Genomic DNA, 70,349 nt, shown 5'->3' on the forward strand with positions numbered 1-70,349 from the left:
GTCACATCAAGTTGGCAGATATGGGGCTGGCCAAGAGACTGGAGTCGCGAGCTGGACGCACCAAGACCATGTGCGGTACCGACACGTACTTGCCGCCCGAGATGGTGGGTCGATACCCTGATGGCCATGGGCTTCCAGTTGACTTGTGGCAGTTCGGCTGCATCCTCTTTGAGCTGCGTGCTGGATATCCACCATTCTACTTGCCTCAATCTAGCCAGAAGAGCACGCACCAGCGGATATTGTATCAACCTGTGCGCTACCCAAACAGCATGTCATCTGAGCTCAAGAGTTTGCTGGTGGCTCTGCTCGAGAAGCGGCAGGAAGACCGACTTGGCTTCCGTGGAGGCGTCGCAGAGATTAAGAACCACGCGTTCTTCAACGGAATTGACTGGGACCAAGTGCTGAAACGGCAACTCGCGCCTCCTCTTGTGCCGGGACCGCCTGGTGAGTTCTTCGTGGCCAACTTCGATCCGCACTTCACCGAGCAGCCTCACACGATCTACGCACCCGAAGAGATCGCGAGCTGCTTTGAACGCGACTTTGCTGGTTTCGACTACGTGCGGCCGGTTCACGCTGGAGCTAACAATGCCTCGTGTGCATCCATGATGTCTGCAGCTAGGATGACAGCGTCGCCCACTTCGTCTACATGTAGTCGTGCCAGCACCAGCAAGGACATGAGCGAATGCATCGAGTCCAGCTTCGGTGAGTTCTATGAGCACGGCAACGAACAGCAGAGCGAACACGATAACCCCGAGGTGGAATTGGAGGCAGAGCTGGAAGTTGATTCGGTTCGGATCAAGATTTAAGCACGCAAGCAAAAAGATTTGTACGATGACAAAAGAATAACTATTTACTGTATCTATAATTCTTGAGTGGGATGTTGGTATGTACTTGTACTTGCGAGTTGAAACCTATTGATACCGACGAGGGGGGGATCGCGGCGTCCACTTCCGCAAGCACCTACGATATGATGCAGTCACTGCCTTGAGAGGGTCTACGTCTTTGGCCACGGATTGGTTGTTGTTGCAGTAATTGCTGTTGCTGCAGTCGCTCTTGTTCTTGCTGGTACTGACGCGTCTGTGCGTCGACCTGGCGCTTTTGCTCTTGATAGTAGCGTTCAGCTTGCCGCTGAGCGTCCAGTTCCTCCTCAGAGAACATCATTCGTCCATCAGCAGTGACAGGAATCACCTCATTCTCACTGGTTTCTCGGCTTCTGTCGTCCTCATGTGAAGGTTGTTGCTGCTCCGTGGCGCTGCTAACGTCCCGGTCGACACCGACAGGCTTCAAGTGGTGAGGAGAGATACGCGGAGACATGCGCTTATTCCCCCCACGCGCCAATTCTTCTTCTTCGCGCTGGAACTTCAGGGCTAGCAGATAATCTGGGTCAAGGTTTCCCTCTTCTTCATCCCCAAACAACCCGCTACTCGGCATGGTGTGCTCAGCAGCCCTCGTGGTATCCGTACTTGTCATCTGCTCCTCATTATGAGCAGGGGGGACACAACCCGTAAGACTCATAGCTCTCGCTTTCTGCAAGTCCCGTTCCTCATCAAGTCGCTGCTGTTGCTGCTGCGTCAAGATGTTCTGCTGCTGTTCCGAAGACGTAACTGGTCGAAATTGCGAGTCAAGATACGTTGTGTCGCCGTCAATTTCGTTGAGCAGCTCCCACACGACTGTAGGCTCGTCAAGGTATCCTGCGTCGGTAACCAGGAGATACAAGGCGCCTTCAAACTTTGGCCATGAAGCCGTTTAGAGTCAATCAGTTCGTAATCCGGGAAGAAAGCACGATTGAACGTACCTTGAAGAGCGTGGAGAAGTGGTTATTGCGGAAGAAAACGCACAGCTGGCGTTCTCGAAGACCTTCATGCAGCATCACGAGTCCGTAGTAGGTGAGTTGGCTAGCTGTCGAGTTGAAGAAGTCATCAAGGACTGGCCCTTCTTCCAACAGAGTGATGGCTGTGTCGAGCGCATCGGCATCGCTCATGTGGCGTTCCTTCATCATGGTTTGCACAGTTTGCTGCGACGGACTCTTCTTCGGAGAGTTTATCGACGACGTAGAGCCGGGGGATACCGCTGCGTTTAGCGAAGCAGGGCTACAGTCGACATCAATCGAAAGGTTATGAAACCCTGTCGTCTGCGCCGCTATCGGCGACAGGAGAGACGAAATTGCAGGTTTGACCTCCTCTTCGCCCCCATCCTGCCGCGGCGAAGTACATGACGATACCTCCGTCTCTTCCTGCTTTTCTGTATCGGTCGATGCTTTCTTATTGGATTGTTCCGTCATGAGTACACCGCGGTAGTCCACTAAACGCTCGATCAGCTCATTGTACGATTTGTTCCCCACAACTTTCAGCTGCGATGAGCCAGCACATTACAATGAGCACCCAACGTAATTTTAGTCTTCGATGCCGTTCTAGATCGCACCGTTTTTTCATCCTGGTCATCTAACAACCAGCCGTGCACCAACACTATGTCCAGCATATCAAAGGCTGCGCACGCTACCGTGTACTCAAAGTCTGTAATACTGGCACCAAAAAATGAGTCACAAAGAGCCCGTCAGAGCACCATTTTCCTCTCCTTCTACTCTTATAAACCAGTTAACTTACTTATGGAAACGTACGTTGACGTCCAGCCCCACAAAGAGACTGGGGAGCAGTTCTGTCACGTCCTTAAGCGTCTTCTCTTGCGTCAGGCGCTGCAACTCGCTCGCATTACTCAGCTACAACAGCAATAATCCAATCTGGTCAGCAATGTTTCTAAGCCCAACCTATAACGATGTTACCTACCGGTGGGTTCGTGTCCAAGAGGCGGCGATGTACGAGTTGCATGAGGTCTTGAGAACTGACGAAACCCGGTGGCTCCGCGATCCCCTCCAGCGACAACTGCCCTCGTAGCAGCAGAACGTTTGCGATGGCAAGCAGCGGACACGGCCCATTGGCGTTTTGACACACGTAGCGCACAGGTTTCCCCAGGAACTGCGTCTGCTTGACGGCGTACGCTTCGTCCATGGGGTCTCTTCACTTTTAGTACCGTGTTCTGATTATGGCTGCTGGATTTTTAGGTCAATTACATAAGGTACTTAACAAGGTTACTTGAGCGTACCTGAAATTCTAGGAAGCAAGCTAGAACGACTATGGACGGCAAGGAAGTGGATCGCGAGCGGCCGGAGCTGCACGACCCGCACGTGCCGCGGTTTCCGGTCATCTACAAGGAGCCAACATTCCAGCAGGTGCGCGACAACTTAAGCCAGGCAGATCTCATCCAGAGCGTGGCTCTGGGCGTGGTGTCGTTCCCGCTCGGTTACATCGTAGGTGCGTTGTGCTGTAGAATAAGAGGTGTGGACGTTCGGAAAAGAAAATTGACGGTTGTTTTCTGTTTTATTTGCCATTGCCAGCTCATCAGTTGGACCGCAGTTTGGCACGCCCTGGAATGTTGTTCACAGGCATCATTGGCACGCTGGGCGGCGCCATGTTGGCATATCAGAATTCGTCGCTGCGTCTACAGGGATTCGGCCGCAACGACGAGGAGGTAGCACATTATCGGCTGGAAAAGAGAGGATGAGTGGATGTGCGATCAATAAATGAGCAGGTCTGTTTGACGGGATTTTCGTGTTCATTGTCATGCTAGGACTACAACAATTATAGCGCAGCTACATGTACTGGAACCCCAGAAACTTGCTTACAAAAAGTTTCAGAGAATGCAGATTCCTTATCTCCTAAGACGTCGTCGACTCAGAAGTAACAAAACTGTTGGCACTTAAAACCGTCACTTAACAAATTGCTGAAGTAACGCACTGACAGCCAATCGCCTCTGTTGCCTTCCGCAACAGGCAGTCGGCAGCCATTAGCGAATCCCCTCGACAACACCATGGAGCACGTTGACCAGGTACCCATGACGCACCTACTATAAGGCGCAGGGAGATGACTGGCGGTAAGCGGAAGGCGACTGAGTCGACGGAAGGAACTGGAAGGGGACGAGAGCGAGTCTCGCTGTGAGGAGTGTAGCGTGTTGTCACAAGGCACTGAAGGCGCTGGCTAGCTAGTTGGTTGGGGTGATGGCCCACCAAGGCTATAATCCACACACAAATACTCGTTCATGAGTGATTGACAGTCGTAAGAAGAGAGAGACACCTTGCTCTCTCTTTTTGCTGACCGCGAGACCCGAACGAGCTGAAGTCGTTTCAACCGATTCATCACCGGCAGAACCCTTTTGGACCTTTTGAGGTCGACAAAGATGCTGATCTGCTGCAGTCAGAGAGATCGTGATCTTTCCACTTTCCTGTGCCCCTTTTAATTGTCGAAATACTCACCCCTTTGTGTTTTTCGCTGGGAACAGACTGAGAAGGCCTACCAAAAGCAGCAGGGCGTGTTCCTTGCCAGCAAGAAGTTTGCCGGTAAGAAGAAGGGCCCTCGTTTCTACAAGGAGGTGGGTCTGGGCTTCAAGACCCCCAAGAGCGCCATCGAGGGCCAATACGTGGACAAGAAGTGCCCGTTCACTGGCAACATCTCGATTCGTGGCCGTATCCTCAAGGGCGTCGTTCTCTCGACCAAGATGAAACGCACGATCATTGTGCGTCGTGACTACTTGCACTTCGTCAAGAAGTACAAGCGTTTCGAGAAGCGTCACAAGAACGTGGCTGCCCACCTGTCGCCTGCCTTCCGCGTGAAGGAGGGTGACGTCGTCACCATCGGCCAGTGCCGCCCGCTTGCCAAGACGGTGCGCTTTAACGTGCTGGAGGTCGAGCCTGCCTCGGAGACCAAGCCCATCAACGTGCGCAAGCAGTTCCGCCAGTTTTAAGTGTTCGTCGAGCGAACAACTGGTTGGGTGTCGGGCTATAGCTTGTAGTGCGAGCTAAACGACTGTCAATCCAATGATAATCAGGGGTTTCACAACAATTATCCTGGTCGGCATTTTCTTTCATTGATTAATGGTGTCCGCATCCTTCTGACACCATTGAAAGCGCTGTAAAAAAGTTATGTCCGCATCCTTCTGACACCATTGAAAGCGCTGTAAAAAAGTTATAGCGCACGAGTCATGTGCCATGAACCAAGATCGCTTTCATTAATTCTGTGAGTATCTGACCTTTCTGCACCAAGAAGGGTCTGTCGGCTTAGAAATGCATACAAAGAAGTCGCAGCACGTCAGCTCAGCGTTTAAAGCAATGCCTCGCTAGAACTTCCCACAACATCGACGTGATCTTCGTCGGTTCAACGTCTTTCAGTTCGACAAAGCGTACATTTCCATTTCAGTCAAGTGAGTTCTGTCCGTTGTCTAGCTCCACTACTTGAATACGCTAAGTTCGTCCTCAAACTCGTCCTCGCGCTCTTCTGACAGCAGGAACGAGCTCAGATCATTCGGGTACTTTTGTGGCTGACCAATTAGACTGAGTAGCACCGGCAGTAATACAAGACCGTGGAAGCAACCCAGCACAACAATGCCAAAGTACATCCGGAAGAAATACACGCGGAACAACATGGACGGTGCAAACGCTAGTACACCAATGCCGCAGAGCTTAGTGAGTGTGATTCCTGAGAAAACTGACGCGCCAACGCTGGTCAGAGCATAACGAGTGTGGTCGTTGCCAGTTGTTCCCAGGTGATGCCTCCCCGAGAAAGAAAACTGATGAGCCATATGCACGCAAAACTCAACACCGAGTCCAATACAGGCGAGCAAGTTCACGACCGATACAGCGTTGATAGACGTCTCAGCACCCGGTCCAGCTAGAAGATTCCACACGAAAAGGAAACCCAATAGCGAGAAGGCCATCGAAAGCACACACAGAGTAACCACAGTAGTCAATCGCAAGCTTCCATCCATGAGCACAAATACCGCGCCAAACACAACAGCTAATGACAGCAGCACACTCTGCAAAGCCACTCCCTGGATGTAAGTGTACTGTTCTTCAAAGACGAAGACAAGAGCGTACGGGAATGCAGTTGCAGCTCGACCAGAACTCCACCGACTCGTCACGTCGTGCAGATAAAAGTACGAGTTCACAAACATCGACTGATTGCGAAGTGCGTTCAGCTGGAAGCGCATTCGAGAGCCAACGATGGACACGCTGCTATCGTCATCAGCCTTTGGCTCTTTGAAGATGATGTCACCTTCATATTGCGCACCACACAGGCCAAAGTGCTGACAACATGTCGAATCAATTGAGATGCCAGTAAAATTCTTCACCAACGGGTAGAACAGGGCGTTGGGAGTCACATTGGCGACCATAGGCGCGCCATATCCGTACTCGATGGCCGTGAACACGTCCTCTCGCTCCTTATTCCCAATGTCTGCCAACTCATAAGGGAACGGATCCATTGGCTGCACTGGACAGTCACAGAGTCCCTGATCGATTTTGTCGTGAAGGAAAAAGCGCATTTGTCGCCACTGGTTGAACGTGTGCAGCCACGAGTGAATGGGCAAGTCGATGTACTGCCGAAGACCTGAAAGCTCGTCTAAGAGCACGTTCACATCTCGCTGCAGATGCGCATCTGTGTAGTCCACATCGCTGTCCAGAACAACATACGCTGGAGGCCCAGCCTCGCCAAGTGCCGTCTGTTTCTTGAAATACTCGTGAAGATAAAAGTCAGTAGGCACAGCAAGTTCTTGCTCCAGTCCTAGCGGCAACTCGGACGAGCCGAAAGCGCTTAGCGTCAGAGTTAAAACTGCTGTTACAAGCACCACCACTTTCGTAGATCGACGCAGCAGAAACGGAATGTACGTTCTCTCCACAAAGCGCTGAATAAGACCAGCACAACTTGGACGAGCCAAATTTCCCGGGTCTGGAGCATTTTCGTCGACAAGTAAGTCGTACTGGTAGTGATCCTTGGACTCGACTCTTCTCTTCCCCTTCACTGGCGGCGTGAGCGTGAGCTTCTGCTTGACCCACGGGAATAAATCATATCGACGAGCACGCACACGACGTGCGTCTAGCACAAGTGCCGACGCGAGCCACGTCATCTGAAGCGCAAAGTTAGCGGCAACAGCCAACGCGGCCACAACACAGAAGCTCGTTAGCGCCGGAATGCGGGTGAGTGCGCCCACCAAGAAGGCCAACGATTCCGCCATAGCCGCAACGACAATCGAAGGACCCACATTGGCCATAGTTTCTCCCATAACTTGCTTCAACATCAACAGCTCGTCTTCGGCTCGATCACGTGTGTTGCGCTTGGTATCCAGCGTTGCAAGACCACGAAGAGTTGCCAATCTGTCGAACTCGTTGGTTAAAATAAACATATTATCCACACCAATGGCAAGTACCAAGAACGGAACGACTTCCAACGTGATCATCGTCACCTCCATCTGCAGTAGGGTACAGCTTATACCCATAGCAGCACCAAGTGAAAGCAGTACAATAAGAATACCTGTCAATCCGAGTCCGAAACGTGATCGTACCGGGTCCGAAAACTTACCCAGAGACGCCGACACGTAGAGGAACATGACGAGGTAGCTGACAACCACAATGAATGCATTCTGGTTTGTCTGTACCACCAACGAATCCGCAACTGACCGCTCCGCCATGTACGTGAGCCTCATGCCGTCGACACCAGCATCTGCCAGCTCCGGGTCTTCCACGCTGTCCCAGATAAATTCTCCACTTGTATTTCCTCCAGAAGGCTTCAAGGACTCGGCTGCCTGTTCTGCAATAAGGAGAAACACTTCCTTTTCCCATAATTTAGCATACCGTGTGAACGTCTCGTTCTCTGGGTTATTATTCAGCAAAAACGTGACCATCAAAGCCTTGGCTTGAGGTGTAGCTTCTCCACACGGGTCTGGGTTCTGATGACACTCATCCCTCGATAACCCGCCAAATACGACGTTTCTCATCACTGGTACGCCATTTTGGTCCATGCAGGGGGAATGGTCTTTAAGTACGGGGTCTGTCGTCTGACAGGCTGTTGTGAGCTTAATGTCCGGGTCATGTTGAAGCAAAGTGGAATTGGTCAGCCAGTACTGGAACGGACTGGTGATCAAACACCCTTTGCCCTTGATCGGTCGGTAGCAGAAATCCTCCAATGTGAGCGAAACGTTAGCTTCGTCTTGGCTGTACACGACGGCGTTTGTGATTTGGGTCTGCACTTTGGCCATCTGCACCAGAAACTGCCGCTGGACCAAATCGTGGTTGGCGTCACACGTCGCAGGGACCAACTCTGAGTCTGAGTTGGGGTTTGTGTCTCCTTCGACGTAGAAAATGAGCTGCTGGATGCGGAAAAAAGGTCCGAAAAGCTCATCGAAGCGCGTTTGTTCCCGAGCCGCGACGCTGTTGGGAGGCACCCAGAGTCCCTGTGGATCGGTCTGCAGCTGCATGTTGAGGAGTCCGAGACACATCACGGCACTACAGATTAGCGCTGAGAGCGCCATGAGCACGGGAGACCCGCTGCAGACCGAGCCGAGGCGGTAGAATACGCGCATCAGGAACTTGGGGAATGATGGAGATTGAAGCTGCGGTTAATGTGAATATTGGCCAATTAAAAGAAGAGGCTGGCCCTTGGGTGAGGGAAGCGAAACAATGACAGACATGCATCTACATGTGCAGTAGTCGACGCGATCGTTGCTCACTATTCGGTATGCTCTTCTAGCCGAGACATCGCAGCACTTTGATCGCACGACAAGCGACATGGAGCCGATTTCTTCGGCAGAAGTGCTAGCGGCTGGACCTTAACGTCGAATTCGGAAATGGGGTGCAGTCTTTGGAGAACCCTGCTTGTTTTGCGAAAGCTATTGAATCGACTTTACGAATAATCAGCAAGCTAAGAGTCGATAGAGTAAAGGCTGCCATTGCAAAGACACTCGAACAACCATGCAATGCACTTCACAATAGCAGGATCAGACTTTTGTCATGTTGGTGCGGTAAATAAACGCCAACGCTCTCCAATTGTCCTACAATAGCACCAGCAACAAAATTGCTGTCTCCTTGTCCTGCACTACAGCGCGGTAAGTCGAGCTTTTTAGATAAAATACCATTACCAAAGTGCGAGGTTGACGTGCTTGAAACTGGCGACCCAGGTGACCTGAGTCGCCTGGGCCATCACCCACGTGCGTGTAGCCGGGACTAATCCACTTGTTTTCACTATGGGCCACAGCTTGACAACTATTAGTCGTGGAAGATGGCGATCGTTCAGCAACAACCAGTCCGCAAGTCGCCACCAAGACCGCAGAGCCAAAGGCCCAGCAAGACACGTTACAATGCACAACACACTGCAGCCTCCACCGCCGTCAGCGCCCCCCATGACCAATGGCTCGTCGTTTCTGCGCAAGTCTGGCCATCTGTACAAGAAGACGGGCCTGGGTCGGTCCTGGCGTCCGCGCTTCTTCTCGCTCGAGGGCACAGTACTCTATTACTACAAACGCGAAGGTGACTCGGTGCCCAAAGGCATCGTGGTGCTCACAGGCTGCCACATTCGCGCTACCAAGGACAAGAAGCTCTACAGTTTCCGCATCTCGCACCCAAAGACCTCCAAGGTCTACGATCTAGCTGCCACACTGCCCAGTCGCACTGAGGACTGGATCCATGCACTCACACAGGCGTCCACCATGGCGCAGACCGCCAGTTCCATTCGACAGCTCACGTCCACCACGTCCAGTAGCGATGTGCTGCTGCCTTTGTTTTCATCCCACTCGATGCTCGTGGATCCATCCGTGACGGAGCTCCTGAAGGCCCCAGGGGCGGCTATTCCGGACGAACATCGCGACAGTATGGAAGGATTATTGGCCGAGTTCGTGACGCAAGCACGAGACGATGCAGACGGATGGAAGTTCCAGACTGAGCAACGAGACGTCAAGGCCTACGTGCGTCATGCTTCGAAGGTCGGAACCTTCAAGGGAGTGGGTTTTATCGCTCATCACCCACACAAAGTACTCCAATTGATTCTGGAACTATCAAAACGACCCACATACGACCCACAGTTGCTTGCCACCCAACGTGTGCACGTCTTCAACGACCACACATGGGTGGATCATTTGACCTACAAGGCCGTCTTCCCAGCGGCAGGTCGAGACTTGGTCAACTTGACCCACTGGCGTGTCCTTCGAGACGGGTCGATTGTCGTTGTGGCCACTTCCGTTGAAGACGACAGCTTCGTCAAGAGCCAGGAGCCCCAGATCGTTCGTGCAAGAGCTGTCATGGCTGGGTTCTTACTTACACCTAGTAAAGACTACGCAGGCGTGGACGCCACATACATCACCAAAGTGGATTTGAAGGCAGGAATCCCTGCCGGTCTCCAGGCCAAGATGCTCATCAAACAAGCATTCGTGGTCGACGGACTGCGTAAAGCTCTGGATGAGGACGAGAGTCCTCGGCAGTGGGAGCGTGTCACAAACGCCACCTTGTTCGGGATCTCCACGACTGATTGCGTGGAAGACGAGGAAGAAGTTTACTCGATGCGATCGCAGTCGGCAGATGTCCATGATCAGGAGGACCACACTGAGTCTTTGTCTGGTCATCGTCCCAGCGTCGTTCCTGAAGAAGGATTCCCTGCCGTCCCAGAAGAGTATAGCGAGATTATTGAGAAGGCTGTGGCTCGAATGGAAGCTGAGATGAACGATGAAGCGTCCTGGAACTTCATCGGAGACAAAGACGGGGTCAAGGCCTACACCAAGGTGGATGGCTCACTGACCGCTGCTAAAGGTGTAGGCTATTTGCCGTATCATCCGCGTGCCATCTGGGAGCAAGTGGCTGACGCCGCCAAGAGGAAGCTCGTGGACCCTCAACTCGCACTGGGTATGAACTTGAAGTCCTTGGACGCGCAGACCAACATCGACTACCTCGAGTACAAGTCCATGTTCGTGGTTGCTGGCCGAGATTTCTGTAACCTTGCGCATTGGCGTGTGCTGCCTGGTGGGACGATCATTGTGGTGGTGCAAAGTATCGAAGATCACGAGTTGTGTCCTCTTAAAGAGCCTAAGGTTGTGCGTGGTGACCTGCATCTGGGCTGTACCAAGATTGTGCCCAACGCAGCGTACGACGGTGCCAAGGTGACCACGATGGTCAAGACAGATCTCAAGGGCAACATCCCAGCGCGCATCGCTGGAAAGGCAGCAGCGGATCAGCCGTTTGTCATTTCTCGGATGGGTGACGTGATCAAGGCCAGACGAGACCTCGACCAGATCGCAGCTCAAGGGAAGCTGACGAACACGCTGCTCGAGTTTCCCCAGACCCAGAAGCGATCGTCCTCATTGGGCTCGGCGAAGCTCGGCAGCCCTGTAGCCAAGAACGGAGTGAACCACCTGACTAACAGTACGCCACAGTTGGTTCGTACTGCGTCTCAGGTGGCTGCTAAGCCTTTGCATGTGGACACGCTGTCAACCCCAAACGGGAAGGCTTCGTCTACGAAGGAGGTGCAGCAGGACAAGCCAAAAGCAACAGAGGCAGGTGACGTGATGGATCTTTCGAAAGCGGACAAGAATACGATCAGTGACGTGGCCATGTACGCGATTCAATTCGGAGGCGCCGTATTGGCCCTGAAAACTGTCGGTCTTCCTACCGCTGTGCACTTTGTCGCTGTGATCCTGCTGATCCTGTTCTTCGCACTGAAACTCCAGCTTGGTCCAAGTCACATGTCACCTCGAAGAAAAATGATGATCTCTACGTTTGGACCTCCAGACAGCGGTATGATTCTCGGTACTCTTCAGTTGGACACAACCAAGACGAACCAGTACATTGCAGATCGACGAAAAGATTCCAACTGCCACCTCACTATCACGCACATTGTTCTGCGTGCTCTTGGTGAGGTATTGAGCAAGGCTCCGTCAGTGAATGGCCACTTGGTCTTCGGTAATTACTACCCGGCACCAACCGTGGACATTTCTTGCCTGGTTGCAGTGGGTGCTGGAAAGGACTTGGGAGTTTGTCGACTACCGAAAATCGACAAGATGACGTTGCAGGATGTGGTCGATCACGTTCGTGGTGACGCCACCAAAATCCGCAGTGGTCAGGACAAAGGACAGGAAGACCGGAACAAGATCATGAGTGCTTTGTCGACGTGGGTTCTCCGTCCGATGGTCAACTTTTTGGGCTGGCTCGGTAGTGCTTGTGGCTTCCGAATCCCTGTGGTGGGGGTGGAGCCGTATATGTTTGGAGCCTGCTTGGTGACGTCTGTCGGTATGATGGGACTGGATATGGCCTTTTCCCCCATTACACCGTACTCTCAAGTGCCGATGCTCGTGACTATCGGGTCGATTATGGACAAGGCTGTTGTCGTGGATGGGAAAGTTGAAGTGCGTCCAATATTGACGCTAACCACGACTATCGACCACCGTTACATTGACGGATCGGAGGCTGCTCGCATGGCCAAGACTCTCAAAGCTATCGTGGAGGATCCGAACTTGCTTGAGGCTGTACCAGGCGCTTAAGAAGGTGTCGTAATGTCTTCACCCTCCGTGGGTATTTCCAACTCGTAGTTTTTCCAGTGGAAGAGAGCTCCAGTTTCACGCCAGCTATTTTATATACTAGTATTATGAATGCACTGTTGCGTTTCAACCCTCGGAGACTTCTGTAGAGTATTGCACGCCCTACTCATCCGTTCGTTTGCTGCTGATAGTCGAGAAAACGGAGCTGGTGCGTTGTTCACGACGCTCAAAGATGTGTTGAATCTCTTCGAGTTCCAAGCCTTTTGTCTCTGGGAGTTCCTTCCACAAGAACGCGAAACCAAACAAGGCGATCGATGCGTACAGCCAGAAAGCGCCGAATACGGACAGCTCGTCCACAATCGACAAGAAGGTAAACGACACCAGCAAGTTGGTGATCCAACACACGGAAGTTGCCACACTCAACGCAAAGCTTCGGACACGAAGTGGATAGATCTCAGCGTTGATGGTCCAGGGCATGCAGCCTATTCCACTGGCGAAGAAAGCCAAATAGACGAAGAGGGCGCCCAAGATGGTCCAGCCAGGAGCTCGACTGTCTGTCGGACAGGCCTGGAAAGACCAGTTCGACGTTGCACATGATCCCTGCGTGGTTGACGCAGCATTGCCTGGCATACACAAGTTGGCATTCGTGGGGTTGGATACTGCGAAGATTGGGTCGGGAGAGCCCTCGGAGCAGAATCCACATGCAGCGCTGGCCACACAGTCGAAGCACGTTGAGATGCCTGAGCATTCACCGATACCTGAAACCTCCATGGACTGCATCTCTGCAGCGTAAAAGCTCCCTCCGAGAGCCACCAACGAGAAGAAGACGCCAGCCAAACTACCGAGTGTAAGTAGTCGACGACCTGCGCGGTCCACGAGGTAGATTCCGACAAACGTAAAGATAAAGTTGCTGAAAGATACAAGCGCGGAGAGCCAAATGGCAGTCGTGGGGTTGGTGAACCCAGCCATTTGAATGATGGTAGCGCCGTAATACATCACCGTATTGATACCGCAGAGTTGGGCGAGAGCCTGGATGGAACACCCGAGGATCAACGCACGAATGACGGCAGGGCTCTTCAGTTCTTCCCATACGTTGCTGTCTTCGTAGCGATCGTGTTCCACTTCATCCTCCACGTGGCTGAATTCTACTGAGACGTCCATTGTTCCTCGAACTTTAATAAGCGAATCCCAAGCTTCTTCCTTCCGTCCTTTACTCATGAGAAAGCGTGGGGTCTCTGGCAATGCCAGGAAACCGAGGAACTGCAGAAATGCAGGGATTGCTGCCAACCCGAGCATGTAGCGCCAACCTTGGTCAGCATCGGCGAGTATTGCATCCAGAACACAAGCAAAGAATTGTCCACCAGTGACGCACGCGTTATTCAGCGACACGAGTTGACCACGGACGTCTGGAGGTGAGACTTCGGCGATGTAGAGTGGTATGGTCATTGATGCGAATCCAATCGCTAAACCGACGACGAGACGCCCGACGAGCAGTTCTCCGAATGAATGAGCAGATGCCATAAGTACCGACCCAGCAGTGAACATGGCGGAGGAGAGGAGAATCACTCGACGTCGACCGAATACGTCGTTGCCACAACTGGATAAAGCAGCGCCGATGATCGCACCACCTACTGCAGCAGACACGACGCTCTCGCTCTGAAGATTCGTGAGGTCGAACACCTCGGGGCTTTTAAGCAGCACCAAAGCACCTGAAATGACACCCTGAAGACGAATAGATGCACATGTTGCAGGGTGAGGCTGAGGTATTGCAAAACATTGAAAACATTATCAACATACCGTGTCGTAGCCGAAAAGAAAGCCGCCGATGGTGGAGCAGAGCGTGAGCAGATACAAGTAGAGCGGATTGCCCTCTTTTGGCAGCAGTGTATCCGCTTTTGGCAACAGTGGCGCGGATTCGTGATCATGAGACTTTCGCATCGAGCATAGCGAACTTCCGGCCATGTTGATGTCTGAAGCTGGAGATGGCTACACGTTTCTTATAATATAGTGCGTCAGAGGTGGCGAAATTGCAAATGATCAGATGCGAAACGGACCGGCAGAGTCTGTTTCTTCAGCTCCCAGCGTCACATACAGATCAGCCAATAGCATGAGCTCGAAATGGGTTTCTTGCAAATCACGACTTTGTTCCACGACAACGAGCGATGCGCTGTCCAAGTCTGTCGCTCTCCAAGGACATCGTTATTTGTGAAAAGTATCTTTGCGAGGCCGGAGCCTCGACATGAAAAAGCTCTTAGCGAGATTTACCCTAAAAACTGGCACGTAATACATACCGGTAGGTGATAATTATCGACGTCAGGTAAATTGCCAATTTAGTAGTGTGCCAGTTTAGTAGCCGCTTTGTTTTCAACCAGTACCGACAATGTATCTTTTCGAAAACTTATTTGATTTGTCAAAAAACGATATTGGACGTTTTTGTACGAAAACCTCAAGGTTTAATATCCTAGAGCAACCCATTCCCGGCAATTTCGACTGGCAGTCCACATTAAAAGAATTAACAGTTAGGTTTTTCTATAAAAAACCTCGCATGTGTGATTGGTCAATGTCCATACTGAGATGGAGACAATTGGTTTAAATGAGTTCACTTTTGGATTTGTATGCACACGGATTGAAAGTAATTGACGCGAAAATGGATTTAATTGCTTTTAGTGATATACCACTAGATTAAGCTCAATTTGCGCTTTTTCTAGTATATTTTAAAGTTTAATTCTGATTATTTTGATCAAAGCGAAAAAAAACTCCACTCCTCCGTAAATTGATAGTTCAAATGGTCAGGTATTGGCAAAATTGGCGGGAAATTTGTTCATATAAAATCGTGCTGACGCTACGTAAGTAGAGCTTTCAGACTAGCTCAACCACAGGCCCGTTGGAGCTGTACGACCGAGGTTATCTCCGATTTGAAGAACTGTTAATTCTTTTCGGACCAGACAAGTACATGGTACCAGGATCGTCAGAGGCCAACCATTGGCCGATGACACAGCTTCACTATAGGTGACTTACAGATTGTAAATTTTACTCAAGCTTAGTCTACCTTTAAATACATTCAGTTTACAAACCTTAAATTGGCTACTTCGTTTCCTTAGACAAAGAGACCTGTGGACTACTGTTCACTGAGAGTTTGTATACCCCCGGAAGCCAACTTCCTCAAACGCAAGGTGCTGTGTGATCCCGTCACACTTGGCAGCACTCGTAGTCGATCCACGCCAACGCGGGTGGGATACCGGGACCTCTCTGAGGTTCGTTGCCATGGATAGGAACGACTTCTTTGATCTGAGCGACTCACAGCTCGACATTAATCCGATAATTACTTTTGCATCTATGGGCAAAACAAAAAAATGGTGGTGCATTTCATCTATACATTGGTGATTATCCCCGAAGTCAGAAGGTACCAGGGCCGAGCGTCACAACGCACGGGTTTATAGAAGTACTTACAATCGCTTTGCAAGCTGGGGCGACGAAAAAGTTTGATGCCGCAGTGCGAGTTTGACTGTCGCGAGAGTGTAGCCCCTCCGATCCTCTTGAACCATTCTTTACTGATAAGGATTTTGTTCAATTGGCAAGCGCTAGCCGATTTTCTACGACCCGCTGGACGGCACTTCATGGTCATAACGCGCTTGACGAAAGAATCAAGCGCGAGGTGGTGGATGGTAAGTGACATCCGCCAAGAACTCGCTGGGGATGCGCACGATTTATTAGGAGCCCCAAGTTCTGAAGCCAATCAAACTCGGCGATCCACGTCGCTGGCTACTGATCGAACCAGACAGGTAAGACGGTATCTGTAAATGCATGCTACCGTGTAGGCTTCGACGTACGCTGGCTGTGCGAGAACACAAGCGGCGATAGGAAGAGAAGCTAACAATTTGAATTTAATTTCGGATTTTCTACTATCTACACAAGTTAACCGGTGTTCACCCACGGTAACTTCTCCTGTGGTTTCTGAAAGTGCAACAGGTTATTAGGCCCTATTAAAGCAAGGAAACGTAAGTAAAATGACAATCCATGTTGGTCGCGTGCCAGACGCGTTTAGGCCCCTGCCGGGACCTCTTCAGTGACTTTATCAAAAGGAAAGTGAGGCTATTCTACCAGGTACTCTGCCAACAATCAATCATAACCAGTCCATATTCTACGGGAGCAAGGCGTAATTACACGAGGTATAAATCATCTCGTGAAAAGCCCAGTACCTACGAATTGGTACTTCAACAAGCCGCTCAACTGCGAGACATCCGTGCTCAACTTGAGCACCGTGATGCATCCCGTTCTGGTGGCACTCGGTTCTTGGCCTCGTACGCCCTCACCATGTCCAGAACGTCCTTCACGTCCCGTGGCTCCCATGTATCTCTCCAACGAATACGAAGTCGAGCCTGATCTCGGTTCGTCTTCAGGGCTTCATAGTCCACTACCCGCTCGACACGTTAGAGTGTCGAGCCGTGCGCGTCGCGCGGCGGCGGGGGTGGAGAGATATGGTCAACCCCAGGATGACCATGGCTCTCGCGCTCTGCACCAACGTGGCGTCGCTCTGGAACAATCCCAGAGCGCGGAGCTCGCTGCCTTGCAACAGCAGCTACGCCTACAGAAGGCGCAGGTCGCTTTGAACATCCAAGTCGCACTTGGATCGGAGCTGAGACACCCCCGCGACCGCGTCGTCGTCCTCGAGTCATCAAGACTTGATGGCTCGTGCTTCTCTGAGGCTTCAGCCGCCCGACGTAAACTGTTGGATGGAGTCGCATATTGGACGGTATGTCCAACGTATACGTGTTGCCATGCCGTTCAGGTACTGTGAACGGACCGATGAAGCGCTAAGCCAGCTTGCTTGCACCGAAATCAGAAACTGCATATCGTGGCAGCTCTGTGCAACTAACAGAACTAATGAGCCCTTTTTGAATTCATTTGTGCTTCCTCTGCCGACACTGTCTACGTTCAGCTTCTATCTGTCTACATATGCTGCTATTGCGTCCTGGACAAACCGTATTACGGCTTGTTGGCGCTGGAAAAAGTCCAGTGAATGCATGCTGAATGACTTGTTCAGCACGGCTTCCTTCTCCACAGCAGGCCCGGCCTGTGCGCTGGCTGTACCCGGTACCGACGTCTTCTTGTTCGCTGTACCTGCTCTGCACATACACGGTGTTCTTGGTCTTCGCCTCGTTCCCGGAACGAAAAGCGTGTCTTTGCGTCGTCACCGTTGATACCACGTCGGTATTAGTGTTCTTCTGCGATTGTTTCGAGGCAGCCGTAGATCCTCCCCCACTTAAGGAGGAACTCACCGTTCCGATCAAGCTCGGAATCCGTGGATGCCGCATGACATTCACGTAAAGTGGTGAATGTCCTGTCGAGGCATGCACCGAGATGTTGATGGCAAACTCTGCCATCGGCAAGCCGTCGCTCCACTGTGGGAACGAGTGTGCGTAGCTCTTCAGTACGTCACCAAGCACGCAATTCACGCGCTGGGTCTGTCCGTCCGTTGCAGATGATCTGCAGTCGACATCGACAGCTGTGTTCCAAGAAGTGTAAACACTTCTTGCCAGAGCCGCGCTGGAAAGCGTAGATTACGGTCCGACACAATGTCGAGCGGCGTTCCATGGTGTCGGAACACTATGACAACAAACAGTCGTGCAGTCTGCACGGCCGTGACTTCAGCCGGTACCGCAGCAAGATGAACCATCTTCCTGAATCGGCCAACAAAGACCACAACGCCAGTCCTTCGCTTGTTGTCTGGCGGAAGACCGAAAACAAAGTCCATACAAATAGACTGCCAGCACTCCGACGGTGTCGGTAGTGATTGTAATGAACCCTGCAAAAAACACAGCAGACTTCCCGCGTTGACAAACTTCGCAAGCACGTACGTACTTGCACACCCACTTGTACTGATGGTTCCCGTAGAAGTCCCTCCTATGGCTTCTCACGACCGGATGCCCTGTCATAGGGGCATCGTGATACTCGTACATGATTCGCATACACAGATCACAATCACGCGGCACGACGATGCGATCCGCATCGTCACCCACTGCGCTGTAAAGCAGCAGTTCTTCGTGCACACGATACCGGTGTGCATGAGCCCGCAGATGTGGCGACAACTTCCGACGTGACACATCGGAAGGTGCTAAGACATAGTCTAGCCCTTGTTTCGCGTCTGTGTCACTCGCATACACGTTCTTCACGTCGTCGACCAGTGACGACGACGAAACACTTACTCGTTAGACGCCAATCTGATTGGCGTCGGCTGTCTAAACAGCGTAATCAGGCTGACGCGACAACGCGTCGGCTACCACATTCAATTCTCCAGGTTTATACTCAACCTGGAAGTCGTACTTCGCAAAGAGCGATAAGCATTCGTTGCGAGATATGCGGAGTCGTCACTGCCGTTCGCAGTGAAGCGTGGCCGGTGAAGACCACGAACGGTCTACTCCAAGTAAATGCAATGACAAGAATTCCTTGTCATGTACAGGGTAGTTATGCCCAGCTAGGTTCAGCTGACGCGACTGGTAGTAGACCACACGATCACGAGTGCCGTGATCGTGTGAAAAACAACACTTTCGAAAATTAAATTATTATTTTTTATTTTGTGTTTTTAGGTTTTAAATTGATTATTTTGAATAACGTTTAACCAATTTGTGTGCTTTTGGGTACAGCACATGTTTCATTTCTAGTTGGGTACCAAAGCTCGAGCTCCATAATTTTTTTTCGTTTTACCAGCGCCTCTCGGACATCACGAGATGGCCTCGCACAATATTCATAGAAATTTGCGCTCAGCGGGATGCTCCCTGGTCGACACAGGCAACATTCACAAGAAAAATCGTTTTGTCACGGATTTTTTTTAACGGTATTAGGCTCAATCGCTTTACTTGTAATTTCTACATTACCCGTGAATATCAATCAGCGACGACATAACGTAAATGACAGGATATACCTATTGATAAATCAAACCAGTGCCTGGTAAAATTCTGAAATAAATTTGGCGGATGCTACAGCCCATGCTTTCTGAAAGGGCTATGTGGCCAAATCATGGACTTGTGTCATGTTTCGCTAAGTTTTGTCCATGATTCTAAAAAATAAATTAAGAGGAGCGTAAAATTTATGCTGAATATGCTTGTGAAATGGCGTGACATGGGCAACCATATTCACAGTAGGGTGTGAAAATTTAAGAATGAGTGCGCTTTGGCTTTGTCGGACATTCCTCAACTACTGTATTACATGACCAAACTACCTTTGTAATTAGAGATTTTGCTGTTCTCATGTCAAGCATGGTGAAGTCGTGAAAACATAGAAACATGGAAACATGTATGTTTTTGGACTAAGAAACTGTGTCTACTCGACTAGCTTCTTTTTGCCGTTGATTTCGTCGCTGAACTTCATGATGGTACGCAGGATATCCCATCGACGGCGTGACAATCCATTGGCCGTGTAATTGCTGCCTGCTATTTTTTAGAACCGGCGCCAAAAGTACAAACAGATGAAAACCCGCAGTTATTACCGTCTTTCTAGATGGGGCTATGCACAGCCCTGATGCTAAAAGCCTTCGAAAGACTTTTCTTCACTATCTCATCTGCCAGCTCTGCAAGCATTTTGTGGTTAGCGCACTTGTTAATGCTATCGTAGCAGCACACAGTCTGCGTAGATCCACCCACCACGAGGCAGGTCCAGTGAGTTCTATTAATATTCAGCGGCAAGAAAATTTGTCCCGAACTGGCTGCGGAGATCAAACTCAGTGTCGTGGAGGAAATACGCATTCCTTTCCGTCATCACTACTGCTGCTGGTGGTGGTTACCTCTATCTCAAGCGCTCGCAAAATCATCGCAGTGTTCTTGGTACGAACCATGACTAAATCATGTACCAAAACATAATAGAAACATAATTTAGATAAAAGCATCTTTATCGTCATTCCGACATCGCGTGTGTGTGCGTATGACCGTTGTAGCACTTGCCACTTGCAGCCGTTGCGTCTTCAACACGAAACGCTTTTTGAGGACTCAAATCCTTTTCTTAGACAAAGTCATCGTCGAAAAACATGGTCGTTTCGTACTGCAAAGCATAGTAGCTGCATGTATACTCGAATCTTACCCTTTACTCGTATGATATACAAGCTTCTAGATCACGGACGTAGTGGATAAGCCATTTGAGTAGCAGTGGAAGGAATGAGCTACACTGCCAAAGCTGGACCAGCAAGCAAACGACACGTTACATGCGATATAAGCCTTGGAGAATCCGAACATCGCACGTACCGGTAGCCACACTGTGGGGGAGAGCGTATTAAAACTGTCGTGGGTAGGTCAGTGAGCTTAGTTGCGTTGAGAGAGCCGACGGGTGAGCGGCGAGCTTCTCGCCACGCGCGGTAGAAAGTTCAGTGGCCAAAAACACAAATCAGTAATTTAAAGATCGGCGGAAGGAATGAACTACACTGCCAATGCTGGAGAAGCAACAAACGACACGTTACATGTGATATAAGCCTTGGAGAATCCGAACATCGCACGTACCGGTAGCCACACTGTGGGGGAGAGCGTATTAAAACTGTCGTGGGTAGGTCAGTGAGCTTAGCTGCGTTGAGAGAGCCGACGGGTGAGCGGCGAGCTTCTCGCCACGCGCGGTAGAAAGTTCAGTGGCCAAAAACACAAATCAGTAATTTAAAGATCGGCGAAAGGAATGAACTACACTGCCAATGCTGGAGAAGCAAACAAACGACACGTTACATGTGATATAAGCCTTGGAGAATCCGAACATCGCACGTACCGGTAGCCACACTGTGGGGGAGAGCGTATTAAAACTGTCGTGGGTAGGTCAGTGAGCTTAGCTGCGTTGAGAGAGCCGACGGGTGAGCGGCGAGCTTCTCGCCACGCGCGGTAGAAAGTTCAGTGGCCAAAAACACAAATCAGTAATTTAAAGATCGGCGGAAGGAATGAACTACACTGCCAATGCTGGAGAAGCAAACAAACGACACGTTACATGCGATATAAGCCTTGGAGAATCCGAGCATCGCACGTACCGGTAGCCACACTGTGGGGGAGAGCGTATTAAAACTGTCGTGGGTAGGTCAGCGAGCTTAGTTGCGTTGAGAGAGCCGAAGGGGGCGGCAGAAAGTTGAGTGGCCACAAACACAAATCAATAATTTAAAAATCCGAAATACATTTTATTTTACAAACATGGCCAATCATGGTTAAAAGTTTAGCTTACCGACATTCCTATCTCAAAGGGCACACCTTCCAAATCTCAAGAAAGGAGTGTTAGCCAATGAAACCACAGAAATCCGAGACCAGGATAATCGTTTCTCAAAGGGCACACTTGAAGAAACGCTGATCTACCGGCTCTTCAGATTCTGGGTTGTTGGCAAATTATTTATTCACTTGGTGTTAGTAAGCAACCATATACAGCTACAATCACAAATCTTGATGTTAAAAAGTGGTCTCGTTAGTGAAAACAAGATAAATCTGGATGTCAGTTACTAATATGCGGTTAGCTACGAGACTTGCTTCATGTGAGTGGAGTTACTGTAGCTGCCTTTTCAGCACCACCAAAAACGTGGTGCTATAAATGTGAACATCGTGAATGTGTTTTCGTACAGTACTTGTACAATTCGGAACTTGAATATCTGGAGATAAACTAACTATTAAAGTACGAGAGAAACTACTACTTGACGCCTTCAGATGTTGTGCTACATGCAGTAGGTGAGGCTACTGAGTCTAATGCTGTCGATACAGGTAGTATATGGATGAATATACACGTCTTTCCGACAGACACAAAGGCAAGATTGTGAATATGTGATTAATATCCAATCATATACTACAATGTACCTTAATTCAGCCAATTAGGTCGCACAGGAGCAGGCTCTTCATTCCGACACTTTCTGACAAATATTTGTCGGAAGCTAGAGCTAACTATTTTGAAACCAATACTGAATTTAAGTCGTGTAAGATATATGTCAATATTTTTGTGGTTCCGACAATGCGGTATACCTCCTACTTTAGGTTAAAATTGAGCAGTAGTGTTAAGGTACACTCAACCAGCCAAGTCCAGTTAACAAAAAGCAGAAAAGACAAGCAGCAACCAGCATGAGCCTCTCCGCACTTATCCCTACAAACACGCAAAAAGCGCGTACTATCGGAATAGGCGCGTTCGAGCGTATGCTTAAAGTCGAGGATGTATCCATGGACGTTGTCCGAGCATGCATTTTCAGTGACAGCTCTGGAAAGAGCTTAGCGGCCGTGATGGATCGTTTTGGCTACTATCTCGCCGCATGCGAAGGTAAGAAAGGTAAGTTGGCGCCCAACACCGCCATTTCTTACTTTAGAAACGTGAAGCTTTGGTTTTTCGATGAGTATCCTCATCTTAGAGTACCAACCGAGCTAATTTTGCTTAAACAAGGGAAACTCTCGAAAAACACTGCTTAAAACGTGATAATGGAGGATTTACTAACAAGGTGCCACCTTGTACAAAGGCGGATTTGCGCTCACTAATATGCTATGTGTACAAAACAGCATCCGTCGCCTCGGATTACGAAGATGCAGCGCTTGCGTGCCTTATGTGGCATTGCTTCGGCCGTTCATCAGATCTCGGCTACGTCACAAAGCAGCACATTACAATGTGAGCTGACAGCGTTTTCTACATTCGGATGCTACGAATGAAAACAGCTGAGGAGCAAGGCCTCACGCTCGTACCTGATCGGGCGGATTTTGTGACCTGCCCGCTGCACACGCTCGCAGTAGCCTTGGTGATGCAGGAGTCGCCTTGTGTGTCCCTGCTAAGCCAGCTTCCTTCTCTTGTGACACCGTCTGCACCCTCACTTGATGCAGCAGCACCCCTTCTCGATGTACTACGAGTACCTTCGGTCAATGCTGCCACCTCTTCGCAGCTTTTTGCAGCAGGAATGACTGACCCGGCGGCTGCCACTCTGCGAAGCGTCCCGAGCTCCGCTGCAGCCAACCCTTCAGCGACCAACCAAGCTCGCGGTGACGACGGGGTTCAAGCGTATGTGAACCGGTTCCTGAAGCGGGTGTCGGAGCCGGCAGGAGCCTCAGCCAACTTGACCTCGCACTCCTTCAGGCGGGGCGGGGCGCAGCATGCAAACGGGGACGAGCGGCTGGCTGCACAGTAGATCTTTGATCGTGGGTCATGGGACATGACGCGCACCAACAAAGGATTCGCCTACGTATTCAACACGCCACGCGAGGACCGTAAAGTAGCACGGGTCTTGAGCGAGTGGGCTGCGGACGAGGCACCGATGATTCTTGATGTTGCCATTCTCGACCATGGGGCTCAGGAGCGCATGACCCGGTTGCAGGAGTTTGCTGTTCGCTCCCTGTGTAGGGCTGAAGAACAACAAGCTAAACGCGAGTCGCAAGGTCATTGGGGTCCTTACCGCCTACCTAATTAGGCATTTCCCGGAAGTGAAGACTCTCGAACCCAGGAGCTTGTTCGTTGTTCGAGTCAAAGAATGCTTGGAAGCAGCTGACATCTCCCACACCGACTTGCTGGCGTGGTCAGTCGCGCTGAGCCATGTTGCCTCCAAACCTGCTCAACAAAGGAAGGACACTGAAAAGAACGGCTGCAATCGAACGGAGTGTCATCACGCTGCTGTCATTAATGAGCTTATCGAAAGCAATAGGCTGTTGTCTGCACGCCTGCTGGTGCTAGAGGCTGCCATCCTTAAGCGACCTGCGCACGAAGAGCCAGCCCAAACTACAGAATAGGAGCAAGTTTCATCAGCTCAAACACCTGCAGCGAAACGCAGAAAGAAAGCGACTACCAACCTGTCATCGATCTGGTTCGAGTGGTACACACGGCAGCCTCGCGTCTGGAGCTCTAAGGACCGACAAAAGGAGTCAGATTACCGCTTGATCGTCGCGTACATGAAGCTTTTCCTGGAGGGCGGGTTTCAGCTTCACGAGAGATCGGAGGACTACAAGGATCGCGCTCTCGAGGTCGGCCAACGTGCAGAATCGGCGGTCCTCGGCTTCCTGAGTGGACAAGGTATCCGAGCAAAGGGCAGCGGTAGCGTACTGCGTGAGATGCGCAAACTTCATCGCTTAGGAGCCCTCGACGGCCGTATCACGACGTACCGTACACACCTCACCTCAAACAAAATTGCTGATCCTGCGCCTACATCAACCCAAGACATACTTCAATTCGTAGGACATGTGTAAGACAAGTGAGTAGATTTGAATGAATTGCAACTCTTCGCAAACATCATAAGCCGACAGCAGGGAATTGGACCCCCCACTCGTTACCATCCGAGCGCTGCACCAGCAGTGCCGGCGATATTCGTGTGCGCAATGGCATACTGTGCTCTGGACTGGTCCTTTGCTACGGGAGATCTGCTGGGGTGGCTCTGGAAAAAGAAGACTGAGACCACAAGGCCCCTGTCGGTAATTTGTGGCGCTGCATGATTGGCTAAGTAAAAAAACCTAGGCAAGGTTTAATACGTGACGTTGTTTTATTGGCTGAGCAAAAAACCTGAATGAGGTTAATCCAAATGACTGGCCTACGACAATGATGTCACTATTTTTGGCTTAAGTGTCATTATTTAAAAAAAAAAACTCTAATAGAGGCCCCTCACCCTGGCATCGGGTCTCATTCATGAATTTGCTGGCTGTTGAGCACAGTGCTGTGAAGCCTATAATGCCCCTAAACAAAAAACATGAGTTTTCTCGGCCTACAGGCCTCTTTAGAGCATTTCCTTGCACCTTCGAACTCTCTTTCCAAAGCTGACTGGGATGGTCGTACTTATAAAAGCGACCGTACTTAGTGTAAGCGTACTTAATCTGAGTACACCGTCATGATCTGATTGGCGGATCCGAACTGTCGGAAACATGTCGGAAAGGGGTAGGGTGTCGGAGCGGTTGCGATATGGTAGAAGGAATTTGGTGTACCGGTAAATTAAACTTTAATATCTGTACCTCCTATGCTCCTGTATTTCACCCTCCTCTATTGTCATTTAGTAATCAGTGCGCCCTTTGAGATTCCTGTACTTTCATAAGTAATATATTGAGTTTCGCGTCAATTCGTAAGCGCTGACCACTTACCTTTTATCTAAAAGAAATATTCTTACTCGTATTTCGACAAAGGCTCACTATACAACGCCTTGCCATCCCGAGTTTCCAACAAATCGTAAGTGGAATCGTCTTACGATTATACGCTGTTCCAATTGGCCAAAAATGGATCTAAAACTACCCAGAAGCCACTGTAAAATGAGTGAAGGAAGCGCGCAACAGACCAGCGAAAGCGCGGCCTGCGGGGTGGCTGTAGCTGACGTGGAGGCAATCCGAGATGCCTGCGTTACCAAGGAAACACGAGGAAAGTACAAGAGTAGCTTGAACGGCATTGCAAAGTGGATTCGCAAGGAGCTTGCTAAAGTCGACCACAACACGGATCGATTCTTCGACAGCAGTGGTGAACTTAATCTAATGGAGTTCACGCCTCCGTATTTTGAGCAGTTTCTTGTTTACAAAAGCGTGATGTGAAAGCTGGGACACTAAGTGGTTATCGGAGTGCAATTAAGGACCTGTATAGAGTGAGGCGTCTAGCTTTGCCGCCTGAATATGGAGATGGAATGAAACAGCTTTTCTCGGGAATGAAGCGCATGGAGGCTGATAGTGACCAGATTAGTAGCCCGAAGACGTCCGGGAAGCAGCCATTGACCTACTCGCTTTACCAGAAACTCTGTGAAAAAACTTTGGAACTTGGTGATGGAGGTTTTTCTCATCTCTTCCTAATATCCCAATGGAATTTAACGTGCAGATCAATATCTGTTCAAACCGTACAAACTCAGCATTTTGTGGCTAAAGACGATGGCATTGGTGTAATATTTGTCACGACAAAAACGAATCAGGAAGGCACTGGGCCGCGTGATTCTCGTCACGTTTACGCGAATCCGCTAAGTCCTTCTACGTGTTGGGTAACAGCGCTCGCAATTTACTTGGCGTGCCACCCAAGATTGCAACAGGGGCCACTATTCCCAGGGTCCAACCAGAAGCTTCGATTTAGTAAGACTTTCGGTAGTCTTCTAAAACTCGATGGCTCCGCAAAAACCTATGGTACTCACTCGGTACGAAAAGGTGTCGCGACATTTGCGTGCGGTGGAAGTACTGGGGGTCCTTCAATTGTGAGTGTTTGTTTACGCTGTGGTTGGTCACTTGGTGGAGTTCAGGATCGCTATTTCCGCTACGAAGCAGCAGGAGACCAATTTTTAGGTCGCGTCGTTGCTGGGCTGCCTATAAACGATTCGAAATTTGCTACACTACCGCCACATTTTAACTCCACCGGTGATAGCGCAACAACATCAGTGATGAGAACGGTTTTTCCGAGTCTTGCGGATGAACCTAATTTAAACGGCATTTTACAGTTATGTCTGGCGTCGCTGGTTTTTCACAGGAAATATTTACAGCAGAATTTACCAACAAACCACCCTCTGCTCTCGACAATAGTCTTTACGAATGTGAGCGTTTTTCACAGCCTACAAGAACAACTTCAACTTGGCGATTCGAGCTGGATGCACCCGACAGGTATTCCGCCCTACATTGAGCTCTACAAAAAACTTGATAAGCAGCAGCAGTCTATCGACTTACTTCCTGATAAACTTGAGCAAAGAATGGAAGCGATATTGGAAAAGAAAGGTGTGGCAGCGGGTAATATAACGAGGGACCTTTTGCATGAGGAATTAAGAGCGTTATTAGAAGAGGTTGGGCTTCAAAAAGAGAAATCAGCGGCCTTATTCAACTTTATCGACAGCACAAACTCGCTATTATCATACATGGGGTGGGAAATTTCACGTGCTTCCAAAAGACTTCGCCTTTCCAAGTATCGATCCGCTGGGGGCGTGGATACTGTGGTGGATCGGCAATCCGGAGCTTAACTATCCACCATACAAGGGTATACCATCGTACGATCTGGTCACGCCACAAAAGAAAGCAACACTGTCAGAGTGGTCAGTTATGATGCGGCATATCATAAACGGGATTGAAAAAGACCTTGGAAAACCGATGCCGGCCATCCGTGACAAAGTTCATGCCATCGAGCTGTTTAAGATTGGGTACAACACACTGGAGTTTAAGCCAAGCAAACGAAAACGGAGAAATGCCCAAATCAAGCTCACCACAGTACTAAGACTCATCAGGGAAGCCGGCCAGGAGCAGAGAAGTCCGGATGGCATATGTGGGCGGCCACTTAGGCGCCGGAAGCGGCGCACGCGCCACAGCAATAGTACCTATGCTACAGGGAACTCGTCAGTGCGTGATGAAGAGTAAACTTTCTAGTGCACGACTCAACGTTAAAATAACTGTTTTCATCCAATCAAAAGTCTCCCCCATAACGTCGGCGATTGCATCTTACGTTTTCTCAACTCAATTGAAAGGAATTTCGGTAAAACCTACGAAAAACATACATGTACAGTACTTCGACAAAACATGGAGATTTTGCGAATAAATTTCAGAGAACTTTACCGGTTGCAAGCAGAACCAGGTCGGCCGTCTGTACATGTAACGTGGTGCAAGCGACTTTACCATGACGGAGACCAACTCGACGCCTTTGCCTGCTTCCCCACAACAATCGGAGCCATCTCCTCCTCCCTCCACCAGCTGCGATGATGCCACAAACCCCACCGACTACAAACCAGCACCCTCTCCAGTCCTGTATCTCCTGACGCTTTGTGCTTCCATCGGCGGCTTCCTCTTCGGCTATGACACCGTCAGTCTCCACGTTCTCTAATCCCCCACCGCCCTCTCACTCTGTATTATTTACGCCGCTCTTCTGCATGTAATAGGGAGTGATTTCTGGCGCTCTGGTGCTGCTCCAGAGTCCGCAAGGTTTCGCTCTATCTGATCTGCAGAGTGAAGCGGTTGTGGCTTCTGCAGTAAGTGGCGCAATCGCAGGTGCTGCGCTCAGCGGTATTGGCAATGATAAATTCGGTCGGCGTCAAGTGATTTTAGCTTCCTCAGCGCTGTTTACAGTGGGGGCAGGTCTCATGGCGGTGGCGGGGAGTTTCCTCGAGTTGATAGCTGGTCGGCTGATTGTTGGTGTTGGTATCGGGTGTGCGTCAACGACAATTCCGCTCTACATTGCAGAGGCGTCACCACCACAGATCCGAGGGCGGTTAGTGTCGCTCAATTCGGCGTTGATTACAGGTGGTCAGTTCTTTGCCAGTGTGCTGGATGCGTTGTTGGCCGATACAGAGGGAGGATGGAGATACATGCTCGGGCTCGCGGTCATTCCTGCTATTGTGCAGTTTGCAGGGTTTCTGGCGCTACCGGAGAGTCCACGCCATCTTGCTAGTAAGGGGAGAGAAGATGAAGCACGAGCTGCTCTGCGTAAGATTCGCGGTGATCAGGAGATCGACGCGGAGTTGGAGCACATCAAAGCGGAGCTGCAAGGATCGAAGCTTGAGGAGTCCAACGTTTGGGAAGAATTAAGGTCTCCACCTGTGGTGCGGGCTCTATCACTAGGATGTTTCCTGCAGTGTTTGCAGCAGCTCTGTGGTATCAACACAGTCATGTACTACGGTGCAACAATTATTCAAATGGCCGGATTTACAGATCCCACCACAGCTATCTGGCTATCTGCACTCGTCTCCTTTAGTAATTTTATCTTCACGTTTGTCGGCATTTATCTGGTGGAAAGAGCTGGGCGCCGGCTACTTACTCTCGGGAGTTTGGCTGGGGTATTCTTGACTCTTGTTGCGCTTGGTGGCAGCTTTTTCGTGGCTGAGATTGAGTCTGTAGAGGCTAAAGGTACGGGGGCGTGTACAGGCATTTCTACCTGTTTCGACTGCGTGGCGAGTGCTGCTTGTGGCTACTGCTCGAGTATGGAAGCCAACTTGTGTATGCCGGGAGATGCGGCGTCTCCGTCTCTTGGATTCTGCACGAGTCCTGAGTGGACATTTGATTCCTGTCCTAACGACAGCAATGGAGCGAGTTGGGCCATTCTTGTCGCACTGTTCACGTATCTTGCATTCTTTGCAAGCGGAATGGGATGTATGCCATGGACGATCAACGCTGAGATTTATCCCCTTCGTGTACGAAGTTTTGCGTTGAGCGTCTCAACGTCTGTGAATTGGGTGTCCAATCTGCTCGTGTCATTTACTTTCCTCTCGACAATTAACGCGTTGGCACCGTACGGAGCCTTTTGGTTGTATGCTGTTATTGCGTTATTTGGGCTTGCATACCTTTGGAGAGAATTACCGGAGACCAAGGGTCTTGAACTGGAAGATATTCAGCGGATATTCGCGGACCGAGTAAAGTACTCCGCGTTGAGCGACAAGTCGACTAAGAACGGCCATATTCAAGAAGCTAAAGGAATTAGCGTGTGCTAATAAATATTCAAACGAAGTATTCAAGTATTTTGCAATCGTGTAAGCTTTCCAGAAAAAGAGTAGCGAAGTGGAAGCACCCGGTTATAGCCATCGCAACAAATGGTCGGACGAGCTTTGTCCCGTGTGTATCAATAATCCATCAATGGTTACCAGTCATTTTTTTGCAGGCATCGTAGAAATTGCGTATGCGATGGATTGAAGATCATGCGACTCCGTCAATTACTCGATACTGAAGTATGCTGCATTAAAAACGCTTATTTGAGTATTAAGATACGAACACGCCGTGTTCCACGGCCCCAAATAACGGGAGCCATCATTTTTTTTTTTTGGGGGGGGGGGCTAAATTACTCAACTGTGAGCCAAACAAGTCGAACACGGCCTACAGAAACTTGTTAGCTGGCGCTCATCTTGATAGGGAAACCTAGGTTGAATGTACCTTCAACTTCATCTTCAGGTTGTTTCGGGGAGCCATAAGGGAGTATGCAGTGCTTTCTGGCGTCAGACATCAGACGTCGTCGCAAAGTCTCGCGAGTTGAAAGCGGACGTATTCTTCCCCATTGCTTCACTGGGCGTTCAAACACGCTTGGGAATTGGCACAGATCTCTCCATCTCGCCGGATAATGTTTTGGCGATTCTTCTTCGTCGTCGGATGATCTAATTGTTGCAGTGTCAAGTTCAGTGCTTTGCTGTTTCTCAATGCAAATATCGACGCGATTGTCAAAATTAATATCTTCAGGGGCAACCGAGAGCTGAGATACTAAAATGTTGCGCGGTTGCTTGTTGCATGGAAGGCGATGCACGAGAACCTTTTCGTCGGGCTCGTAGGCGTCGTAATGAACGTCAAGTGGCCGACTCAAGTCGATGGGGGAGCAATCTTCGTGCTGATCTTCTTCGCTTACGACAGTACGGGACTTGGCGTCAGGCCTGTGCAGCTGAATGAGTTTATAGTTTGTGGTGTTTCGGTCGTAGACTTCAGCGTGGAGATGGTCCACCTGGTTCCGCTTCTCGTTGGTCGTCTGCAGTGTCTGTTCCATCTCCTGAGCCCCGCCAATGGCGTCAGCGATAGCTACACACCATTTCTCGTACGCAGCTTCATCAGACGCTTGAAAGCGATGGCGAATGCCTCCATCCTGCAGTGTGAATCGCAGACGCCTAAGATCTCGTGAAGTTGGATGCACTAGTCGCGTGCTGGACTCGAGTGGGATCTGCTCCATGAGGACGCGGTCAGAAGAGAGAGGACGACGGCGACTTCTAGTGACAGAGAGGACGACTACATCGTGGTGCTGGGTCCAATGCTGTTCGAGGCTCAGTCGAAGCTGCACGTGCTGCCTGACAAATACGAAGCAATGACGAGTGTAAGAACTTGGCAGCAACAAGAGATCGATGGCACGGACTGCTTACCACACGAGGGGGCACATTTGCAGCTTGAAATCATCGCCGTGGAGACTCTGCATGAGACTGACAACTGGGATTTCTTCTTCTGTGGTGTTGCGGTGACAGAGTGTTGATCGGTTGTGAGACCTTTCACTTATGTGGTGGAAATCGAAATGTGGGAGCAAAACGTCGATCTAATGACGCTTGTGTTCAAGTTTGTTAGATTACCGACTACCCAAAGGACTCCATCCGTCTACGGACGACTCTTTGACATCGTTATGTGGAACCCCATGTGAGCATAGAGGACGCGACGAACCAAGCACGGCCATGTACTGTTTGCAATGAGAAACGCCTCGTGAAGAAATGTTAAATGTACTTTGATTTCAACCGTAGTCAGAACGAGTCCAGCGATTGAGAAACGTTTTTTTTTGTCATCGATTGTCGATTATTTTTTTCGAAGTAGGTCTTTGCTTTGGTCGTTCTAACCTACTCAACAGGCTGCTGAAACACTCCAAAGTGTTCAAAGGTACTTTCGAAGTACATTTGAACACAGGGTATTAAACTAAATAACGTCAGTAAGAAACAATCCAATTAAACTCGACCGTTTCAAACTAAAGTGGAAGTTCAGATTTCGTACCGGGTACGACAATCGCGAAGCACGAACATCAACGTTCTGGCCATCGTGCCTGCCCTATTAATACGTGACAATTTGCAATGATGCCTCCACAGACATAGGCGAACGTACTCTCATCGTTGCGCGACGCAAACTTTGGTCCCTGCCCCCCCTTCTAGTGTAGTTAGAGCGAAGGCCAAGCAGACTTAGTCAATAAAAAAGTCTGTTGACTAGATATTGACTCAGTATCTACGTGCTGTTAAGTGATTTTGTACTCGGGAGATATTCTCCGCAGCGCCTTAGCCTAATTTTGAGCTCATCCCTCATGGCGAGGTGCCAGTACTGTGTTCGGTAACATTGACGATTAATGAATAGTTTCGATAGAAGCAGTTGTCATTGGAAGGGCGGACTGATATAGAATCCTCCGGGAACTCCCAGGAAAATAGCCCCGCGCCATCACACGTTCATTGCGACGACAAGAAAACTTTTTTCAAGATCAAGTAGAGAATTGGAATCTGTGCAGTCTCCTTGACAATAAAACATAAACGTGTTCACTTCAGTCTGACGAGAGTTTTCTACACGTAGTGTAACAATTTATTTGGTACAGTAGACACTCACAACTTGCAAGGTTACTGCGTACTTCTATCGCTTTTTGTATGTTTCCTGCTTCTCGAAGATACCCTGGATTTCTTCGAGCTCCAGTCCTTTCGTTTCTGGTAGCCTCCTCCACAAGTAGGCAAGTCCGAGGAGTGCGAAAGATGCATACAGCCAAAAAGCACCGTACGGCTCAAACGTATCCACAACGGTGAGGAATGTAAATGATACAAACAGATTGAACAACCAGTTCACCGATGTAGCGATGCTCAGAGCAAAGCTGCGGACATGCAGAGGGTAGATTTCCGCGTTGATGGTCCAGGGCATGCAGCCCATGCCACTGGCAAAGCATGCTAAATAGATGAATAGAGTCACAAACACTACCCACCCAGCAGTGTGGCTATCAGACGGACACGATTCGAAGCTCCAATTCGGCTTTGTACACGATCCGTGGATTGTTGATGTCAGAGTTCCAGACAGACACAGATTCTCTGTCACAGCTGCTGCCTCCGATGCTCTCCCTTCCAAACAGAATCCACACGTCGTACTGGCAATGCAGTCCAAGCAAGTTGAAAACTGGGAGCACTCACCGAAGCCAGCAGCTTCCACTGATCGCAACTCGGCGGCGTAGAAGCTCGCTCCAAGTGCCGTGAGCGACAAAAAAATGCCGATTAAACTGCCGAGAGTGAGCAATCGTCGGCCTTTGCGGTCCACCAGGTAAATACCCACGAAAGTAAAGGTGAAATTGCTGAATGACACGAGCGCCGACAGCCAAATGGCGGTAGTTGGTTCGGTAAAGCCTGCGAGCTGAATAATTGTAGCTCCATAATACATTACCGTATTGATCCCGCAGAGCTGTTGAAGAGCCTGCAGGAAGCAGCCAAGTCCCAATGCCCGAAGCACAACAGGAGAACGAATGGCACCCCAGATATTCACATTTTCCTCTTCGGCACGCACAATCTCGGCCTCAATGTGAGTAACTTCCGTCTGAATATCATCAGTTCCTCGGATCTGTTTCAGTGCTGTCCATGCTTCCTCCATTTTCCCCTTACTGATCAGATATCGCGGACTCTCAGGCAACAGCAGGAACCCAAAAAACTGCACAAGCGCAGGAATTGCTGCCAGTCCGAGCATATATCTCCATCCGTTGTCCATATCCGCCAGCAGAGCATCTAGAACCCCCGAAAAGAACTGTCCACCGGTCACTAGTGCGGTGTTGAGCGACACCAATCGACCGCGAATATCCGGGGGTGACACCTCTGCAATGTAAAGCGGTACTGTCATCGATGCGAAGCCAATTGCCACTCCGACCACGAGCCTACCGAACAGTAACTCGATAAAAGTCTCCGCCGTAGCCATTAAACAGGAGCCAATGGCAAACATGGCCGATGACAGCAAGATGACTGGGCGGCGTCCCAGCATGTGATTACCACACGAGCTGAGAGCAGCCCCAGCAATGGCCCCAAAGACCGCAGCAGAAACGACACTCTCACTCTGTAGATCGGTCAGATTGAACCCCGTTGGCCCTTTGAGTAGCACCAACGCCCCGGAGATAACACCCTACCAACATGCAGAGAGAGATAAAAAAAGTGTTCTTCTGAAACGAGACTTTCACATTTACCGTGTCGTAGCCGAACAAGAATCCGCCGATGGTAGAACAGAGTGTGAGTAGATACAGATTCATCGGGTTATGCTGCGTCTTGGCCACGAGCGGCGTGGTCTCCTGACAGCTTCCAGCAGCACTGTGGAAGGATGTCATCAGAATCTGATGACGAAATGTATTATAAAATGGGGGGGGGTAGGATTTTGTAGGATTTCCGGATAATCAATCACCAAAATCCGGGTTTTATCAGTGTTTTATAGGTAATTTAAAATAAATTCTAAATCCGTTTAATGCGCACGATCTTTGCAGGATTTTTGCAGGACCTTACAAAACATAGGATATCCGTTTACTTACTAGGATTTCCGTTTACTTTCGATTAATCAATCACCAAAACCCATTTAAAACGGTTTTATCAGTGTTTTATCGGTAATTTAAAATAAATTCCAAATCCGTAAAATGCGCTTGCTGGAACACGATCTTTGAACATAGTGAAGCTCAGTCATGTGCTTAATCACGTTACCGCAGGGGGCATCTCATAGCGCATGGACATCTCATAAAGCACATTCTGGATCAGCCAATAAAATACGCCCAAGGTGCCAGATGACAGTGGTACATCTTTAAAGCACACACGATTTACAATGAAATTTCAATTATAAAGATCAAATGTTCTCAGCAAGTCACTCAGGATCGCCATCGATACCAACAATCTCATTTCTATTTGCTGGCGGCGTGATGGCACGAACACGACGCCCACGCAAGACGGGACACAGTGGCTCAAAGTCGAAGTAGTACAAACGGTTGGTGTGACTTATAAGTAGAAAGTTGCGCGCTCTGAAATATTTAGATATGTCAACACTGACAGCTACGGTAGAATTTTTCCCAACTAGCAAGCAATTCTAACTCGAAACGACGGCAGGTGTACGCTTGGGAAGAAACTGAGAGCTGTCATAGAGGCCAAGGTTGCTGGTGGCTCTCAATATCATCAGCATAGCCGCACCCTCGGCACGAGTGCGCTGTCAGCGGAAGTAGAGGAACAATTGGCGGGGTGGATAAACGAGCTGAGAGCCGATGGTGTGCCTGTGACGAGCATGATGCTCCAGCTGCAAGCCCAGGAGCTTTTCAGGACCCGCGGATCACGCAATAAGCTGCTCAAGGCCTCCTGGAGCTGTCGAAAGCATTTTTTTGCGCCACCACAAGCTCTCTATTCGCCGCCGAACCCGAGAAAGGCAGTCTACACCGGTCGACGCAAAGCAGAAGGTGGAGGAGCTCAGGGACCAAGTACGCCTCAAGATGGACGAGCTTAGTGTTTCTGTTGTTTACAACGCTGACCCGAGCGGTATACACCTAATATTTTAAACGTGTACGACGTGGAAATAACATTATCTGCTAGGGTTCAACTATGAGTATGTGCCTACCTCTACAATCACCACTCGCGGGGCCACGACTGTATGGGTAAATTGCGCAGGAAAAAGCAAGGAGAGGGTGACTGCAATGCCGTTGGCCGCAAGCGACTGTGGTGTAGTGATTTCTCCGTGGTTGCGGATTATCACCCGTCGACAAAGACGTGACACCGCCCAAGTTGTTCAAGCGACGATCCCTCGGTCGGGTGATGTACGGAGACGCCAAGGTGCAAGGGACTCGACGGCGTCACCTCCGAGTTTTCAACAAGTATCGGATACGGCCCTATGTCACTGAATCCAGGCTGTCCTTATTATTAATAATGGACTGGCCGGATTCGCATTCAGCGGACCATCTACGGTACGAACCCTCAGTGGCGGTTGGGATGAGTTCGCGGAATACTCAGCGACCTTTGGAAGACACGTTCACCGTCTGGGACAGGGCGCGGACCGTTAAAGATGCTCATGCGACGGTGCAGACGACGCTTGGCATGCAAGAAGATCCATAACGGATCGTTGTTCACTTGATATTTGTATACTTGATTAGGACTTCTTATTAGGAATAGACCCGAAAGGGTAAGCTTAAATACAGAACAGAATTTCCACTCAAGCACACAGAGCGACGTCCGGCTTCAAGGTAAGCGTCAGGTCAAGCTTGTTTGAGTGTGTTATGCCTGTCGGTGAACTCGAAGCTCTGTAGCGAGGGTTCATCCGGCAAGGCCAAGAGACTTTATGTATTGGCCGATTATTATCGGAAGGTTTTACGTTACGGCTAATTGTTGCCTATTTGCACGACTGGGAGTGCTTGAATTGCCTCTTTTTTATTTCTTCCAGCCGAGTGTTGAACACTCGGTGATCTCGTAAAAGGCTTACCCGTGCCTGGTACCCTTCCGCTGTTGGGACCACGAGGATTCAAAACACCTGCTAGCTTTGCTCGTGCTAGTAGCGTGTTCTTATTTTACTGGTTGGCCTATATAAGTAGTTTACAAGGTTCAGTTTGTCCCGGTGCAAGGGCAGAACTGGGGTCTTCAGGTCCGCCCGAACGATCGTTTACTATCCTAGTAGACGTATTGTTGTGGGAACATCCTAACTACATCTGTAGCTAGAGTTCACGTGGGATTTCCAACACCACAACTGGTGCCGCGACCCGGGAACAGATTGTGACCATTGTGAGCTGTTTGTATGGCCTTCCAGTTTACGAGCTACCAAGAGAAGAAGAACAAGAAAAAGACAAGAAACATGGCGAAAGGACAACCGACGGTACCAGTTACGCCTGCCAAGTCTGGCGGGGCTCGCAACGAGAGTTCAAGCCCGGCTGCGCGCTTTGCAGCCGCCACCGAGCTTTCAGTGAGCTTCGACGACGAAGCGGACATCGGTCCTGACGCCCACGATTATGAAGATTACGAAGATAAGACGCCGGCTCCAGATCCAGGCGCAGCGACGCCGGAGACGGCCACGCTATCATCGGGGCTGAGCGGGGCGACCAAGTCCCTTTCGAGGAACCTCGCCGACGAGCTCAATGATGTTGCGGGACCGGAACCGGCCTATGATGATTATGACGATGGGACCGAGGGTTTTAAACCTTCGGTGGCGAGTGCAAAGCATTCAGCACTGCTGAAGGCACCTCGCCCACCTATCAACGGTGATACACCAGCCGCCAAGCGCGTTTTCGACCGCGTACAAGCGCTGATGCAGAATGATGAGTGGATGTAGCTGTTCAAGCCCATCCCCATGAAAAAGGCCGACTGGCCTGCGCTTGCGCAGGAACTTCAATACCCAGTCAACTCGGTTCGACTAGTCAAGCTGCCGAGGATTCAGTTTCGCTACTGTTGTCGCTGGGGTTCGAGAACGAGACGTACCCATCGACGATGTCGCTCCAGGATTGGAGTCCACATGAAGCTGGAGCTGCTCTCCAGAAATGGAAGAAGAAGCTTCGGAAGGCGTTTGGCGCTGTTGGCATCAATGCCGAAAAGCAACCTGTGAGTCGACCGATGATTCAAGATGAAGATCCGTCCAAGATTCCATTGCCGCCGACGCCCCAACGACTCGTTCGTACTCCTCCGACCAAGCGTGGAGCTGAGCGTGGTGCCTTTGGCACTACCGAAGCTTCACCGTACTTTCAAGACTCGCACATGGTTACGCCACGTTCGGAGAGTCGTATGCAACGTATTTACGCAAGTAACGAGGGTTCGTTCGGTCGCCGAGGCGGTGCGCGAGCTCCCAAAGGTGGTGCCGGACGTCGTCAAGTCGACAGTGATGGTTCGTCCAGTGACGATGACATTTTGGTGCGTACATTCGACGAGGAAGATCCTCAACTCGAGTTGATGCGTCAGATGAATGAGCTAGCGACGCTGAACGACGTGGACCCAACACCGAGGATTGAAATGGCTTCGCACCGACCGCTGGATCGCATCACGCCGTTCTCAGGCTCTCGCAACAAGAGCGAGAACTGTATGCAGTGGCTCCGTGGGTTCGTCTATGAAATGACTGGAACCCACACAGATGCCGATAAATGGTGCATTCCATTTGAGCTAAGTCTCCGGGACGGAGCCATTCATTGGTTCCGTCAACTTCCGAAGAAGACGAAGCGCAAGTGGAAGCTGCTGAGCGACGCGTTCATCCGCTACTACTGCTCGCAGTTCACGCAGACGGCACTGTCGCGTTACTACTCCGCCAAGCGGGAACGTAATGAACATATGTGCGACTACATAAACAGGCTGAATGGCTATGCTCGGACCGCCCGTATACACTTCGAGAAGAGTGGTCGCGACGCGAAAGAACACGTACAGCAGTTCCTGGCAACATGCGATGATGACAAGCTGGCGGAGAGTCTCTACCACGCTCGAGTCGCCGACATTCACGAGCTCGAAGAGATCATCGAAGATGTTCATAAGGGCAAGGAGAGGATGGCCAAGCGTGACAGTGAGTACCGATACTCCAAGAGTCGTGATACGCGACGCGACGATGGATTCGCCCGCAACAACCGGCGTGATGACCGTCGCCGCGATGACAACCGAAACAAACCAAGAGTGACGCTCATTGAAGCCACAGTGGATGACCTACTAGCTGAATTAGAAGGTCGTGAAGCTGCTCAGGGAGGCACCGAGTATTCAAACGAAGATCCGAACGCTTACAACGATGTCCAAGACGAGTACAACGACTTTCAGCCCGATAATACGGATGGTGATTTCTCATTGGATGAAAACGACCGATACCTCGCCGCTGCTAACGAAAATGAACGCCGTGCAGCTGCTGAAGGCACATACGCACGTTCAGACAACCGTCAACTGCGTGGAAACGTGCCTGATCGCGAGAATGGCTTCAATCAAGATCGCCGAAGTAGTGACCGTGGGTTCAATCAGGACCAACGCGGTCGACGTGACTCCAACCGCGACAACCGACGCCCACAGTACGGACCATGCGCGGTGTGCGGTGGCATGAGTCACTCCGCCCACTACTGTAACAAGCGACGCAAGTTCTGCAAGTAGCTCCACGATGCTGGACAATGCGAACTTTTCCGCAACTTCCAAGACCTTGCCAAATTCGTGCGCACTAAAGGCACGAAGGAGGAACTCCCGCCAGAGCTCAAGGCCGTCGTTCAAGAACGTCATTTAAACTAGGCAGCCCGCCAACTACAACTGGGCTGGTCCCTATCGGGCTGCCACAGTTAACCGAGCCTTCAATGGAAGCAGAGTGTATCTTTGCTTTCATGGGGCAGAGTGAATGGCCTGATAATTACGTAACAAGTGTGAACGCGACGGAAAATGAAAAGGAGAGGAGTAGAATCCTCGGTGGAGGTGTTGGAGAGAGAGTGGAGTGTGCTGATGCTGATGAGGGCACCAGCGAGGGCTCGTTCGGCTTGGTTTCGAGTGCAGCGCGAGACGAGCCCAAGGGTCACTCCAAGATGATGAAGTTGAACCCTGGCGAGAGACAGGGGTGGTGGTCGGCCAAGAAATTCGACCGACGGATCAGAATGAGAGCTCTGGTGCAAGGCGCTGTGAACGACCAGCGAACGAGGATCCTCCTCGACACAGGAGCGAACGTTAGTGTGATCACTGACGCCTTTGCCAAGAAGTTGCGACTCCGAGATGTACCTGATCACGGACGCCGCATTGACATTCAAGGAATCAACGAAGGCAAGGTGTCTACGACGCGACGAGCGTGCGTCAAGATTACGCTCGGATGGGAGATGGTGTACGAGTTTGAGATGTGGGTAATGGCGCATAGTGCAGGCGTCGACGTGGTACTCGGGACCGACTTTATGATCCCAGCTGGGATCCGGTTGGACCTGTTCCACGGCGCGGCGCAATTACCACACGAAGTCCAAATCCCACTGATAAAGACCAAGAACATGATCGACAGCGAAGAATACGGCTCCCATGTTAACGCCGGGCCACCCGAGCGGTTGGACATTCAAGCGCACGAGTGGCAAGAATATCGACTAGCGAAGCGTCAAGTCGGGCTGGAAGAACACGTACTGTGGGTTCGTCGAACGAACAAGCTAATCCCGTCAGTGACGAGGTTTCGACGTGGACGGCCTCAGAGCATTCGATTGACCAACGTGTCTGATCGAACTGTGTACCTACCAGCACACGACTCGATCGCGATGTGGATTCCAGATGGGGATTTGCCACGAGGTGACGGCTATGTGCGTCTGGAGTCCAAGAAGTACCAAGACTGGCAAGTGTTGGCCTACCAAGGTTGTAGAGACCGCGAGCTCTTTCAGCGTGAATGCGAAATCTACGAACAATGGCTTGCAACTCAGCCTTCAGCAGTTGATCGACCATACTACCCAGAACCCGGTGGGGTGCTAGCACGACCTCTAGAAGACTCGCTAGTGGATTCTAGTGATCGTCTGACATGTGCAGAGCGCTGGGCACTGATCCTGGAAGAACGTGAACGAGTGGAAGCCTGTCTGGCGTCTGGGGTGACAGCCGGGGATTCGGCCGACGGTCAGCCTTCCGCAGAACCTTTGGACACGTACACGACAACCCATGGCGGAAGCAATAACGCGAACGAAGCCTCGGTAGTGCGTACACACGAACTACTGAGACCGGTGAACGTGGTACATACGCCAACGAGTGTTAGTGTCCAGTCAGGGGTGACCACGGAAGCGACAAGCAACGGCACTGTATTGAATGGAGTCACCCGTTTTGACGAAGCTGTCCCAGCCTTGTGTGTCACCAAATCTGCGAACGAGCCACCGGTGGTTGATCCAGAGGATACAGGCATCGCGCAGAAGGTGTTGAGTACGGCACCGAGTATTCATTGCAAGATTGGTGCGAATTCCGAAATGTCAAGACAGCGGCAGAACGAGGAGCGGAACAAAAGTCAACAATCCAATATGTCGGCGGCCCACGCATTCAATATTGCGAACGACGACTCGGCAGATGGCCCAGAGATGGGAAACCAGGATGGGAAGGAGATGGACCAAGTACCGACTGTTGAAATCAAAGCGGATGCCAATGTTGAGTCAAGGGAAGAATCCGTAGCGGCGTTGGACGGAACATGCATCTCGGTTGCTCGAGTGTTAACAGCCGAGGGAAATGAAGCAACGGAGGATACGAGAAATGATTTCTACGAACACCCAGCTAACAACATTGACTTGGACGACTACGCGAAGGAGCTGGCATTCCTGCCGGACCTGACCGAAGAGATCAACACGACAATTGACTACACTGCGCCTAATGTTGCTGATCCTGAGCTGTCGACTGAACGCCGAGAACGTCTAGTCGCGACGCTAAAGAACCACGAGCACATCCTGATTGCTAGTGGTAACGAACTGCCGCCGCCAGCCTACGGAGCGGTATGCGATATCGACACACAGGGGCACGCCTCAATTAAACAGCGTGCCCGGCGCGTGCCGCTGCGATTTCTCGGCAAGCTGTACGAGCTGCTGCGCGCTTTATTGCGTGCAGGACTGATCGTCTTTTCAGACAGTCCATGGGCATCGCCGATCGTGATTGTGATGAAAAAGAACGGGCTGGACATCCGGCTCTGCATTGATTACAAGATGGTGAATGCTATCACCGCGATCATGGAGTATGCAATGCCGCTAGTCGACGACCTGCTAACAGATCTCGAGCGCTACCTATGGTTCTGCTCGCTGGATGCAGCAAGCGGCTTCTGGGCGGTCATGATGACCTTGCGAGCGCGTAAAGTGTCAGCGTTCGTCTGCGCACTAGGACATTTTGAGTGGTTACGCATGCCCTTTGGGTTAAAGAACGCGCCGATGATCTACCAGCGTATGATTGACAACGCACTCTGGGGGTTCGTTCAACCTAAAGGAGGTTGGTTTGAATACTCGGAGAGGATGCGTTTAGCTGAAGAACAGGCCAAGGAACGTCGTGGGCCAAGCGCCGAGGGTTCGTTTCAAACGAAGTTCGCGGCAGACCGCGAAGCACTGGTAGAGACCGACCCTGTACTACAACTCGTCAACAGCCCCGTCGCTGACATGTTTACGAACGGGGAGCCAGACGAATCATCGCTGGTACCTGTATTTGGTCGACGGTCGTTTGTGGATGACATTTGCTTCGGTGGCGAGGATTTCGACAGCTGCCTGGCGACGCTGGACCGATTGCTAGCAAGATTTGTACAGTGTCGGATCAGCATTAGCTTCACCAAGAGCATCTTTTGCCAACCCAAGGTGGACTTTCTGTCGCATAAAATTTCGCCAGAAGGTATCAGAGCTGACCCCAAGAAGCTTGCGGCCATCACCGAGCTTTCGTTTCCAACGAGCAAGAAGGGCATGCAGTCGTTTCTTGGAGCGGTTAATTACTACAGCCGCTTCATTCAAGACTTCGCGGTCTACGGTGCGGCGCTGTACCAGCTCAAGGATGAAGACTTTGTCGTTGAAGGTGGCCTTTCTGTGGCACGTCGTTCCTTCAAAACATTGAAGACGAGTGTTTCACATTCACCCATCCTCAGGCACTTCGATCGGTCGAAAGAAGTTCACGTCATGCTCTTTGCGAATGAATGGGCGTTGAGCACTACGCTAATGCAAGAACATGAAGGCAAGTTACACCCCGTGCGGTTCCTCGGTCGGGTGCTCAAGGAGGCCGAGATGAACTACCATCCTGCTGAGAAGGAAGTTTTGGCGTTACTTCTGCTGTTGAAGATCTGTTACGTCCAGCTGGCAGGAAAGACGCTACATGTCTATACACGATTCTCGACGTTAGAGTGGGTGCATAAGTCGAAGTCTCTCTTCGGACGCGCGGTCCAGTTCGCAGTGCTGCTATCGCAGTGGCACCTTAAGGTGCAGCGCGTGAAGGAGAAGGATGTCGCCTTTGCGCAGCTACTGCAGTCAAGCATCACGAGCTTCGTTGACCTGGAGGACTCGCTCGCGCCGGTGGCACCTCCAAACAAGGGTTCACCGACTGTTCGAATGGACCCCGCGCTGCTGTACGCCAGGCTTTCCCGTAATTACAGCGGATTCGTCATGTCTTTTGACGGATCAGCGAAGACAGAGAAGTACGGTGGCTACGGGAGTTGTTCATGGGTGCTGTGGAGCCTTCCTGAGTGGAAGGTAGTGATTGCTGCAAACGCTTACCTCTCGGCCACCACGGTGAATGAGGCAGAGTACACAGGAATGATAAACGGTGTCAAGGCTGCTATTGCGCACGGTGCCGAGGATTTAGGACTCAAGGCTCGCGATTCAACAATCACTAGGGGTGATCGCATGCAGGAAGGAAACTTTGCTAGCGCTGCTGAATACTCACAAGGAACTCACGGCCTAGCTTCGATCAGTTAAATATCTTCACGTTGTACGAGAATACAACGCTGCCGCGGATTCGTTAGCCACTGAAGCGCTGGAATCGAAGATCAGTCGGGTCATCTTGGCTGAAACTCGCAAGTCGGAATTGGCATCGCTGAATCGCATCCAGGAAATGATCTACGAACCGGATGAAGACTCGGTAGATGTTTCGTCACGTGGAGCAGAACGTCAAGTACATGTACTGTCAGGCAGCGAGTCCTCAAAGTGGAAAACTTTCGAAAATTTTGTGGTTGATTACAACTCACTAGAGTACGATTTTGGTAATATTGCAGTGATGACTCGGCGACAGACGAAAGCCAAGAAACGCGTCAGGTTTGCAGATGAACACTCGGAGGATGTCTCAAAAGCTCAAGAGGATCATGAAGAACGACGAGAGACGTCCACCGAAGATTCATTCGGCGAAGATTTGCCAGACCATCCTCACAAGACTGTACCATCGGCATTTCCCGATGCGGAAGATGTTGATCCGGTAGCGATACAGCGGGAACGACGCAGACGGATACTGGTGGCACAAGACGAGGAGCAGAAGTGGTTTAACATCAAGAAGGTGCTTCAGGGCCAAGCAGAAGAGCTGAGTTACAAAGAAGCTCGAGATGCCTGGAAGTATGCTGACCGGTTCGTATTGTCTGAAGACGGCGTGCTTCACTATCTTGGATTGAATCGTCGGTACGACCACGGTTGGCAAGAGGAGACCAAGCTGCGGCTTGTGGTACCAACAACGATGATTCAAGAGGTCTTGCAGAATTGTCACGACTCGCTGGAAGGAGGACATCAAGGTGTGGTGAGAACGTTCCAACGTGTTAAGTCCGATTATTATTGGATCGGCTTGTACGCTGACGTGGAGAAGCATGTGAAGTCATGTCCAGATTGCAGCTCGAGTAAAAGCCGTCCACAGCTTCGTGGATACTCACCTGGTAACGTGCTAGCCGAACGACCTTTCCAGATCGTCTCGATGGATTTTGTGATCCCACTACCGAAATCTCGTAGGGGCAACACGGCGTTGCTCCTATTTCAGTGCTCGTTCACGGGATTCGTTATTGCCAAGGCTATGTCAGATACGACTGCACTGAGTGTTGCCCAAGTGTTCGAAGAATGTGTGTACCGACGGTTCGGAGCCCCATCATTAATAAGGCATGACCGCGACCCACGCTTCATGAGCGAGGTGTTCCAAGCGTTCGCAGAGATGATGCAGTCAAGATCAAGAGCGACTTTGAGCTATCGGCCACAGGCTAATGGACAGCAGGAACGCTCGGTGAAGTCAGTGATAGGGTCCGTACGGGTGTACGCGGAAGACCCTCTACAGCAAGATTGGGACGAAATCGCGGAGAATCTAGTATTTGCTATTAATACTTCTCAAGACACTACGAGGAAGGAAACGCCGCTCTACCTCGTTCATGGTTGGGATGCGCAGTCGACGTTGCGGGCAATGTCGTCATCACTCAAACGAGGACTCGGCAAGCAGTCTGACGCACTGGCGTGGCGGCGTGAGATCAATCGACAACATGAGGTCGCCCTCACTATGGCCAAGGATTATCAGGCTGTAGAAAAGAAGCGAAGGGCTAAAAAGCATAATGATGCTCTGAGTCGACTGGAAAAAGCTGCTGTACCTCAACCAAGTGGAAACGAACACTCGGCGGACCCCCTAGAAGCTTCAGAAGAGATGGAAGATCCTGCAAGAGCCCCACCGAGATCTCTTTTTGAGATTGGGAGCCGGGCGTGGTTGTACATGGAGCGCGTCAAACCGGGCTTGACGAAGAAATTAGCTCACCGATGGCATGGACCTTTTCGGATCAAGCGCAAGGTGGAAGAGTTTGCGTACGAGCTGGAACTGCCTGATCGAAGTGGGTATCGCTTTTACCCAGTAGTGCATGTGTCAAGACTCAAGGCTGTCAACGAATTCAACAGTCGACCGAACACTCGGTTGGTACTTGACGCGACTAATGAAGCAAGACTCGACTTCGATGAGGAACTACTGCCTGAGGACAGCTGGGAACCAGACCAAGTTGCCGGTGAATATGAAGTCGAGGCCATCCTCGACGACAGAACACCACTAACGACGAGCACGGAGCGTGCTGTACGCGAGTTCAAAGTCAAGTGGGTTGGCTATAAGGATACAACTTGGGAACCATCATCAAACTTGTCATGTGGAGGTCTGCTGTACGACTTTTTGCGAGCCAAGAAGAGCGAGAATCGGCTGCAGATGGCGCAAGTGGCGGACGAAGACTAGCGTGACTGGATCACGTATGAACTGTCCACAGGGCGATGCAGCCTGTGGTAACAGACGAAAAACGTTACTGCAACAACAAATTGTATATGCATTTGAAGAACAACATGAACATGATTACGCTGTGGAAGTGGATTAAGAATAAGAAAACATGAATGCCGACCGCGGAGCGATCACTGAAAACGAAGTCACGCGGGACACCTCAACAGTTAGCTGAGATGCTGGAGAACGTCGTAGAACGTGAAGCGAGGATTCAAATCGATTCCAAGTGTCTGGCCGCGGTGGACAAGAGTGTCAACGAAGCCGAGTCACCACTCTCCTTCTCCTCTTCATCAAGAACCTGAGCCTCGGCAGCTGGAGCTGAAGCCGGACCCTGCGAATCCTCGGTACCAGCTTCAACAGGAGCAGCAGCCAGAGCAGGACGTGGAGTACCCGGTGGCGAGTCAAACAACGAACGCCAGGTCGGAATAAGCTCGGTTGAATCGAGAGACGGGTCAACGATCACGCTTCGGTACACATCCACGAAACGCGTACCACGAGGATTGAAGAACTCCGGATTACGCTGGCACGGGAAGTACGTGGTGTTGTACGGGTGCTGATGCGGCGCATTCATCCATCCAGTACGCCATGGCTGACGAGCGTCGAGAGCCGGAACTTCGGAAAGCCAGTCAGATGTCCGAGGTGCGAATGACAAGTTTTCAATGGGGTACCACGGCTTAGACGGCTCCAAAAGCAACTCGGGACGAATGAATGACACGCCGGAAGCACTAGATGAAACCGAGTCACGACTCCACGCCATGTACTGCTCACGGTACTTGTTACGAAGACGATCGGCACGACGGTCGCGCTCACTGAAGAGCTTCTTTAACATAGCTCTCAGTTCCTTCAAGCGTTCCTTGTCGTGGCCAACCTTTTTAGCTTCTTCAGCGAGACCTCGTTCAATACCAGCTAACGGAAGCCAGTGGAGACGCTCCCACAACGCGAACCCGAGGTCACCTTGCTTACCGCCATCACCCCGAAGGTTCGCCCAGATCATCTTGAGACGGGTCTCAATCGGAGCACGCTTAGAGATGGGGACGCTTGGTTTGAAGTCGACAGTGTCAAAGAGGCAAGCTTGAAGAGGATAAAGCTGCCGAAGTTGCTGGTACGGGTGATCAGGATGCGAATAATCAAAGAACGCTTGGAGACCCTCCAACGTTGTACGCACGGTCACCTCACCAGCTGGTTCAGGAAGCGTTAAGCTCAAGAGTCGCTCGAAACACTTCTTGGCGCCTGCATCGGTAAACTTCATGTCCACATACGGAAGAACCCACGGTGGCAGGGTGGACGAAGCCGGCACCGTAGGGCGAGTACCAGATAACACTCGGTGAGGCAACGGCTCAACCGACGGTGCACCACCACGACGCGGCACCGAAGTATAGGTTGCCGTAATCATGCGTCCAGGTCCAGCATCGAGAGTCCAAATAGACGGACGAGGAGACACTGGAACAGGAAGAGAAGATGCTGGTGCCGGAGGACTTGCTGGTGGCGAAGGAGGCGGGCCGGCAACGATGATTGGGGAAGTCATCATCGGCGAAGGATTTGGCCGAGGTGGAGTCGGAGGACGAGCTGGGCCAAGATTACTCCAGTTCCTGTTTGAATCTTCAACATCTTCGTCATCGAGTATGCTTGAATGATCGGTGGGGGGCGGAACATCACCGCTACCACTGGGAGCATCAGGAGAGTCATCCACCGAAGGTTCATTGTCATCCACGTCATCTCCATGGTCGTCATCAGCATTCCCATCGTCATCAATCTCCATCGAAAGGCCAGGCGAAGACACGCTTGATACATCAGTCGTGGGAACAGTCGGAGCCGACTTCGAAGACGCGGAAGCTAGTGGAGCAGCCTCAACAGGGGTAGACCCTGCTGTAGAAACCACTCCCGAGACTTCAACTGCCTTGGATGTCGCGGCAGACGCCGAAGCAGACTTGCCTTGTGGGACAGTCTGGTCTGACTCTTCATCTTCGTCACTCGAGCCAAACATGAGCCGCATTTCCTCGGCCTCGCACAGAGCCTCTTCAGCAGCACGTATGTCGGCTGGAGAAGGTGAAATCGTTGAAGCTGGTGACTTGGCCACATCGTGTGGACCCTGAGGCGGGGGCGAAGGCGCGTCAGGAGAATCGGGAACATCGTCGTGATCCTCAGGGTTCACGTCCTTACCCGCAGACTCTGTAGCAGTTTCTTGAACCGAAGGGACGCTGCCTGGATCAGCAGTCCCCATGTTTACGTCACTCTGGTCGCCGCTGAGGTCGACCACTGCGGGAGTCGAGGAAGACGCTGGTGTAGGAGGTGGCGACCATGAACTTGGAGAAGACCGTACAGACTTGGACCGAGTCTTCATATGACGTCGTGGCGACTTAGCAGGAGAATGAGGACGGGATTTCTGGCGCTTCTTCTGGGCCGCCTTCTTCCACGCCTTCGGACCGAACAGCGATCTACGAGCCGACTTGGGAGTTGAAGTATCGGCAGGTGGCGCATCACCGAGACCGGCAGCTGCCATCGAAGCACTGGCCTTGTTCGTTGGGATTGGAGCCTTGTCTTCGTCAGAGTCGTCCGGATCGTCGTCTGAATCCTCGCCACCTGGTCTAAGACGCTTATGGGACCTCCCATGGGCCACTTGGTGAGCTGCTTTGGCCAAAGCTGCCGGAAAGGCTTGAGGATTGTCCGAAGACGCGGTGGCAGACTGAATACGCCGCAGAGCGACTAACGTCTCCTGATCCAAGTCCAGCGCATCCAGGTCCAGCTCACCCGCAGTCAGACCTATTACGAAGGATTGTGAACGAACGTTAGTTGCTGAACACACGGTGGAAGGAGCGACATTAAGAGCGTACCTTCGACAGCCAGACGAAGTACCTCGGGATCCATCCCTGCCAGACTCACGTGTGCACGGAGGGTACGATTCGCTTGGAGGAGGCGAGTGTTACGATCTTGCTGGTTCTCGAGGACCTTGAGCGTGTCGTTATCGACATACTTGCCCTGGGCAAGCTTTACCAGAAGGAGGTGGAGCTTCCGGGTCTGCTCAGTATTCGCGCCAATAGAAGACTTGTACACTTCGCGTTCGCGAGCCAGCTTCTTCTGCAACGTGCTGATAAAAACGTCCCGAGCTTGGACCTCGCAGTGCAGACGATTCAAGTCTTCTGCGTGTCGTTCCATAGTGGCTTGAACAGTGGCGAGCATGGCGTCGTTCTTGGCGTTCGACTCGTGGAGAATCTTGACGTGGTGGTGTAAGGCTTCAATCTCAGCGTTTGCAGCCTTGAGGAACGTCTCCGCGTTCTCACAAGCCATGATGTGGGGTGCCACCGAACGCACGGCGGCAGCAGCCTCGGACTGAGCAAACCGCAACTGACGCTCTAAGTCGGCAACGCGTTGGCGTAATGCCGACAGCGCGTCAGGAACAGATTGTATCGCAGCGAGGACCTCATCGAAACCAACAGCAGTCTCGAGACGACGCTGAGTGTGTATATCGCCGTGGAGAGGAGGCACAACGCTGATCTGCACTTGGTGACGAGCCATTGCAGTCAAGTACGGGATTATCGATGTCATCATGTGATCGACCGATGCCTCCGTACTTTCAGCCAGCATGGCGCGCAGCGAATCTTCGGTGAGTGGTGGTGGACCACCAGCTGGGGCAGGAGGAGGAGCAGGAGCCATCTCCGCGGATTCAGCGACGACGGGGAGTGCTGCAGGAGCTACCGCAGGGAGTGAAGAGTCTGGGGCAGGAAGCGCCGAAGGACCAGTTGATGACGCCGCTGTCGGAGGAAGTGTAGCAGACTGAGGGACGTTCGAACCCTCGGCCTTGCCCTCCTGAGAAACAAGTCGAGTAATGCGAGATGATGAGCAAGGTGCCGATGATTCAAGAGAAGGATGAGCTGACGTACCTCCAGCTGTTCACGTTCGCGACGTCTACGAGGATTAAGACGCTGAAAAGCGTCGGACACGGCTCGATTCAGACGCTTGGACATACGGTGGCGAGATGGTGAATTGAAGAATGAAGAAATGTCACAACGGGCACCAGTACCGTGGCTTCCATTGCGACAGGGGCAGTTGTGGTGTAGTGATTTCTCCGTGGTTGCGGATTATCACCCGTCGACAAAGACGTGACACCGCCCAAGTTGTTCAAGCGACGAACCCTCGGTCGGGTGATGTACGGAGACGCCAAGGTGCAAGGGACTCGACGGCGTCACCTCCGAGTTTTCAACAAGTATCAGATACGGCCCTATGTCACTGAATCCAGGCTGTCCTTATTATTAATAATGGACTGGCCGGATTCGCATTCAGCGGACCATCTACGGTACGAACCCTCAGTGGCGGTTGGGATGAGTTCGCGGAATACTCAGCGACCTTTAGAAGACACGTTCACCGTCTGGGACAGGGCGCGGACCGTTAAAGATGCTCATGCGACGGTGCAGACGACGCTTGGCATGCAAAAAGATCCATAACGGATCATTGTTCACTTGATATTTGTATACTTGATTAGGACTTCTTATTAGGAATAGACCCGAAAGGGTAAGCTTAAATACAGAACAGAATTTCCACTCAAGCACACAGAGCGACGTCCGGCTTCAAGGTAAGCGTCAGGTCAAGCTTGTTTGAGTGTGTTATGCCTGTCGGTGAACTCGAAGCTCTGTAGCGAGGGTTCATCCGGCAAGGCCAAGAGACTTTGTGTATTGGCCGATTATTATCGGGAGGTTTTACGTGACGGCTTATTGTTGCCTATTTGCACGACTGGGAGTGCTTGAATTGCCTCCCTTTTATTTCTTCCAGCCGAGTGTTGAACACTCGGTGATCTCGTAAAAGGCTTACCCGTGCCTGGTACCCTTCCGCTGTTGGGACCACGAGGATTCAAAACACCTGCTAGCTTTGCTCGTGCTAGTAGCGTGTTCTTATTTTACTGGTTGGCCTATATAAGTAGTTTACAAGGTCCAGTTTGTCCCGGTGCAAGGGCAGAACTGGGGTCTTCAGGTCCGCCCGAACGATCGTTTACTATCCTAGTAGACGTATTGTTGTGGGAACATCCTAACTACATCTGTAGCTAGAGTTCACGTGGGATTTCCAACACCACACGACGGCTCAAAACGAGAGCCTTTCCTTGTTTTCAAGACTCGACCATCGACCAGGCCCGCTGTCGCAAGGGAGAACAAAGTGATGCGCCACGGTTTTAGGCGCAGACTTTGGGCTAAGACGACTTTTCGGGGCACTGGTGGAAAGATGTATTAAATTTTGCTGGTCTTCTCAATGTCGTGCTAATGAAGGTGCCTCCTGTATACACTTACTCGTGCCAGCCGGTAGATGTAGCATGGAACAAGCCACTCAAAGATTTCATAAGGAAGAAGTGGGTGGATTTTCTATTTGTTCAAGTTCAGGCGGCATCCGCTGGAGGCACTACTTTCGAGATGTCATCACCAACACGGTCGAACGTGGTTCGCTGGATCATATGCGCGTGGGTATCTCTCGCCCATACTACAATCACTGGCGGTTCCAAGAAGACCAAGCTAGCGATCACCACAATGATGATGCCACCACAGCCGACACCGCACGCACCACCAGAATCAGTCTTAGGCCCACGCGTCAGGCTACTACTGCTGAGCAATGTCGCTGCTGATCCAGCGAAGGACATCGACTATAACGAACTCGACGGCACCGAGGGCGACCGCTTGGATCAAAGCAACGTTTCTTAGTTTTGGACACGCGATCAAGAGACTACCGGGAGGAATCGAACCTCCATCCTCCCACAAGGGGAACTTATCCGTTAAGCCACGGTAGTAGGTCTTCACAGGGTCTGCGCCGACTAACAGCAGCACCGCTAAACTACAATAAACGTTGTAGATATCGAAAAAGGGCTCGTAGCGTACCATCTCGTGTTAAACGTGGAATTAACCATTGTTATGGCGGCAACCCTCTTAGGACACCCAGTCCCCCCTCAATTCGCTTCTTGGTCAATCCAACACTGAATGGCTTGACGAGAAGGCGACCAAAAATATCGGCCTGCCTATGCATCTCTATAGACCTATTTAGTGGGCAGACTGTTTACTGGATATTTGCCGGATGGAAATGAAAATTTGCAAGATTGGAATGCACATGTATTTTTCTTTTGAACCCGCCTGATGGGTGAACTGTCGTGTACATTGACTGTGCTCTTTGAAATACCCCTGCGGTATTGTAAAAGGTCGCGCCTAAGAAGTAAATAAGTAGATAAAGCGTCAAGGGCAAAAGGGTTAGGGGCTAATCCTTTAGTTACTATATAACTTCTAAGGGGTCTGAATGGACCTTCACCTTACCGCAATACCGCAAGAAATTGGCCAATGACAACGACTGCCAAAGCCTTTTAAAATTTTCTACCTTTCAAATCTGCATCCCATCGTGTTCATAATCGAATTAGCAACATGGAAGACGACTGTGTCTGTGAGTGGTGCGGGCCAAGCGAGTGCGACTGGGAGCGTTATGGAGGTGAGCTGCAAGAGATCGCGGCTCGTTTGTTGAGCACCCTTCTACGGAAAAGGCGGCGTAGCCAGGCCGTGCGTGCCATGTTACGTTGCAAGTATACTGTATATACAGTACTGCACCCCGTTTTCGCGGGGGTGGACCATATAGGATTTGCAAATAAACTAGATTTTAGCTAACAAATTAAAGCTCATTTGGATTCAGGATCATCACATCCGGAAGTTTATCAAAGGTCCAAGGGCGCGAAAACGGGGTGCAGTACTGTACATAAAACGGGTGATATGATTGGAAACGTTCCCGAATGTGTAAAAAGAAAATTTGTCCTGTATTGGCCTGATAACAATAAGGTGGGGTCGAGCTGATGCTGTATTATCAAGCTTCCGGTAGGGTTAGATCAGCTATTCTAGTTATGGATCTATTGACACGCTTCCGTGTAAATGCTACAGGCTCACCTGCCGTCGACCGACAGACCGCATCTAAAGCATCGCGGAGTGCTGGTGTTCGCACTTTGAAGACGTCTTGGTAATGAAATGCACTAGAACGCTCAACACGGGAGCCCTGTTCGCACTCAGTTCATCCGTACTTAGCCTTCTTGCTTATTCCACGCAAACAGCAAAAGTAGCACGTTAGCTTTCCGTTGCTGTACTTGGTAGAATTGAATGTAATAATATAAAACGAAGCGTCGGCTCCAACTACTTCATCAAGTGCTTTACGTTGACGCTTCTTTTCACATCACAAGCGCTGCCGTCTTATGTTCTTCTCATTGCTTGTCAAAGTATCGGCAATACGTCGTTTGAATTTTCGTAGTGAAGGAATAGATGATGATGTTGTTTTCAGCAATGCGAACGCGTTGATAATAGCCAGGTCGATAAGCCACGTAAATCGTGTCATGTCTAAGCGTTTCTCGCGGCGTCGTGATGGGTTTGTTGATCGCATTTGATCAACGCGATCTTCAGCGTTCCTTAAACCTTTATAAACGGCAATTACGGTACGTATCTGTAGTGGTGGATAGTTCAATGGCAAGCCTTCACCCACTCACACAGGGCAAAGCACAGGAAGGCGATACCGAGCTGGCTAGTTAGGGGTTAGGACAACACAGCCAAGGCATAGGGCGTGCTTGGCAGTGAATGGACATTAGGGATTCTACTCTAGAAGACTCACAATAGATTTTTGGGTTTACCAGGAAGCGCCAGCTTCCCTAGCAGTAGTCTTATCGCTAAGACCTACTACAAAGAATTCTTTAGTTGCAAGGTTTTGCGACTAGAACTGAACAAGAACAAGATGGTTTTCAACGAGGAGAATCAAACTACTGGAGGGCACAGCAGTGGTGAGACGCAGATTTCTTCAGAGAGGACGAAGACAATCGACCTGCTGAATGTTCCCCGGGCCCCACAGCCCATTTTTGCTGTTATTGTCGCACCTCTGGTGACTTCCACATCTCGTGAAGCCTTGTTGGAGTGGTTGAAACTCCGCAAGGACTACGAGGAAGCGACTAAAGAGCGGTGCAAAGATGGAAAGGAGGACTTCAACGCTGTGTTGAAGAGTGTGCGGAGCTCGTTTGACTCGGATTTGCTGACCACACTTTGTGAAGCAAGTTGGGGCATCGAGAAGAGCGACTTGACTGATAACTTTCTTTTAGAGAAGATCCACGAGATTACGGACAACTACCAGAACCAAGCATTACCGCCTGTGAATGAATTGTTTCTCGATGAGTTGATCATGAACATGAGCAACCCAGACATTCAGTCACGGGTAACGGATTATTTTCTCTCGTGCAACCGACTTATTAGAAAATATGGTTTTACCAGTTTCTTCGAAGGGGCGAAAGGAGCTAAAAAAAAGTGCAAATTGCTGGTTAACTTGCTTCCAGGGTCTCTTAAGGAGAAGGTCAAGAACGAGATTGATAATCGAACGCCCGAAGCGCAGAGTAATGTGCTGAAGCTTTCTAACCTCATCAACCAGCAAGCGCTCGAACAGGCGATCGAGTATCGGGCTCTCAAAGGAGGCAGAGACTCGACTCGCAAGTCGACAGCGCGTGAGCAGCAGCGAGGGTCCCAAAATAACAAAAAGCGCCAGAATGAGTGGAAACCACAGCAACATAAGGAGAAGAAGGTGAAGAAAGCCGATACTCGTAAAGTCGAGAGACAGTTCGAGACAAAGGAGCAGTCTAGGACCAAAGGAATACTGAAGGACGGATGCTTCAACTGTGGTGGTCCCCATTACCTTAGCGCTTGCCCATCGGCTACGAAGGAAGACCGCGACCAGCATACCTCCAAACAAGGCCAAAAGAGTGAGCGACCTCCTGCGGGGAGGCACCGCTAACCTCCGACGCCTAGCTGAATGCCTGCCAGTACAAGCGCGCTCACTTGTGCTGAAAGACACCTTCTCGGTGGCATTTTGCGCCGATAGTGGTGCTGACAGGTCTAGAATCAGTATGAATATTTCGAAGAATTTATGAAGGTTTGTCCGGAAGCGGAACTAGTGCAGTTGAAAGAACCGCTTGACTGTATAGGAGCTGATGGAAAACCAATTGAAGTGACTAAGACTGTGAGCCTACATTTGAGACTACGGACTGCTGCCGGCAGTGTTCGTATCGCTAAACCGGTTGAGTGCCTCATCATCCCTGGTGATGCAAGCGAATTTTTGTTGGGGAATGACGTGTTGACGATGTTGGGGATTGACGTGCATCGAGAGCTTGACTTACTCGATGCCAATACTGTTCGGAGAGGGCAGGATGATGAATTTGATGAGGTCGATGAGCCAAAAATTGGTAGCGGCGGGGAAATAAGTGAAGATGTAGTAACTGCCGTCGAGGGTCTAGTAACAGAAGCTGTGAAGAAAGGATTTCCATTAGAACACACATCGGAACTCCGGCGAATAGCGAGCCGCTTTGACATCTGGAGATCGACACTTGGAAATGGCCCACCGGCTTGTGTGGCGCCAATGAAGATTCGCCTTAGGGAAGGAACCAAACCGTATCGCTGTAAAGCGCGACGATACCCACCTGAGGTGAGGAAATTTCTTGACGATTTCAACGACGAGTTAGTGCGGTTAGGCTGGGTATATGAAAATACTGAGAGCCGATGGGCGTGTCCTGTCTTACCGGCTCGTAGGAGCGGTGGAGAGTATCGCCAAACAGCGGACTACAAACCTGTCAACGCCGACATCGAAGCGATCGTCGGTGTGATGCCGGATCTGAATGTGGACTTGGAGGATGTAAAAGGTGCTAAGTTTTTCGGTTTATCCGATTTCATTAACCCCCCCCCGTCACGAGAGCAAATCGTAAGTGCACCCCCCTAACCTCATGCTTGATATCAAGCATGTTAACGACTAGTGATAACAAGGAGTTTGTATGTGGTAAAAAATGAACCATATCCGCCTCTCAGTACAAAGTCACCCTTTATCACTGTCCATGTGACCACACGCTTCCTATCGAGCTTGTTCTGACGTGGTATATAGCTGCATGTTAGATATAGAGCAAAACGATTTGGCCTTTTTACAAGGAGAGTCTTTCTTTATCTAAATCGAGTGCAAAGAATACTGCGAACGTCTTGTACTGAAGTGCAAAAGTAATGCAAAACAAACACTAGCAGCTGATTGCACATCATGTGCCTACTCAGCGTTGGTGCCACCCTCGCTACTGCCTTCATCATCGCCAGCGATCTCACCTTCACTCGCAGCGCCACCTTCAGTCGAAGCCTCACCAGCGTTGCCTACCTTCTTCCCCGATGGCCTCATTTGAATGCCGCGACCGCAGCGAGGCTTAGGGCGGTCGCGACCATTCCTCCAGAGGTCGTGCCAGATCGCGTAGCATGTCCACGTGTTGCCCGGGTAATGACCCTGGCGCACTTTATCGCACAAGTACAATCTGCAATAGCTATTAGTAAGTGATGAAGAATCAATGCATTTGTAGGCTTACCTCTTGTTCCCCTTACTGCACCCTGGACAAAAGAACCGCGTGACCTGGCGCTTGCTGCTCACTGTCTTGCGAATTGTACACACCTTACACTGTCGTTGGCGGCGCTTCCGAATACCGTTCACCTCCACCCACTCCTCGTCCATGGCCAAGCTGTGGCCTTCGGAGCTTGTGGCGTCACCTCGACTTGGCGTCACTGGCCCCGGTGAGTTCATCTACAATAGACCAAACAGCAGGAAATTAGAATAAACAAGAAATAAATGCTCTGCCAGCCGTACCGTGTTCACAAATTCCGTTGGGCCCATGTCCAGTAACTGCGCGTGGAGCTGGGAAATCAAGCCTGCGTGGTCAGCGGCGGGTTCACCTCTCATTTTCCTTGCTTCGCGAAATACGATAAAGCTATTCACAATAGCAATATCAAATAGGCCAAATGCCAGACTTTTGTAGTACTTGCGGAAGCGCAAGGAGAGCTGCAGCGAGTAGCGTTGCAGCCGCAACTGGTCGTGCACGTCCACCCCACCCATCCAGCGATGATATGCCTTCATGCTGGACGGGCAGGGGACCGATTCTTTCTGACCTTGGCTGCGAGGAATCCGACGCTCTATCGCACTATTACAATACACAATACGTACCGCAAGTTGACATCGAGGTGCTGGCCCCGCAAGCCAGCATGTAGACTATCGTGTTGTCGAACCAGACCAAAGCGCTGAGCTGCGGGACCGACTTGAAGGCAACTATTTGTGTGGAGCCCCGAGGCACTGACTTGGGGCGATGCTTCTGTGGTTGCTTGAGCATTGATGGGAAGCCCATCTTGTTAGTCTGTATGGTGCCAACAAAGTAGACGTTCCGCTCAAGAAGCTGCAGTGAAATCTGGATGGAAGTGTAGAACCGGTCGGTTACGACCACGTAGAAAACACCATCGCGCTTGGCTGATAGAACCGCGTTCAGGTTGCGCAGTGTTGCGGCAGGACCAGAGCTGGAATCTGCAGGTGCGTCATCATTATTCTTCTTGCCTTTCGTTTTCTTTCCGCAGTACAGCTCGAGTCTGAATGTTCACAACATACACCACAGGTTAGAAATCAATTATATCAAATCACCCATCAAGCTGGATATCAAGTATGTGAGACTTGTGAAACCAAAAAAAAACCATGTCCGCCGGTAGGCAGACATGGTCTAGTAGAAGGTCTACGTGGCCGCTCGACACACGTAGCCGGTTAGGCAGCATGAGCGTGTTAGGATAAACGTACCGTAAACAATAGGCGGATTCACCACAGCATGTCATGAACAACTTGGTCCCCCACCTGTGCGGTTTGTCCTTCATGAATTGACGTGTTGGGTTGTATCGACTCTGCGATGGCAGAATAGCCTCGTCGAAAGCGATAAAAGGTGACGGAATGCAACCGGCCAGGAACGTCCTCTGCAACATGTCCCGATATAAGGCGAATCTTCCATCCGGGGTCGGACGCCGCTTCATCCGCCATGTTATCTGAAAAGTGGAGGAACCTCAGAATACGCTAGAAGCGCTCCCGCTTCATGTATCTGCCAAATGTTCCTGCTGGCACAACACCAACTGATGTAGTGGCCCAGTGATCCGATACTCTGCGCCTGTGCGTGCACATCATTCCCCCCAACAACAATCCGATACACTGCAGGATCTCGTGAGCGCTAATTTCGGAATGCACGCGCCTCTCATTTGCGTAAATTTGCTCCAGCGTAAGCTTGTTCAGCCCAGTCTGCGACTCGAATTTTTTCTGCATTCGTTCTGGTAGCTTCTGTTTTTAGTAGCGGTAAGCCTCCTTAGCCACACTCACCCAAAAATCCCTAGGCAAAAAGAACATAAATAGCTCGAGTGGAGATTCAGCACAAGCTAGTGCTTCGGCTGATGGTCCATACTCCCCATTATACAATCCTGGAAAGTCTTCAGTATCTGGGAATGCATTAGGATCTAGACACAAATGAAATACACAAATCAGCATAGAGACCACACAGTAAATGAGCGAAAACATACCCGTTTCTCAGCCTTCGGTTCGCATACGTTTCAGTGCGTCCGCGTCATGGGCAAGCTTGCTCAAATCGCTGCCTTCAATGACTCTCCCATTATCAATGATATCACGCCACCGCTCTTGCTCTGCTCTATCACCACCGTTTTTGCTTTTCCTCTTACCTTTTGCCACCGGTGTACACTCGACTTCTTCACTGGATTCGCTGTCGCTGTCGGTGAACGTTTCCGTTACCGGCACATCGCACTCATCCTCAAACTACTCAGCAGATCCACAATCCGAGCCTTCATAGTCTGAATTTAGACCACCGTCTTCATCGTCATCGTCGTCAGATACGTCGTCATCACGGGTGGCAGGGTTGGTTCTGACCGACGTATATTCTGGACTTGATAGCATACTCAGGCTCCTACACCACACGAAGCATATACAGTATGTCAGAAGATTACGCAGAGATCACATGTTTGATATACAGCAGTATCAATAAAGCGACTTACCTGGCAGCATTGCTTCGAAGTGGAGTACATGTAGGCGCTGGCTGAGCACACGGTGGAGATGAACCAGCATGTTCAAAATCGTGTCCGGAATTTTCTTCACTGCTGCATACATAAGTCAAAACCAAGTCAAACCACAACAAATGAAATAAAATACAAATGCCAGCATTACCTGCTTTCAGCACGTGAAAGAACAACATGTGGGCTCTGGTTTCGTGTCGGCGTCTGCGCTGGTGTTGGCGTTGGTGTCTGCAGTGGTGACTGCACTGGTGACTGCACTGGTAACCTTCTCTTCTTTTTTGGCGCACGCTTCCCTTAACGTTTTCGTACACCTGCCTTCCGTTTACCTCGAGCCGACTTGTTCGGCGGCAGCAGTAACTCCTCTGCATCGATCACCTCTTCTTCAGCTACATAATCTTCATCATCTTCCTGGCCACTCTCTTCTTCTGCTTCGGCGGCTTTCTCTGCCAGCTCCTCCGCATAGAAAGCAGCTGCAGGTGCCTTCCCCTGTAGTCGCGGATATTTAGCTAAAGCATTATAGCAATTTACAAGCGCACCTTTCTTCTGCTTCTTGGGCGAGCCTTTGGCTTGATTGAGACAGTCATGCGTGGGCGTCTACCGGTTGTAGGAGGCGGCGGCGGTGCTAATAACGTGGCTCCGTCGCCGTTCCCGAAGTTTGCATCTCGGTCTCGTGTTCCCGCGATGTACTCGCGGTGTTCACGCACTAGGCGATCCCTCTCCTCGCCGTCGTAGCCGCTCAGGCGGCGCATGAAAACCTCTGCGTCGCGGCGCGTAACGCGACGCGGTGGAGCCACTTTCGTTGCGGCTTAGTGGCTTGCGTATGACAGCGGCGAGTTCGAGAATGAGTGGATGGCAGCCACAAACACGATGTCGTTTGGACCAGGCATGTCTCAAAGTAGTGTATCCACAGAACTTTCTATTTGACGAAATCTAACCAAACCCTGTGCAACAATGTCGTAAAAAATACAAATTGACCTTTTCCCACATTTCCCACATGCTTGATATCAAGCATGTGGGTTTTTGAGACAAGCTTCCTTATCAAGCCTTAGTAACGGAGGGGGGGGGGGGGTTAAAGGCAATTGGCAACTGGCCTTAGCCGAGGAGTGTCAAGAGTGGCTCTCTTACATGACTCACCGGAAAGTTTACACGCCTCGCAGGGTGCCTCAAGGATGCACCGACGCAGCACTCTTTTTCCAGTCGACGATTCAGAAGTGTCTGGAAGAGTTATTGCACAAGCATTTATTAGTGTGGATAGATGATTTACCCCTGTTCGCAACTGATGCCTCCGCCTACCTCACCAAGCTCGAGAGATTGTTCGAGTTGTTGGATTTCTTTGGTTTCAAGATTAGCCCGAAGAAGTCAAGCCTATTTGAACAAGAGGTGCGATGGTGTGGGAAATTAATCAATGGCGATGGAGTTCATCATGACCCGGATAGAATTCAAGCACTGCAAGCGCTGCCTTACCCAACGACAGCGGCAGAGCTGCAACAAATTTTTATGCGCAACGAATTAAGTGAGGGATTCGCTCGTCGACTACGCCTGGAAAGCCCGTCCACTTCAAGATGCGTTGGACACTGCGTTAGCGCGAGCCTCCAGGAGGACGAAACGTGTTGCAGCAGGGATTGCAGTGGAACTTACTAAACAACAACGACTAGCATACGACTCAATGAAGGAAATGTTGACTATGAGCGCTACGCTAGCGTTCCCAAAGGAAGGCGCAACGATGTGCCTGCTGACAGATGCCTCCGATGTGGGTTGGAGTGTTGTAGCCAGTCAAGTGGTGGAATGGCTACCTGGAAAAGAAGTGTACGCGCCGCCACACGAACTTTTAGTATGTCTGAGTGGAAGCTTTACTGGATCGCAATGCAACTGGTCCATAATTGAAAAAGTAGCTTACCCGATCGTGTGCGCTTGCGAGAAATTGAGCTATTTACTCTTGCGCGAAGGTGGTTTTAAGCTTTACTGTGACCACCGGAACTTGGTCTACGTATTTGCACCTGGAAAAGAAGTAAAAAAACACATTTGGGGCAAATTATTGCGATGGTCTACTAAGTTAATGGAGTACAGATACGAAGTGGAGCATATTGATGGGGAATCGAATGTTTGGGTTGACATGGTGTCGCGCTGGGGAGGCAACGACGGATCAGCAGTTCATCTGAACGCTAAGACTCTCCGGAAACGAAGAAGTGTGGAGTCTCCGGCGAAGCCGCAGCCACACCGGAAGCGCCGTAAGAAGGCTGAACCTCGCTCAGGTGATAAGCTGGTGCATACACAGCCACATCAACATCACCTTCGTCCGCTCGACGATCCGGATTTCATTTGGCCGTCGGTCACCGTGATAATTGAGGTGCAGCGGCAGCATGCAGCGTCTCGACCAGCTGTAGCTGTAGGCAATGCCGAGCAGGGTTGGTTTATCAAAGACAAGATGTGGATCCCCCGCAAAGTTACCGATCTCGTACAGCGGCTCCTTGTGGTGGCACATTGTGGACCCCAGGGTCACCGGGGACGTGATGCAATGCTGGAATGTGTCAGTAGATACTTCAATGTACAACATTTACGAGCATGTGTGGAGCGGTTCCTCGATGCGTGCCTCATGTGCAAACACGTAAAAGGAGGAAAAACTATTCAACGACCATGGGGCCCTACTTTTCGAACGAATGAACGAAATGGAGCACTACACTTTGCTTTCCTGACGCTGAGTGGCACCTTTGCTGGTGATCGCTATCTCTTGGTACTGAAAGACGAGGCAACCCACTTCACCGAACTAGTGCCATGCGCAACCCCCACGAGCACCGTCGTGGTTGGGGCGATTCTTGCATGGTATAGTAGATATAGATTGGCTCCGGTGTGGATCTCCGATCAAGGATCGCACTTCAAGGCCGAGGTTGTAGCGGAACTTTGCAGGCGTTTGAAAGCACGTCATGAATTCACGGTGGTATACTCTCCTTGGATTAACGGGAGCGTAGAGAGGGTAAACCGTGACATCATGCAAGTCCTTCGTGTGCTGTGCCTGGAGTACCTGGTTGACACGCACGACTGGACATTTTTCGTGCCGATACTGCAGTCCAGTTTGAACCACACACCGGTTCCATCCCTTGGAAATCGGGCGCCGGTGGAACTCTTCTGTGGATTGCCACTACCGTCTCCGCTCACGTTATGTATGGATACCAGACAGAAAAAAATTCTAGAGCTACCGGAGCAGCCTGAAGCCATAACGAACTGGTTAGACACCCTCCGACGCAGCATACATGAACTCCACAAACCGATGGTCAGTGAGCGAGCAAAACAGACAGAGCGGAACAAACACATGCAGAAGTATGCACGTCGATCAAACTTCGACGTCGGGGACTTTGTGTTGAGGTCCCGAGTCGACCAAAAACATCGTGATAAGCTCCTGGTAACGTGGGTGGGACCGTACCAAGTCACACGGGCGGACCAACACTCTTTTCGTGTTCGCCATTTGCTGACAGGAGACGAGACTGACGTCCACCCATCGCGACTAAAATTCTACGCTGATAAGTCACTGTTGGTCAGCGAAGAGCTGCGAGATCACGTGGCAGCTCAAGGTATTGTACTATCGGTGGAGAAATTAAAAGAGACGCGCTGGAATAAGGACAAAAAGACTATGAAGTGCTGGTTAGCTGGAAAGGGCTCGAGCCGATCGAAGACTCGTGGGAATCAACCAAGCAACTGAGCAGGGATATACCAGTGCTGCTGACAGAGTATGCAGCTACTACGAACAACAGAAAGCTCGAACAGCACATTGCTGCTGAAACAAAGCTCAAGCCTAGGTCAACAGACCGACCGTCACTGAAAGCACAACAGAACGTGCAGCACGAAGGACCGTGAGTGGACAAAGGCTTGGGAGGGCAGTGTAGTGGTGGATAGTTCAATGGCAAGCCTTCACCCACTCACACAGGGCAAAGCACAGGAAGGCGATGCCGAGCTGGCTAGTTAGGGGTTAGGACAACACAGCCAAGGCATAGGGCGTGCTTGGCAGTGAATGGACATTAGGGATTCTACTCTAGAAGACCCACAATAGATTTTTGGGTTTACCAGGAAGCGCCAGCTTCCCTAGCAGTAGTCTTATCGCTAAGGCCTACTACAGTATCATAAATATATTGCGATGCAGTACGCGGACGTCCGTCCAACGCTGAATTGGGTAGAGACCACGGCAGCATACCACAGCCTCATTTGATGAGCTGCTTAGCGTCCTAGTCGACGGAGTTGCACTGAGATCATTGGAATCGAACACAATCACTTTGCGATCTTTGAAGATAATGTAACCAGCTCGTTTTGAATTAACATTCTCTGCTACATACTCTCGTCGTCGAGCCTTTGACAGGCGCTTCTGTGTGTTCTGCCTCCTTCTTCTTCCAATCAGGCGCATTATCAACCACTACAACTAATTCCCAGCTACCACACTCCAATTCCGCCACGCGCAATACCGATTCCTCGACCTCCTTTTTATTCCATATAGTTTAAACGCACTGTCCCGATTGTTCTTATTTCACCGTCGCTAAAAGCAAGAATTGCTTTGGCAAAAGTGTGCCGAGTATTAAATTTGTCGGAAACAGTAAGTCTATAGCCGTTTGGAGAGCGTAGAATCTTCGATTGATGGCCAACCATACTTAGCCACAAAGCCGTAGCAGAACTACTGCTTATTTCTATCTCTCCATGTACCAATGTATTGTGAAGGCTTGTGCGGGACACAGGAAGCTGATCAGTGTAGCGCTGGGCTGATGTGGACCGCATTGTGTTACCAGAAGTGATGCTCCATAAATAATGTACGTATAGGGTGAGAATTCCAGCCAACGACCGAACACTGTACTTATAAGGTTTGGATGACATGTATGTTCGAGCTTTCGAGCGCGTTTTAATTGGCACGGTCATCTCGTCAATGCTGCTTACACCAGTAGGAACAGCGATCTCAGTAAAGCGCTTTTGTAAATGAGCGAGTAGTGTCCTACTGTGCCATAATGCGTCGCACTCATTGTCAATTGACGTCTCTCCGCTTGCGTTAAGCTTCTAACCCGCTCGTATAGGCTGAAATATTGTTCTTGCCATTGTCTCAGAGAAGGCAGGTTGACCAAGAAATTGTTTCTCTGACCAATATTCGGATATGTCGCTCAATGTGCATGTACTCATGGCTATCACTAACCCAAAATAAACGTTGAACTCACTCTCAGTCGGCGTCACTTGTCCACGAGAAACCAAAACTTCAGATGTCCACGAAAGTAGAGTGCGGCGAAAATGTGTCGAAATAAAATAGCGAAAAGAATCCGTATTCACCATTATCACGATAGGCTTTTGCTACTTTTGCTTCCACAACGACATGCAAACCACTCTGCATATTCAACGACTCCATGTACGTAGCTCCAATGGCCCTTGGTGTGTTGCTCTTGGCTGCGCTGCCCGGAGACTGACTCATGACGCTGTAAGCAGGTACGCCGTCTACGTCGGCCTCCATGTCGCTGGAACTAAGCTGCAGAATGCTTGCACTTAGTGGCAGATTGTCAGCACTAAGAGGAATGTCGCTGGAGCTGAGCTGCACCTCGATAACTAGGCACTGCCCATCAGCGTCACTTGAGCTCGAGACGTGAGCACGGAGTCGGTTTCCACTGGTGTGTGTCTGGACAGCGACCGGTGCTAGCTCCAGCTCGTCGCTAGTTTCTCTGTGAAAGTCTCCAACAATCTCCCTACCACCGTCAGCTTGTCCGTCATCCTTCTCACCACCAACGAGCCTCTCCCATCCCCCAACAAAAATTTTCCACGGCTATATCTTCGATATTGTATGCGTTTTGCGACCTAAGCACTGTCCAGCACGGCGCGCTCTCGCTTACCATCTCGATGGTTGTGAAGAAGAGCGCAAAAACCCTAAAATAAAAGTTATGGTGGTCTCATCAAACAATTCTAATCCGACTTTTAAGTAGCAACGTGATATAACACATGAGGCTCTGGTGGGGGGGGGGTTAAACAAGTGAAAAAATCCTAGACGCCATCCCCTGGGTGCTCGGTTGGGGAATATTGTTGGCAATCTGCATACCCCGTCAGAATCGTTATGGCGGAATGATTGATCGACTGCGCCAGTCGGTTGGAAAAGAACACGCGTCGTCATGAACGAGACGACAGTTTTTTTTACCTTCTTCTGTCTCCAACTACGCTACCACAGCATCTACAGTCTACGCCTCATGGCGCGGCAGACCAAGTCGCTTCAGTGGAGTCTTCAGCAGAGACTGTGGTAACAGCACCAATATCGAAGTCAAAGCGTGGCCGGCCTTCCAAGAGTGATCAGGAACTTTGGACGACGTCCTCGACGGAGGCACTTTTTATAGAGTTCTTGTATGATGATGTCAATCAATCTACTGTACTATATATTTTACAGAGATCTAATAAAATGTGGTTTGTATCGGTATGCTACTGCTAAAGATAACTTCAGCAATGTTCGTAACCACGTTGAGGTTGGAGCCGCTTGGATACTCGTCGCTACACTGGTCAACAAGGACGAGGATACAGCGTATACCGTCACGCAGTACAAGGATAAGGTAACGGTATAATATTTAATAGAAGTAGCGATATGAAGTGATAACATTTATTATTATTTGTATAATACAGGTTAAATGGCTAAAGAAATAGTGGTCAATGTATCGAAAAGACCGAAGCAATACTGCGAACGTTCCCAAGACTGCTGCTCCCCCCTGTCTGGAGCTCATGCTTGAGCACTGGGGCGAAATCCTGGCATGCAGAGTACGTTACTTGTAGACGGAACCAGCGACCTTGACGATGATGACAAGGACAACGCTTCTACGAGCAGGGACACCGGTCGCTCCAGTCCCAACAAACACCAGAAAATTCAACTGATAATGCGTTGAAGAAGGTATGTTCTTTTATTAGTTTCATTAATTAATATCACACTAACACCTTTAATGCTACTTCAATAGGGCTTCGCGCTTTGGCTGACGGGGTAAAAGTTGTCGGCGAGGCAATGAAAACGCAAAAAGCTTCTGCCGGGAATGCCAGTGTTTTATCGCAGGAAGTGGTTACACCTCTTGCACTCAGCAGGCCAACTTTCTATTCGAATGAGTGTTCACGTCCACAAAGTAGCTCGAAGGTTGCATGAGATTGAAAAATCTCACAAATACGTAGGAAATTACTCCGTGAACAACACAAATGTTCTCGAAACCACGCATCGTAGTGTGGTGACGCTATTAAAGCGTCAAAATCAAGTTTCGTCACGGTAAGTCAGCTCTCGCTGTCTCCTTTTAGCAACACCGTAGTTGACACAGTGGCAGCAGCGCACACAGCCTCAAGAAGGAGGACGAGTGCCTCTGCGTCTTCGTCTTCGCCCTGCTGCGTCATTACAATCACACGTTTGTCTGCTTCCTCCGACTAGTTTCACCAAATATTTGTCGGGGAATATAATCACTAGTAATGGGAGGACAGCTTTAGCTGACTGGACAGCATAACCAATTTTGCTACATTGATGGCGTGCCCCCCCCCCCAATTTGCGCGAGTTACCTCCACAGACTGACCCTAGGGGTACAGAATATCTAGCGTACGTTCTGTCATATGTGTTGCGTGAATGTTGCTAGGAAGATAGCAGCTCATTAATGTAGGATAAGGTAAGTTAGTCCCAACTGTTAAATTGTCGGGATTTGTCGTGTTTGGTTTGTCAATGAGAAAAAGAACACAAATGTTTTTGCCAACCATAAACCGTTTAAGTAGATTCCCAAGAGTTTCCCAATTATCTTGGGACATTTCGAAGTTTATCAGGTAAAATACTTTACAAAATTCAAGTGTCGAGCATTCTTATTCAAATTTAACCATAAAATCCCAACACAATTTTGAGCTTTAAACAATGGCTGTAGTGATTTTACTTTTACTCTCATTTTGATAGATGCAACGAGCGGCGAGAGGACTAGACATCCCGCAAGGGACGGCGGGCCAGGAGGCAGCAGCAGTGAAGACCTTCCGTGAATTCTAGCTCTTCGTACCATGGATGAGGACTCTATTGGTAGCATCGCTATGACTCTGTCTGCTCCAGGAGAGATGTCAAGTCAAATTTTTTACTCATTGCTAACTGCGTTCTCGATTTTTCTGCAAACTAAGTCAAGTGCACGAGACAGTCCTCTAGCTAAAGCTACTTCAGTGGGTTATATGTCTTAAGTTGCTAACCTTTTGCGTGAGCGGTACCCTACTCACCTGTCTGACCGCAAAAGAATTGGGAAGATTCGTGATAAAATGGGAGCCGCTATCGAGGAATGGAATTTGCGAGTGGGTCAGCAAACAGGCGAAGCACCTGGATGCACGCTCAATGACCTGCGCGTTCTGGTGCAAGAAACGGCGAATAAGGGCGCTGGGTCGAGTTATAAGAGTTTGCATGCTGCTGCAGCTCAAACGCTAATGTGGCATAATTCGGTCGTGCGATCGATACCTGCTTTACTCGGAAGAAGCAGTTGCCCTTGGCTGCGTCGGGGGAGCTCTTTCTGCACATCGCTCGGGTTAAAACTTCTGTGATTCAAGGTATTTCTATCTACAAGGCTACTACACATTGGAAGCAGTGTATGCTGCACGTCTTAGGAATGCTATGCGCAAGTGTTTCAAAGTCCTCTAGCTACGTGTTTCCACTGGTTCCCCACGCAGCGTCTTCGGATCTGCCTGGAAACAAGACCTACAGCTAGGAGGAGGCTACTCTTTACTGGGAGAGGTTCCGAAATAACGAGAACGAGGTGAAAGAGCCTCGTCCAATTCGCGTTCGCGGAAGGCCTAACGTGTCCAAGTATATAAACGACCTCATCACTCTAGTGTCCGACCGACTCGCCAAGGCTGCCGCTCTCCTTCCCCCCCCCCCCCGAGCTGACACCCGAGCTCATAAGTCACTCGTTGCGTCGTGGCTCTGCTGCGTACGCAAACGTGTCGTCGTAACTCGCAATCCAGTGGATCTCCACGCGCGGAGCTTGGCTGCTGGACTCGTTCACCAAAGCTTTTGCCTACTACGCGCAAGGATCAGAGCATGGGCAAAGTCCTGCCCGGCTACACGGACCCTCACCTGCAGTGCGTCACGCCTTCCGTTACCACGTTGAAGGAGCTGCTATCGGACCTTGAGTATGCACAGGTACTGACGCTACGTGGTCAGCTTTTCTAGAACGTGAGCGGCTTCCATGACTCCAGCCTCAACGTCGACACTGCCGTCCTGAATGCCACACTAACAGCACTGTGCATTCATCTTGAAGAGGTCACAACATTAGTAGCGCGAGAACAAGCAGCCACGGGGTTCACGTCCCACTACTTGTAACGTTTCCATGAAGCCATTGATGCACCAATGCCGCCTTAAGGTTGCGACCGTCGCTGGAAGTCTGCCCTGGCTGGGGACGGCAGCTTCGCATAGCGTGGGAGTCCGAGAACAACGCGCAGCTTGGGCAGCGGGCTGGGGGAGAGAAAACAGTGCTTGCTGCAGCTGTGACTCAAATTCTAACGTCAATGGCGTCAATGCAGCGCACGCTGCAGAAGCTCGTGGCGATACAGGAAGTTCCACCGAGAAGTCCCGCCACCATACTGTCCTGCTACGCATTGACAGAGTCCCGTTCTCCTCCGCGCCTGGTGGCATCGCTGAGGCGCACTCACCGACTGGATGCTTGTATAACTGATTTACGCAGGAGCTGTGGCAAACAGCGACACAAAAGAAGCAGCAATTTGTCCGTGTAGACCTCAAGGCGTGTATCAACATCAAGATCATCGCAGGGGGCAGGGATATAGACATACATTCAGCTCCGCAGGTCCAAGGTGGAGTCGCGCACCAGATGTAGCAGGCACTGTGGACGCTAGCAGAATCGCTAGATACCACACCAAAACCAACACCGCACTCGGCAACATCGACGGGAAGGGCCGCCCGAAGACAGCAGGCTCGCTGCGAAAACGCTGGAGAAAAATCTGACTTGATCACCGGTCATCGTACGCCACTCTATGCTCAGCCTTCATTACGTGCAAAGCAAACGGAGGCATCATCGATAGCTGCACGCCTGATAGCCACCAATTGAAGCAGAAAGACTTGGAGTTGTAGAGATAACTGGCTTGCATTTAGTTCATAATACATATATAAGCATATTAAACAAGATGTAGCTCTCTCAGCTAGCCCCATGCTCGCTGATCGGACTCGGGCAGCATAAATAGCAAATATGCACTAATCATCAGCGTAATACAGAGTAGAGCCTTACCTACAGAGTACACGTACCGCACGAGGCACGATGACACCCTTGATAGCCTTTGTTACGTGACCAAAGAGGCAAACGGACAGCATAACGCCCGCCCTGCCGGGTTCGGAGCATCATTCGAGACAGCTTGGGTGGACACTTGCAGGCTACCCTTAGCGGGTGAGGTGGAGCTTGGAGAGACCGCTAAGAAACTGGAGAGCGCGCTGCTGTCGGCCATGCCTATGGCGCGGATTCAGAAGTGAGGGTAGTTTTATTGTGCCAGCAAATAACCTCATAATATTTTTTCTAGCCAAACCTGGTCTTTGCAATCGATAATCACCGGTAGTTTTTCCAAGTAATTTGAATCGTTCTGGCTGATTGGCTTATTTGTTTGGGAGCCACGTTTGGGAACTCGTCGATTACTGAAGACAAAGGCATCGGGATGGCATCTGCAGCAGTGATAATAGGCTAATACAAACTTTGGACCCTTTGTATAATTATTACAGGATCGTAATATCTCCCTGCCAACACCACCTTTTCCAAATTACTCTCACCAAGTGGACCAATAGCGGTTCTTGTCGCTTTTGCTTGAGCCCACTTGTCTTGGCTGTACATGCTGCAGCAGCACGTGGCTTCTTTTCTTGATGCGCATGAAGCGGGCGTACGTGTCTCTCGGCTGTCCATTATTTTATTGCTTGTCTGTCCCAACAGTAATATTAAATATGTCTCTATTTTTGCTAAATTCGTATTTCAAGTAATAATTCACCTTTTATGAAACACAAAAAATCAACACCGTCCTAAAGCAACGCCTGGCCCCTAAGTTAGGGTGGGACTAAACCCCTTATCGGGGAATAAATCGCTAGCCAATCAAATTCATTAAATATATTCCCATACCCAAACAGATACCAGGGTCTGACTGAATTACACTAGGTATACCACCGTTTTGATGCGCATATAATGATTTTAAATTTATTTTAAATTATTGATTAAACTGATAAAACCGTTTTTATGGGGTTTGAAAAGCATCCTTGAGCAAGTATATCCACCTTTTGCTCAGCTGCGCACACCAATACGCCGCCGTTTGTTCTCATGGCAACCATCGCTGGCTAATGTACTGTTGTCAGTGCCAGCGGATTCTCGCCGTCCACTTTGTCTAAACGGTATTTGCACAGGAGATTAATGTAGCCCTGCTTGTTGTCTTGTGTAGTCGAGCGAGGCTGTGAATTGAGCTTCAGCTTTCACATATGGACTTCGTAACTGCTTTGAGTGGTACGATTTGAGAACCACATGTAGGGCAGCTTCCTCACCGTCGGCGCGGTGGCTATCGACTAGCTCGATGATTGCATCGTCCATTTCTTCTCGCACAATGCTGGCGGCTAGGAGACGGGCATTCTGGGCCTTCTATGCGATTGGTGGCTCAGCCGGAGCCGACGGAAGAATTCCCGGATACTGGACCCTTTCCTTCTGTACGAATCCATGTTCGTCTTATTCTGATTCTTGTCCACCTCAAACATGCGCGCTATAAGCTGGGGCCTAAACAGAACGTTGACCAGGCGAACTGCATCGTGTCGAATGCATCCTGGCTCACCATCCCCTGCTGTCCCGGCACTGCCTTGTTCCATCGGTCGCGTAGGAACAATATCCGCACTGCTTACTTTGTCCGAATGGTATTTACACAGCAGGTCAATGTACCCGGCCTGTTGTCATGTGAGGACGAGCGGCTCTGTGGGTTGAGCTTCAGCTTCACACAAGCGCTTCACAACTGCTTTGAGCGGTTAGACTCGAGAAGCGTACGCAGAGTTGTCTCCCCACCGCGAGTCCCGCTACTGCAACCTATTTACGACAAAACGACAGGTCTTGCAGCAGCCTACCAGCCTCCCGTACACAAGAAGCAACCCCCAGAAGCAACACACGGCGTAATTTATTTTAGGGCTTCCTTCTTTTGAATAATAAAATACCGGATCTGTGAAAGTTCCATAAGCCATTTGACAAATATCACAGTTGCCCAAGAGGAATAGCGGCTGT

At 50.4% G+C, this 70,349-nt stretch overlaps 11 protein-coding genes and 1 pseudogene across 12 annotated transcripts in view; 6 read left to right on the forward strand and 6 right to left on the reverse strand.

The window, feature by feature from the left end:
- The window catches only part of PITG_10884 (protein kinase, putative), a gene marked incomplete at both ends in the record, with an annotated part of 2,730 nt that extends 1,023 nt beyond the window's left edge, over nt 1–1,707 (forward strand). Inside the window, one exon of the mRNA XM_002901650.1 lies at nt 1–1,707. This exon is cut by the window's left edge and continues 1,023 nt beyond it. Within this exon, the coding sequence (XP_002901696.1) occupies nt 1–806 (806 nt within the window).
- Nucleotides 1,118–2,825, reverse strand: PITG_10885 (uncharacterized protein; the record flags this gene model as incomplete). Its single annotated transcript, XM_002901651.1, has 5 exons — nt 1,118–1,128; nt 1,200–1,728; nt 1,796–2,350; nt 2,618–2,716; nt 2,784–2,825. The coding sequence occupies 5 exons, from the start codon at nt 2,823–2,825 to the stop codon at nt 1,118–1,120; spliced, it is 1,236 nt and encodes a 411-aa protein (XP_002901697.1).
- A 305-nt stretch (nt 2,826–3,130) lies between these two features.
- Nucleotides 3,131–3,600, forward strand: PITG_10886 (uncharacterized protein; the record flags this gene model as incomplete). The annotated part of the gene is made up of 2 exons (XM_002901652.1): nt 3,131–3,308; nt 3,392–3,600. The coding sequence occupies 2 exons, from the start codon at nt 3,131–3,133 to the stop codon at nt 3,556–3,558; spliced, it is 345 nt and encodes a 114-aa protein (XP_002901698.1).
- Nucleotides 3,601–3,814: 214 nt separating this feature from the next.
- On the forward strand, nt 3,815–4,895 carry PITG_10887 (40S ribosomal protein S11; the record flags this gene model as incomplete). Its single annotated transcript, XM_002901653.1, has 2 exons — nt 3,815–3,882; nt 4,333–4,895. 2 exons carry the CDS (start codon nt 3,865–3,867, stop codon nt 4,792–4,794), a joined length of 480 nt encoding a protein of 159 aa, XP_002901699.1.
- A 382-nt stretch (nt 4,896–5,277) lies between these two features.
- On the reverse strand, nt 5,278–8,403 carry PITG_10888 (Resistance-Nodulation-Cell Division (RND) Superfamily; the record flags this gene model as incomplete). Its single annotated transcript, XM_002901654.1, has 3 exons — nt 5,278–6,729; nt 6,793–8,001; nt 8,047–8,403. The coding sequence occupies 3 exons, from the start codon at nt 8,401–8,403 to the stop codon at nt 5,278–5,280; spliced, it is 3,018 nt and encodes a 1,005-aa protein (XP_002901700.1).
- A 660-nt stretch (nt 8,404–9,063) lies between these two features.
- PITG_10889 (uncharacterized protein) lies at nt 9,064–12,206 on the forward strand (the record flags this gene model as incomplete). Its single annotated transcript, XM_002901655.1, has 2 exons — nt 9,064–12,091; nt 12,181–12,206. The coding sequence occupies 2 exons, from the start codon at nt 9,064–9,066 to the stop codon at nt 12,204–12,206; spliced, it is 3,054 nt and encodes a 1,017-aa protein (XP_002901701.1).
- Nucleotides 12,207–12,501: 295 nt separating this feature from the next.
- PITG_10890 (proton myo-inositol cotransporter, putative) lies at nt 12,502–14,301 on the reverse strand (the record flags this gene model as incomplete). Its single annotated transcript, XM_002901656.1, has 2 exons — nt 12,502–14,097; nt 14,137–14,301. The coding sequence occupies 2 exons, from the start codon at nt 14,299–14,301 to the stop codon at nt 12,502–12,504; spliced, it is 1,761 nt and encodes a 586-aa protein (XP_002901702.1).
- Nucleotides 14,302–28,015: 13,714 nt separating this feature from the next.
- Nucleotides 28,016–29,601, forward strand: PITG_10891 (inositol transporter, putative; the record flags this gene model as incomplete). The annotated part of the gene is made up of 3 exons (XM_002901657.1): nt 28,016–28,027; nt 28,100–29,525; nt 29,573–29,601. The coding sequence occupies 3 exons, from the start codon at nt 28,016–28,018 to the stop codon at nt 29,599–29,601; spliced, it is 1,467 nt and encodes a 488-aa protein (XP_002901703.1).
- A 435-nt stretch (nt 29,602–30,036) lies between these two features.
- PITG_10892 (uncharacterized protein) lies at nt 30,037–31,177 on the reverse strand (the record flags this gene model as incomplete). Its single annotated transcript, XM_002901658.1, has 2 exons — nt 30,037–30,973; nt 31,046–31,177. The coding sequence occupies one exon, from the start codon at nt 30,856–30,858 to the stop codon at nt 30,037–30,039; it is 822 nt and encodes a 273-aa protein (XP_002901704.1).
- A 1,096-nt stretch (nt 31,178–32,273) lies between these two features.
- PITG_10893 (proton myo-inositol cotransporter, putative) lies at nt 32,274–33,984 on the reverse strand (the record flags this gene model as incomplete). Its single annotated transcript, XM_002901659.1, has 2 exons — nt 32,274–33,785; nt 33,847–33,984. The coding sequence occupies 2 exons, from the start codon at nt 33,982–33,984 to the stop codon at nt 32,274–32,276; spliced, it is 1,650 nt and encodes a 549-aa protein (XP_002901705.1).
- Nucleotides 33,985–50,963: 16,979 nt separating this feature from the next.
- PITG_27339 lies at nt 50,964–51,029 on the reverse strand (annotated as a pseudogene). Its single transcript has one exon. The product of its transcript is annotated as a tRNA-OTHER (tRNA).
- A 16,118-nt stretch (nt 51,030–67,147) lies between these two features.
- Nucleotides 67,148–68,587, forward strand: PITG_10894 (uncharacterized protein; the record flags this gene model as incomplete). Its single annotated transcript, XM_002901660.1, has 4 exons — nt 67,148–67,249; nt 67,280–67,369; nt 67,791–67,917; nt 68,355–68,587. 4 exons carry the CDS (start codon nt 67,148–67,150, stop codon nt 68,585–68,587), a joined length of 552 nt encoding a protein of 183 aa, XP_002901706.1.
- Between the last annotated feature and the right edge of the window lie 1,762 nt (nt 68,588–70,349).

This window comes from Phytophthora infestans, genomic scaffold (assembly GCF_000142945.1).
Source record: "Phytophthora infestans T30-4 supercont1.20 genomic scaffold, whole genome shotgun sequence".
In the NCBI taxonomy this organism is placed as follows: Eukaryota; Oomycota; class Peronosporomycetes; order Peronosporales; family Peronosporaceae; genus Phytophthora; species Phytophthora infestans.